Genomic DNA, 72,089 nt, shown 5'->3' on the forward strand with positions numbered 1-72,089 from the left:
ATCTGTGGTAATCTATGAACTTTACTTCTCACCGGCAATCCAGTTGTAGTAATTGAATGCCTCACATCATGTTTTGTTGTAAGTGGATTGATTGTTTCTCGTAGTATTTTCGGTGTAGAGCTGCGTATGAAACCCATCGGACATATATTTGGCCAAACATGAACATTGACATTAGGAAAATGTGCCGAGCGTGTATTCCATGCCAATCATGTAAAATTCAAAGGCACACGATCTCACCTTTGCAAACTATCATAACTCCAGACGAAAGATTCTACCATATCAACATTGACATTGCTGGACCTTTACCACCATCTAACGGATATAATTATATACTCCTCATTGTGGACAAATTTTCGAGATGGGTGGAAGCTATTCCTATTAAAGACATAACATCTGAAACGGTAGTTAAAACATTTTTTCTGTTCTGGATTTCTAAATATGGCGTACCTGCAATCATCACCAGTGACCGTGGAGGTTGTTTTCAAAGTGTTCTATGGCAAGAAGCAATGCAATTTCTCGGTTCTCAACACATTTCAACTACTAGCTATCACCCAGCCTCAAACGCAGCTGTTGAAAGACAAATACGACAATTAAAAGCATCTCTGATGACTCACTGCCGGAATACTGCAGATTGGTATCAAAACTTGGGTTTAGTTCTACTTGGCATGCGAACTGCCATTAAACAGGACTTAGGATACAGTAGCGCCGAACTACTTTATGGAACACCATTGAAATTGCCTGGAGAATTTTTCTCGACCAACCAACCGGGTATCAACACTAACCCTCAGGCGTTTATGAAACGCTTGAGCAATTTCATCAATAAGTTGAAACCAATCCAACCGAGAACACCTCTAAATAGAAAGACATTCTTATCACCAGAATTGAATACTTGCAGTCACATCTTTCTACGTGTTGACGCAGTTAGAAGACCACTGGTACCACCTTATCAAGGACCTTTTCGTGTTATACAAAAATACGACAAGTTTTTTAAGATTGATTTTAAAGGCAAACCTACCACTGTTTCTATTGATAGAGTTAAGCCGGCTCATGAAGAAATTTTCACTCCCGATACTCAGGACATTTCTAATTCAAATACCCCAACTACTGAATCTGACGTACTAATACACAGATATAACGTACCAATATCAACCGATATTGACGACTCTTTACTTATTACGCAGAACGAGGAAACTAATAGCAATCAACAAGGTTCAGGATCAATACAATCAAGGACTCGACACGGAAGGACAACTAGACCGCCACAGAGAGACGATTATGTTTACTATTAAGTACCTCGCAATCTGTATGTATCTTTTTGTTTATTCGTCTAGTCTGCCATTTAAATCTGCTTTACCAACTCCAACAGTTACAGTGAACCTATGCCACCCCAATAGACCCAAAGCTGAATACTTTATTCAGAAGCCCAATAATTGTACTAAGGAGACACCCCAAACCATTAAGCAATGCTCTGTTACGGTACATGAATTATCTTCTAGCTATACAAATATTACTTTATATGTATGTCAGAAATCTGCTACTAAATGGTCTAGTCATTATTTTTTCTTTGGTGCACATTCGAGTAAACTGACTTCTACCATGATAGAACCACCCACCCCTTTATATTGTGAAGATTGGGTACACACGTTAAAAGCTGATAATATTGGAGATTTAGAACCCACTTCCCCAGATACTTGGTCCACTCAAAACAAGGCAAAAGTTACTTATAGTTGGCCATCCTCTAGACACGGACAAGTGATCAATGCTCATTTGTCTCGTATTCAAATTTCGTATGATCCTTTTCATGGGGTAATGTTAGGTGCTTTCCCTTCAATTTCCACCTGCAACATATTAACTGGGTCATGCACGTTAGGAAGTCAAACTTTAATTTGGAAACACCACCCTTTAATTGATTGCCCTCAATACCAAACAACTGTTACTGAACTTATTTTACATTATAATTCTTCTAATCAGATTTACCGCTTAGATTTTCCAAAACTTGGGCAATCAATCCATAACTGGGGTTCATGTGGCAAGTCAGTTAAAAGATGTTTTAAGTCTGATACTTTTTGTACCAATAATGGTTTGTTATTCGAAACGCAACAATGCATTGCACTTGATGGTTCATCCCTTTTTACTCTTAAATATCCCGCCTTTAATTACGATTATACTGTAAAGAATTTTTCAGAATCTTCTCCTCTAATTGGGTTTATTCAAGAAAGCACTGATAGGGTTTCCGAGGTAATAAACAAATTGACAGCAGATATTAATTATTTGGAATGCCAAATTGAAAGCATTCTAACCACTAATATTAAACTCCTGTCTAAACAATACCCCGGTAAGATCCTAAGTCAGTTACTAGGTGGGAACAGAGCAGCTATCACCGTGGGTGATATATTGACCGAAATTGAATGCCAACGTATTAAGGTTACCGTTCTTAGGAACCTCTTTTTACAGGGTAAATATGCTACCCGACCTTTAGTGCACTTTATTAATAATAGCAATGAAACGATCATTGCACAAATATTCCCTGATTCTAACGCTTATGTGGGTATTCATTTTTTTGAAAATTATACGCCTGGTCGTATATTTACGTTTCAAATTGACGGTCGGTTCTATAACTACGTCAATTATACTTTAAATCATGCGGATATGCATGTAAAATTTCTGAGACCCACATTCAAGCCTTTTGTCGACAATTTTAATCCTATCGATTACAATGAAGCATATAACGAATTACCAAGGGGACACCAGGGTTATGATGATATTAATAATATGTTATTATCAATCAGCCACATTAACCTTATTCGAGAACGAATATTAAGTGAGCAAACCCTAACTAATGCAGATAGCACATCAGACACTGATACTGATGCTATCTCACATGAAGTGCAAGACACTTTTGTTCATGCCCTCTCCTTCATTAAGACGTCAATTTTATCAGGTATTTATATGCTCTTATTCCATTTATCTCTCATTTGGGCCACTATTTGGACCGTTTGTTTTATCAAGAAACTTTGCCCAAAACTGAGAGATGAAGGACTTCCTAGAATACAACGGCTTCGGCAATACTTGGCTGCTCGCAGGGAACAAGTGAACCCTGTTGAACCACCTCAACCTCTTGTGCAAAACAATAGACAAGATCAGGGGGGTCAAATCTATCAATCCAGACCAAATCCCAATAATAGATTAAATTCGAACTTATACCCTAGTCTGGCAGACTAGTCGAATAGCAATGCTCATATTGTACATATATATTATACTTTAACATGATTTCTTTCTAACATGTGTTTTACGAAGAATTAAATACTTCGTGCATTTACATCAATACCTATAACAATAATATACCTCATGTATAACTATCTCAGGAATAACTATATTTATTCTATCTTTATACAGCTTAAAATTTATTTTTTATTTTTAGTTGAATTTCATGAAAACAGCACGTCATTTCCGCCTTCTCAGCCCAAATTGCATCCTTAGAATTCTCCGAACTCCTGCGGGGGAGTTATGTAGCCAATTAGTTGTTATGTAACTACAAAACTACACCAAATTGGCCCAATTCGTGAGAAACTCATGAAAACCAAAATTAATTATTCCCGTTATAGCAATTATCAATTTCTCAAAATCCAATTTCAAGATTTAATAGCCTTTCGGTGCCATCCCATGTAAAAATAAAATTTATTTCCAGTAATATTCCAATAACGTAAATTCGAAATATCTTGTTAAAACCAAATTATCCACTTGAGAACAACTTTTTACATCTCATAATTGGAGTAAGTACGTGACCAGGAACGCGGTGACTTGGCAATAACAAGTTAATTGCTAGTAATGAACTTCAAGAAAACACTTTTAATAATGTTTGATTATAGTGAACCGAAAGCTAACCAGAAACCGGAATGACGCGTGATTCTTTAATCGTTAATGTAAAAATCTGTTTCTTTATTCTATTTTAATTGCTTGGTAGAAAGCTATATATTCAGCAACGTGTTTTGTTTTAATCAGACTAGATTTGATCAAATTGTGTGTACATTGTATTTCTGTATATATTGTCGGAATTGCAATAAACTCATAAGGTGTTTTCAAACGTCTCCTTACTACAGCCGAAGGCTATCGACAGATAGACAGTTCGAGTTAACGAACGCAAGACAAAACTATTGTCAGTCAATGCTGGGGTTATAACACATAAACCAGACCAATCTACAAACAATCTATGTGTAGTGATAACTAATCACTATAGACCTACCGACGCACATAAAAGTTTATATCAAGAAACATAGTAAAACACTAATACGCTTTAATATTGCGATAATTATACTTGTTTCTTGATATTGAAGAAAAATGTTCGACTCTTATTTCATTGCAAATTTTGTTTGTTTCACAAGGTTTTCTACTCCTTCCACCCTTTGAGTAGGTGTTTGACATTTCCACCCTAACAACCCCACCCACATCGGTAGGAAGGTCAACCTTCTTGCAAGCCTGGAAACGTACTATAACCACCCAAAGGAAGCATGAAACCACGACAGGTTTTCAAGATTTAAACAAATTTATTAAAACAGTAAATATTTGGCGAAATTGACTACTAAAGGTCGCAGATAAATACAGTCGTAATGAGAAAGTCAAGTTACGCCTTTTTTGTTTTTTGAATGGGAATTCTTCATTTGGCAGGAGCAGTAGGCATGCTGTGATGAATGTCAAGCTTTTCTGCTACCTGGTATTTGTAGATTGAAAATCCTGTAACAAAGAGTCCATCACTGGCCACTGCCATTGCTTTTGTGTAATTAAAGCTTCCATTCGAACTGTGATCTAGTGATGATCCAGAGTTCATCATTGGAATGGACTTACAATCTAAAAATACAAAAAAAGAGATTAGATGAGTATGTCTTTCGCAGTAGAAAAACGGTCGCATGTTAACTTCGAACATATTCAATACAAATGTTTCCAACTGAATTGGAGTCCTTGTGCTGGACAAGTAATTTATGATAGTAATTTATAAAAGTGCTGAACAACACAGACTAGCTATTTTTCCAGTTTGTCTACTTACCAAGGTCATATTGAAATAGACGAATTTCACTAAACTAGGTTATATCCCAATCCACTAGGGCTAGACATAAGTAATAAGTATTGATTCCAACTCATGATTCATGATTTTAAAGCATAGAGTGATATCATCATACATCTACATATAGGCTATATAGAGTCAAAAATTTATCGAAATATAGAAAGTTATTTTCAACAATATATTTGTAATGGTGACATTATTTTATTCATTTTCGCACTGTATTTTACACCCAAATACAGCGCACTAATTTTAAAAACATGTACCAACCTATCAGTTGTTCACTGCTCATCTGCTATATTTCTCCCATTTAGTTTCTCTGCTATTAGCTACTTGTGAGTTCCAATACTGTGATCATCTTCATTTTCAAGAAAATCAACATCCTGAATAGAAAGTTATTTTCAACAATATATTTGTAATGGTGACATTATTTTACTGTATTTTACACCCAAATACAACGCACTAGATTTAAAAACATATACCATTATTAGACTTGCATATCGCCGGATGAGAACAGAAGGGGCCTAAGTCACATTTTTGGAAAATTCATCTTTTTTCAATATTTTGGGGTTTTGAGCCATGCTCTACACAGTGGATGATGGTCTCGAAATCCTGAATTTCTGAATAATAAAAATTTCAGCTGGACCTAGGACTATAATATTTTGTAGAAGTTAAGAACAGAATGGGCCGAAGTCCAGCTTAAATTTTTATTATTGAAAAATTCAGGATTTCAAGACCACCACCTTGTAGAATGTAGAGCATGGCTCAAAACCCCAATGCTCAGAACCCCAAAATATTGGGAAAAAAAAGAGTCCTAAGTTCCAGTATGATGAGCATGAACATCAGAAATGAAATGTCCGAAACTTACATCCCTCAAAAATTATTCAGTGCAATTTAGGCCTAAGTCACCTTGTTTTACTTTGCATCCCATACAAAAAATTCAGAAGTTATTGAGAACAGAATGGGCCAAAAATCCTTTATGGGGGTAAAAAAGCTGGAAGGAATTGAAGCTGAAGTGCCAAAAAATATCGATTACAAAGATATTCTCATCCACACTAAAATAACCAGAGCTCAGGTATTTATAAGTGTGAATATTTAGGAATTCGAAAATAAAAAAATTACAAACTGTTTTTTTGCATTTTACTCAAAACTCGAAATTGTGACTTAGGCCTGTTCTGTTCTCATCCGGCGATATTCTTATTGCATAAAATAACAAGACTAAATTATGAGTTGTTCACTGCAGCACTGCTCACCTGCTATATTTCTCTCATTTAGTTCCTCTGCTATTATCTACTTGCAGACTTGTAAGTCCCAATACTGTGATCATCTTCATTTTCAAGAAAATCAACATCCTGAATAGAAAGTTATGTGCTTAGTAGGCTACTAACAAAATGTATGATAGCTGTTAAAATTGTGTAATTCCAAGTAAAGCACGAAAGAAAAATAAATTGTTCCCGCTCGACTCACCAAACAGATAAACGAGAATATCGGTTGGAAACCGAAGACTTATCGATCGATAGTTAGGGGATCCCCCAAAACAGAAACTGCAGTTTCGATTCATCCGCTCTTGTAACTTGCGCACTGCGCATCGCACACACACACACTCGGCGGGTTTCAAAATTCTCTCGCTTTACAAAAATCTAGATCACTATATCAATAATTGATTGATAACTCGCTAATTATACGACATAATTCGCCCAAAATCAATAGGCTACTGGTCCGAGATAAGATGAATGCACATGCAAAATCTGGAGCAGATTCAATCTCGCTTTCGTGAGATATCGCGTGCATCTAACAGACACACACACAGACAGACATACAGACAAATACCTATTAATATACTTACCGATCTTAAGATCGATAAGTAATAAGCCCAATACAGCAATAGCCTGTACAGAATCTTTTTGGCAAGTTTGGCAAATCAAGATTAGTTGAGATAGCTCCCGTTACTGGTACGAAGTTCAGAAGTTAGACTCGCAATATAAGTTACTGATAACGTTATATTTCTGTATTTATATGGTCTTATCGGGTCTCCTGAAGTATGCGTCGCAAGTACTTCTAGTTGGCCTGACTCAACAATATTTACATATGTAATTTCTAACCCCCACATGCAGACATGACTACGTCATCCAAAAATCACATCACTGCGAAGTCGCAATGACGTAATTCGGCCCTCAAAAGTATACGAATGGTTGCACAGACAATCATCCGAAATTGAGCAAGCTAGCCTATTTCTTGTCGTCGAAACGATACCGTATCCTGGTATCGATACAGCGATAAAAAAGAGATCGCTGCACAGATGCCATTTCGGACGATCGTAACTATACTTTAGAAAGCTCTATGACGCGATGGTGATGCAGTGATGTAATTTCCGGATGACGTAGTCATGTGGGGGTTAGAAATTAGATATTTCCAAAATTGTCGAGACAGGCCAACTATAAGTAGGTACCTGCGGCGCGTACTTCAGGACACCCATCTTATCTAGGCCTAGTACTGGTCACTTAACGTTAGCGAACAAAGCTTGACAAGATCAAGTCAAGTCACCGCGCATAATAATATTCGAAACGATTTCAGCCAATAGCGTTCAGCCTTCTCAAATCGTCACAGTCACCTCGATATCACGTATGACGCGTTCATGCATTTCCACCAAGTTTAGTGGAGAAAATGTTTGGTAACACACACTCTGAATGCATTAGCACGGTGTATATAAAATTATGCAACGAAATAAGATGGAAAATTCATCACTACACCCCAATGGAGGGGGTGGAAATGGCAAATATCCTTTTTTTCTGTTAAGAGTGGCGGTACATATTCTCATTGGTAGAGAAAAAATAAGTTAAAATAAAAAAAAAGTTATCCTCGATAGTCATTTAGTATTTTCGCTGCATTTTTTTCATACAATATTTCTAATGTTTCGACCTGCTTGCCAGCCATATTTCGATATTATCGTATATACGGCATACGCCTCAACTCTAAAGTGCTTTGATATATTTTCCTATCAACTCTTGTCATAAATCGATCTACCTGAAAACCTATTCCATTTATCCCTTTAATATTCTTGATGGTGACAATAAGTAAAATGAAATTAGTGGTCGTCGTTAGCTTAACTTAGAGATAGATCATCTTTTGAGTAAGTTCTCGTGAGTTTGCTTTGAGCAAATTTACAATGAAAACGTGTCAGTGTTGTTGTCGTGTTATATTGCCAGCATTAGTTATAGGCTATCACTTACTAAATCGTGATTGCTGTTCGTCTATCTACGTTTGCTGAAGTATAGAATGTAGAATTGTGTTGAGGTGTTTAAATGCAGTTGAAACTCTTTCCGTGTAGTGAGCTTAAGTCTGTGGTAGTCGAAACTGCGCGAGGTAGAATTTCTCTAATATTACAATCATTTTTGAAAGATCTGTATAATAGGATTCCTACATAAATTGTTTAACATCGAAAAAGTTTCAGTCAAGATATTTATTTTAATTAATTATTATGAGGTATTCGGTCTTGTTGCAGGTATTTATCGTGCGTGAGAATCTTTAATCTTACATACATTCAGGAAACACGAGTGCGCTTTAGCTTAAAAGCCTTTTATATTTTCTTTGTCCACATTGAAATGTTAGAAATAGGTTCCTCATGACGCAGTAATTAGTTAAAACAATGCAGTAAATGCTTTATTTTTATTCCAGGGAGTCAGCGATACGCGCAAAAGACAGACTTTTATCAAGCTGAGAAGCATTTGAAAAATAAACACAAATTCTTTTAGAAAAGAATTTAGAAAAAAATCTTATTAATTAGTCCCAGGATCAGGGATGGCCAATACCGAATAGTTCACTATTTCGAATACATTCGAAATTATTTTTTTCGAATATGAAATTTCGAATACTTCGAAAATAAAATCCACAAATTGAAGCTTATCTAAATGTATGTAGGAATTTCCATATAATAAGCAATGGAATAACTGCTATCTACAAGTTACAACCTAGCTATATTACCAGGCATTTCATATTTGCAGATTATTGCAGTATATATTTTATATACCACGAGTCATGTTAACAGAATTAAATTAATACGGCAATAGTGGTATCGATGATGGATTTGAATATTTGCGTAACACAAAATCATCCTAGTAAAACGCTCATACTTTTAAATACCAACCATCATCCAAATTATTTGAGTTATTTTTCCGACTTGTGACAACTTTTTCGTGAGTACAAAAATGCGAATCAAAAATTAATTATATTCGGGAACTTTACCACACATTATAAGTCAGCAGATCGCCGTTGTATGTTTGAGTAATAATACGTTAATTTAATTCTATTATCATAACTGAAATGTTTTGTAAATCGGGCAGTTTACCACACATTTTAAGGCCACAGATCGGCGTTGCATTTTAGAATTGTGATAGTTTTATTATTTTGTAAATGCGAATCCGAAATTAATTACAATTGGGCAGTTTACCACGTATTTCATGTCCACAAATACCCGTGGTATTTGGTATTAATACTTCCATTATTTTATCAATATAAAAATGGGAATCAATATTTAATAATATCGGTCAGTTTACCACACATTTTATGTCCACAGATTGTCGATACAACCATGAGTTACATTGAACAGAATTTAATTAATACGGCATGACATTTTAAATGCTGGTACCAGTCATTGATTGGATTATTTATTGCAAAAAATCATCCTGGTAAAGGATCGATACTTTTAACTATCGTTATCAGAATTATTTGCCAGAAATTATTTTCTAATAAATCGACTTGTTTTTCCAACTTGTGACAATTTATTGGATATCGTAACAATGACGGCTATAAATACCGTATTTCCCGGCTAATAAGTCCACATGGCAAATAGGACGATGTCTATTTTTAGCACCCAAAAAGGGGTTTTTCCATACAGGCCCCCAATAAGACGGGTAGAAAAATTGTGTCCCTGTTGTTCAGTTATGCTGATATGCGCTAATGATTTTATATGTTTAGAACCAGATCATGTTAGTTTGGTAGAATCATATTACCAAATTAACTACCGGTATTTTTAACAATTGAGTGGTAAATTTAAGTTGTAAAACGGCAATCATTTTGGACAACCTATTAACCCGAATGTTGGAATAATTTTGGAATGTGATAAGTAATACACTGTACGTCCACGGGTTATTTCACAGCTGTGTTTTCCTGTCCCTGTCGTGTTCTGCTGAATAGGCAAAACGAAAAGGGTCACAAATCACTTTATCTCGGTGGCCGTGTTTCTCTTTATTAAAGTAACGATAACCGGTCTGCGATTAAATATCATGATTGGCAGACCCTAAGACCCAAATATAAGGTTACACAAATCATGCTTGAGAAGACTCATGCGAATAAAAACAGGCCGCATAGAACTACATACTTTCTCAATTAGACGCCCCCCTAGAAAAGCGACTTATTGCCCGGAAATACGGTAATTGTCAATTTTTTGACGTAATGGAAATGAATTTGTAAATTAAAAGCCTCGTAGACGAATGTCGGCAATGTCCACCCACGCAAACGTGCAAATGTGTCGCAACACTATGCGACGTACGGTCGCACAGAATATAAACAATCAAAGTGCCGATTCTATTTCATCGTCATTACAATACGTGAGACAGCGTAAAAAGTCGTTTGAAGATTCCCATAAAACAAAACACCACGTTTACGGCAAAAAGTGGCTACTATTCGGAATTATTCGAAAAAGAGCAGAAAAGTTATTCGAATACATTCGAATATTCGATTCGTTTTGGACAATCCTGCCCAGGATAAATGAAAAAAATAAAATTCGGCTTCAAATTAATATTGACAAGGTTCCACTTGAAAATGTCAACTCATACAAATACCTAGGTATCCACATTGATGACCAATTGAAATGGACATCACACATTAATTACATTGCTGGAAAGTTGTCAAGTGCAACAGGTTTATTATTTAAACTAAGAAAATTCCTCACCATGCCAGCTCTCCGATTGGTTTATTTTTCTCTTTTCCAGTCGTATCTGCAGTATGGCATTATAACTTGGGGTAGTGCGTCATCGACTCTACTCCACAGATTAGAAGTTTTGCAAAACAAAGCAATTAGAGCCATATGTAGTGCACCTTTCCGATCTAGACTAGATCCTTTGTACCACAGGTGTCGAATTATTAAGCTTGGTCATATCCATGAATTTGAGATACTGAAACTCATGCACCAGTACTTCGATAACAAGCTTCCCATGGCATTCGCGGGAATTTTCAGAATGCAGAGTAATATCCATTCATACTCTACTAGATCAGCTTCGTCAAGTTCATATTACCGGTATGTCCCAAGATATTCATCAAGCAGGACACAGAAATCCATAAAATACACGGGTGTGAAACTGTGGAATGCCTTACCAAGTGCCATTAAATCTTTAGGCTATTACGGTTTCAAATTATATCTAAAAAGTAAATATATTAGTTATTATCTCTCTTCCATCAGCCATTGATTGGAGTATTCAGTATGATTCGCCATCTTCTGTCCATAGCCCAGTAGTCGCGTTTGTAGACTGTCGCCATGGCTGCCCAAAAAGCCGGAGGAACTATAGGTGTAAGGAGTCTATTTCTAAAGTACCCGGTACTTTAACTTTACCAACCTTGGTGCAACTTCAAAACTAAAATGCCAAAATTCGTTATATTTTAATTTATTGAGCAAGCATATGCCTACCATTCTTTTGTAAATTTTATGCCCACTTACTGTGGAGCATATTGTATATAAACATATCAACGTTTTATGATTTATTAGAGCTTACCAACTTCTATTCAATTAGTCACTTACAATTTTGTCTTTGGTCTAACCATTTTCCCCTCGCTTGTCGTTTGTCTTTTATGTAACTTATATACATTTATTCAAATATGCCTTTTTTATAAATTTATAGTTGAGTTTTTTTTTTTTTTTTTCTCTATTATATGATTTTAGTAACGTTGCGTTTGCTGCGAATTTTTTCAATGATTCAAAATATGTTCATCATAACGACTATTGCATCGTCAATCTTTGTAGCAAATGTAGTTATTTTTTTACACTGAACCAGTAACAGCGCTTTAGGTGTCGCTGCTTGAAGACCTAATAGGATCCCTCGCGACTCCTGTCGCACAAATATCATTATTATTATATTTATTTATTGTACCAATTTTTTGTGCATTTGATGTTTTTGTGACGACGAATAAATGATTGATTGATTGAAAGGAGGAGAAGTCAAACCAGTTTCAGAGAAGAGAAAAAGATAACAAGAATATTTCAGTGAATTGTGAGTTTGCTGTTGTATTTAGGCTATTTTGTAACTATTGAAACGCTAATGAAGTAAACAAAATTGAGAATAAAGATCTTTTGAGTAATTTCGCGTGACTTTGCTTTGAGCAAATTTTCCTACAAAATCGAGTCAGTTGTATGGTTGTGTTATATTGTTAGAATCAGTTATATCACTTGCTGAATCGCATTTGCTGTCATTGACATTCCAAAGGTCCTAAACGTCTGTACTTTTTTGATATTCAAACTTTTGTAATCATTTTATCCTTCTTTGTTCACCAGGTTGGCCATCGGTTCAGTATGACGTCAATATGAATGGAGTAATAATTTGAATGTTGAAAGAAACCGATACAGACGAATACTTGCCGTTTGTTGACCAAAGTGAGTGTAAAATTGTATAAAGGGGTTTTAATTTATTGATAGAAGAGGAGATTCTGACTACAAAGATTTAAAAGAAGTTTTAAGTTCTTGAGGTGTAATATTTTTTTCGGATATAACGCTGTTGAGAAACCTTCTGATTCACATATCAACGTAATTTTTTGCTCAAAATCAAATTATTGAATAAAATCACTTTATAACTTGTAGATTCTGATATTTTTCAAAATGCTGTATTTCGCAAGTTTGAAGTGGTCCCGAAATCTCGTCACAACACGAGAAATTGATTCAATTTTAATTTTCGTATATTCGGAAATATTATCGTCATTTAATAAAATGATTTCACCCCAACTTGAGCTGACTCACTTATTTATCCACTCTGGATTACCTGCGGAGGCACCCAAAGTATAATATACTATGAACTATAGTCAATAGGATAATTTCGGTAAAATGTGAGTTTGGTATTTATTTCAGGCGGGTTTGTAACTATTGAAACGCTAATGAAGTAAACTTTTAATTCGTTCATGATATTGATAAACTTTTTTCCGTTGATAGTGTATCTCATCATATCTGAAGTTATGAAGGGGTCTAACTAAACTATTGCAAACATAAAATACTATTCGGGTCGTTAATGCTTCCAAACTCAATAATATTGTATAGTAGTATCAACTCTAACACGCTACTGTACAAAAAGCAATTATGTCGCAATCAAAAAAATAGGCTTGTTTGATTTATAGTTCATTGCAATTTTTGGTTTTCCGTCGACAAGGACAAGTTTTAGTAATATTAATATTAATTGAATTTGTAAATTGTTAAAAAAATCACTTTTAGCTTTCAGTACTTTTAGCTGTTCAGTTGCACTTCCGACGCATATAAAAGCTTATATTCAGAAATAAAGTTAAAGACGTATATGCTTTAATTTTGCTCGTTCCCTAATATCTTGGAAAATATAGTCCATTGCAAATTTTATTTCCAATAAATATTTAACTGATCATATCTGGGATTTTAAGTTGGTCGTGAATTGTTCCCTAATGTGCAATGTTATATGGAAGTACCTCGAACACGAACACGGTTCTGTAAAGAAACAACCAAGTCTCCTAGCTAGACTATTCAAAAGGGAATGTTTGCTTCTAGTTTATTGCGACTTTATATGTTATACTACAAAGATTTTGTATATTTATATATATTTAACAAATGCCAAATTATCTTAAGTATTGAAAAAAAAATGAATCATCTCAAATGCAAGGAGGTTAGATTCGGTCTGTTTCTGTCAATGACCTAACGGTAACTTAATGAATACTGGCTATGTGATTTTCAGATTTTTTCAGTATTTGTTGGCGCGTTGGTCCGTTCTTCAGTTACTCAGTAAATGTTTAGTAACATCTCAGATATAATTCAGTAAATGAAAGGACGGTACATAATCTCATTGGGGACAAATAGGTTGAAATGAAAAAGTTATCCACGATAGTCATTTGGCATTTTCCTGTATTTTATTCATACGGTATTTCCAATGTTTCAACCTGCTTGCCAGAAATTTTTAGATATTATCGCATATACGACATACACCTTTACTCTAAACTAAAGTTTTTTTTTTATTTTCCTACAACTCTTGTCTCAAGTCGACTTACCTGAAAGCTTATTCTTCTTAACTTCAGTGTTAATTCTGGATGGTGACAATAAGTAAATAGAAATGGTCACAACCATAGATTCGCGTTATGCATTGGGAAGTCTAATAATTTTAATCGTCAAGTTCGGTTTACTGTGAATTCTCACCCGTTTACAGTCAGTGAAATACCAGACAAAATATTCTATGCTTCGAGATTTTCTTCCACGAGATTCAGCTATTTGGAATTCAATACCTCATAGTTATTTCTCAATCAAATCAACAGGAACTGCGTCAGTTGATATTTACTAATGCGCAATATTATTTTTCCCTATATATACATAGTGTCAGTATCTATTGGTATTTTAGTAGTCGTCGGTAGCTTTGAGTTTTCGTGACTTTGAGCAAATTTCCAATTGAAACGTCTCAGTGTTATGGTAGTTTTATATTATCAGCATTAATTATATATAAGCTATCACTTACTAAATCGCGATTGCTGTTATTGACATTCTTTGTGCCAATTTCCTTTCAATCCAATGGTTCAGTGACTGAATTTATTTACGCATGTCTCAAGTCATCCTCAGCTGTGAAAAATGTCAAAAGCGTATACGCGTATACGTTGGTACTTTTTTGGTAACTAAATTTTCATCATTACTGTACCATTCCATGTTTACCAATCCGGTCCAATATGACGCCATAATGAGCATAAACATTGTTTTAGAGACTTATAATTTGATTGCAGATAAAAAAACGATACAGGCGATTCCCTGCTCGTTTATCTATGTATGCTGACCAACGTAGAATGTAGATTTGTATAACGGTGTTTCAATTCATTGACGGAAGAGGAGATTCTGACTACAAAGATTTGGAAAAGAATAATGACATACGTAAGTTTTTGAGACGTACGATATTTTCGACAATATTCCTGTTTAAAGAATTTTCTTATTCACTTTGAAAAGCAATCATATATGAACGTTATGTTTTGTTCAAAATCAAATTATTGACTAAAAAAACTCATGTCTGTCTGTCAAGCTTTCAGATACTGGTATTTTTCCAAATGCATTACTCTCCAATTTGAAGTAGTCCCGAAATCTAGTCACAACATTGGAATTATTTTTGATTTTATTTTCCGTATAGTCAGTAATCTTCTGGTCATTTTATGAAATTATATTATAATCCGAAATGAGCTTACTCATTCTTTCATCCACGCTTGATTACATCGCGAGCGAACACGGTTCTTCTTGTTTTGATAACATTTAAGAATGAGTTAACCTTCTACTTTCCTGGCTTACGTGAATGGAGACCATTGTCAACGTGCCCCATGCCCTGTCCCAGTCAAATCGATTTATTGTCAACTATATTCAGTTTTCATGCAACTCGACTCAAAGCGATAAAGTGCCCATCTCGCTTTCTGTGCCTCAAAGTTTTGCCGCAATTGAATCCAATTTGAAATCGGTTTAATTCTTTCATAACAATTAATACGATGGTACTTGAAACAAAATCAGGAACATCGACATCTCGAACGTAACCTACAGAAAACAATGAACAAACTGATTATAACATGCGGATATTCAAACAAATCTTACAGTAGTGTACAGTGGCAATTAAAATTTACAAATATCAGCACATAACTAAATGCATAAAATTATATATACTTTACTTCTTTTGAGACTGATTAGATACATACCACATGTTTTATATCCCCAGGTGACACTATCCAATAAAGTTTAATCCAAAGTGAACTCAATGTAACTTGCATGTCTAAAATATAAAAGCAGCTGTTATTTACTAGGTATAACTATAATACAGCCCTAACCTGCAGTCAAAAATTATATTTTAATTACAATCGGGCATCTCGCATTCAACCCCGATTCTAACTTCAATCCAAATTGGTATTTTTAACTGCAAAATTGAGAATACTAACAACCAATACTGAACATCAGAAACGTCTCGGAAGACTCTAACTAACAATGAACATTAAGCTAGACACTGACAATGCACCCGAGCTGCTTGCTATCAATTTGCTAATTACAGTGATTAATCGAAACACTGTCGAAATACTGCTATGGGACACTGCGTCAGATGATTTTCGTCGACTGCGTAACGTCATCAGATTCAGAACTGAACTGAGAGGGGAGCTCTCGTTCAACATAGCTGTGTCTAAATAACATGTTCAAACTATTACACTTAACGAACTAGTGTAATGAAAGACGTCAGTTAGCACAAAATTATTTGAATCTTTTATACCGAGACCCTGAAACTAATGGGAAAATGTGAGATTTGAGACAAACACCACGCCAAGTTTTAAAATAACAAATTAGCAATCATTCATCAAGTTAGGGTTATAGATGATTTAGAAATTTTAATTTCCGGAGTAATCAGCATTCATAACCCCAAGCCAAACCTTAACTGAATAAATACTTTCTTTAAGTTAGAGCGGTGGCGGGGTTGTTTTTTGGCGCAGGATTTGAAAAAAAAAATCCAAACGTTTCACATAAAAGTTACTCAATGTTGGGTTTCTTTATTTTTGAATGAGGGACTAAGTTTGTTCTCAGTAATACTTTGCTCTGTGGAGGTTAATTAAAAACCAGACACACTTTACTAGAGACTCCGAGAACATTTGGAACAATCTTTTGTGGAGTACGATTTTAAACTCTGCTCTTATTGCGTGTCACCTGCTATTTCTCATTTGCATGTCCGGGTTCGGAGAAATATTTTACGACAGGCGCATCTATGACTAAACAAGATCGCAACCGACGACTGTGAGCAGCAATGAGGCAATTCCTGAACCTGCAAAACGCGGTTGAAACTCGTTCCAATTGCGGCAAAAAATCACTTTCAGCTTTTAGTACTTTTTCTGTTCAGTTGACCTACCGACGCACATAAAAGTTTATATCAAGAAACATAGTAAAACAATAATACGCTTTAATAATACGATACCTATACTCGTTTCTTGATATTGAAGAAAAATGTTCGATTCCTCTTACATTGCAAACTCTGTTTCATCAAATTTTTAATAATTCTGGATGGTGACGATAAATAAAATAAAATTAGTGGTCGTCGTTATCCTAACTTTGAGATCATCTTTTGAGTAAGTTCTCGTGACTTTGCTTTGAGCAAATTTACAATGAAAACGTGTCAGTGTTATGGACGTGTTATATTGCCAGCATTAGTTGTAGGATAGGCTATCACTTACTAAATCGCGATTGCTCTCATTAACATTGTTTGTGCCAAGTTCTTTTTACCCAACGATTCAGTGACTAAATTTATTTACGCATGTTGTAAGTTATCCTAAGCTGTGAAAAATGCCAATAGCGTGGGTCCTAAACGTTGGTACCTTTTGGTATTTAATCTTGCATCATTATTTCATCCGTCTTTGTTTCTCAGGCCGGTTTGCGATTTAGTATGACGTCATAATGAATCTAATTTGGCTGTTTGTCTATCTACGTTTGCTGACAAGTATAGAATGTAGAATTGTATAAAGGTGTTTAAATGCAGTTGAAACTCTTGCCGTGTAGTGGGCTTAAGTCTGTGGTAGTCGAAACTGCGCGAGGTAGAATTTCTCTAATATTACAAATTACATACTTTTTTGAAAGATCTTTATAATAGAATTCCTACATAAATTGTTAAACATACTTAAATTTTTGTAAAAATTCTTTTCAACACGTCAAAAAAGTTTTAGTCAAGATATTTATTTTAATTTAATATTATGAGTTGTTCGGTCTTGTTGCAGGTGTTTCTCGAGCGTGAGAATCTTTAATCTTACATACATTTAGAAAACGCGAGTGCGCTTTACAAAATCGAGTCAGTTGTATGGTCGTGTTATATTGTTAGAATCAGTTATATCACTTACTAAATCGTGTTTGCTGTCATTGACATTCCAAAGGTCCTAAACGCCTGTACTTTTTTAATCTCAAAACATTTGTAATCATTTTATTCTTTTATATTCACTAGGCTGGCCATCGGTTCAGTATGACGTCAAAATTAATAGAAACATTATTTATGGAGTTATAATTTGATTGTTGATAAGAACCGATACAGACGAATACTTGCCGTTCGCTGACCAATGTGGTGTGTAGAGTCGTATAAAGGTGTTTCAATTCATTGATAGAAGAGGAGATTCTGACTACAAAGATTTAGAGAAGATTAATGAGAGGCGTGAACTTTTGGGGTGTAATATTTTTTTGGGATATAACGCTGTTGAGGAACCTTCTGATTTACATATCAACGTAATGTTTTGCTCAAAATCAAATTATTGAATAAACTCACTCTATAGCTTGTAGATTCTGATATTTTTCAAAATGCTATGGTCCCGAAATCTCGTCACAAAACGGAAATTGATTTGATTTTAATTTTCGTATAATCGGTAATCTTACCGCCATTTAATAAAATTATTTCACTCCAACTTGAGCTCATGCACTCATTCATCCACTCTGAATTGCCTGCGGAGAAACCCAATATATAATATACTATGGACTATGGTCAATAGGATAATTCCGGTGAAATGTGAGTTTGCTATTTATTTCAGGCCGGTTTGTAACTATTGAAACGCTAATGAAGTAAACTTTTAATTCGTTCCTGATATTAATAAACTTTCTTTCGTTGATATAGTATCTCATCATATCTGAAGTTATGAAGCGGTCTAACTAAACTATTGAAACATAAAATTACCAAATTATCTTAAGTATTGAAAAAAAAAAATGAATCATCTCAAATGCAAGGAAGTTAGATTCGGTCTGTTCCTGTCAATGACCTAACGGTAACTTAATGAATACTGGCTATGTGATTATCAGATTTTTTCAGTATTTGTTGGCGCGTTGGTCCGTTCTTCAGTTACTTAGTAAATGTTTAGTAATATCTCAGATATAATTTAGTAAATGAAAGTATGGTACATAATCTCATTGGTCACAAATAGGCTGAAATGAAAAAGTTATCCACGATAGTCATTAGCATTTTCACTGTATTTTCTTCATACGGTATTTTTAATGTTTCAACCTGCTTGCCAGAAATTTTTAGATATTATCGCATATACGACATACACCTTTACTATAAATTAAAGTTTTTTTTTTTTAATTTTCCTACAACTCTTGTCTCAAGTCGACTCACCTGAAAGCTTATTCTTCTTATCTTCAGTGTTGATTCTGGATGGTGACAATAAGTAAACAGAACCATAGATTCGCGTTATGCATTGGGATGTCTAACAATTTTTATCGTCAAGTTCGGTTTACTGTGAATTCTCACCCGTTTACAGTCAGTGAAATACCAGACAAAATATTCTATGCTTCGAGATTTTCTTCCACGAGATTCAGCTATTTGGAATTCAATACCTCATAGTTATTTCTCAATCAAATCAACAGGAACTGCGTCAGTTGATATTTACTAACGCGCAATATTATTTTTCCCTATATATACATAGTGTCAGTATCTATTGGTATATTAGTAGTCGTCGGTAGCTTCACTTTGAGTTTTCGTGACTTTGAGCAAATTTCCAATTGAAACGTCTCAGTGTTGTGGTCGTTTTATATTATCAGCATTAATTATAGGCTATCACTTACTAAATCGCGATTGCTGTTATTGACATTCCTTGTGCCAATTTCCTTTCAACCCAATGGTTCAGCGACTTAGTTTATGTACGCATGTCTCGGGTCACCCTCAGGTATGAAAAATGTCAAAAGCGTATACGTGCTATACGTTGGTACTTTTTTGGTATTCAAATTTTCATCATTACTGTACCATTCCTTGTTTACCAAGCCGATCCAATATGAGGTCATAATGAACATAAACATTGTTTTAAAGACTTATAATTTGATTGCAGATAAAAACTGATACAGGCGATTTCTCGCTCGTCTAATATGTATGCTGACCAACGTAGAACGTAGATTTGTAAAACGGTGTTTCAATTCATTGATGGAAGAGGAGATTCTGACTACAAAGATTTGGAGAAGAATAATGACATACGTAAGTTTTTGAGACGTACGATATTTTCGACAATAACCCTGTTTAAAGAATCTTCTTATTCACATTAAAAAGCAATCATATATGAACGTTATGTTTTGTTCAAAATCAAATTATTGACTAAAAAAAATCATGTCTGTATCTTTCAGATATTGGTATTTTTCCAAATGTATTACTTTCCAATTTGAAGTAGTCCCGAAATCTAGTCACAATATAAGAATTATTTTTGATTTTATTTTCGGTATAGTCAGTAATCTTAACGTCATTTTATGAAATTATATTATACTCCGAGTTGAGCTCATTCACTCCTTCATCCACACTTGATTACCTCGCGAGCGAACACGGTTCTTCTTGTTTTGACAACATTTAAGAATGAGTTAATCTTCTACTTTCCTGGCTTACGTGAATGGAGACCATTGTCAACGTGCCCCATGCCTTGTCTCAGCCAAATCGATTTATTTTCAACCATACTCAGTTTTCAAGCAACTCGACTCACAGCGATAAAGTGCCAATCTGGCTTTCTGTGCCTCAAAAATTTGCCGCAATTGGATTCAACTTTAAATCTGTTTTTAGTTCTTTCATACCAATTAATACGATGGTACTTGAAACAAAATCAGGAACATCGACATCTCCAACGTAACCTACAGAAAACAATGAACAAACTGAATATAACATGCGGATATGTAAACAAATCTTACAGTAGTGTACAGTGGCAATTAAAATTTACAAATATCAACAGATAACTAAATGCATAAAATTATTTATAGATTTCTTTATTTGAGACTGATTAGATACTTATCCCATGTTTAGATCCACAGGTGACACTATTCAATAAAGTTTAATCCAATGTGAACTCAATGTATCTTGCATGACTAAAATATAAAAGCAGCTGTTATTTATCTTGTATAACTATAATACAGCCCTAACCTGCAGTCGAAAATTATATTTTAATTACAATCGGGCACCTTCTAACTTCAATCCAAATTGGTATTTCTAACTGCAAAATGAAGAATACTAAAACCAATACTAAACATCAGAAACGTTTCCGAAGACACTAAATGCATCCGAGCTGATTGCTATCAATTTGCTAATTACAGTGATTAATCGAAACACTGTCGAAATACTGTTATGGGACACTGCGTCAGACGATTTTCGTCCACTGCGTAACGCAGTGTTTCCCAACCCGAGTCCGCGGTCTCAATTGAGTCCGCGGAGCGTTTGAATGAGTCCGCAACGAGCCAGAAATTCATGCGAGCCGCAAACGATTTTGCGGAACTTAACTATCAGCCAATTTACGATTTACGTTGGAATTTACATAAAACATAAAAAGCAAGTTTATTCACATAACATTAATCGAGTCAATAATTACTCGTTACTGAGTAGGGCTTGGCATATATTCGAATATTCAACTATTAGAATAGCAATTTAATATTCGAAAATTTGGTATCAGGTTACGCGACAGGTCACTTGCACTTGTGCGCGTCCCCTAATCAAACGATTGGATTTCACAACTCACTCACGAATTTTTGACGAAAACACACAAGTCGGCACACGCGTCGATAGATGATGGCAAACCGAATTTTCCAAATTGAAAAGCGGCAATACAAAACGGACAACACCATAAGTTTCGTTTTATGATGGTCCGCGACCGATTAAAAACGCTTTTTTAGACATTGCAAAACGCAAAATTTCGGGTGTTACCGTAGTATACGTATACCAGGGAATCTTCCCTTAGAATTGTTTGTTTTACTACCTCAACATTGACACGCCGTACAGTACTAGTAAGTGTTGTGCGAACAGCTCAGATTTGTTAAATTCACAATAATAGGAATCAAAATAAAATATAATCCGGCCCTTTACCACGCATTTTTGTGTCCACGGATTGTCATGATATTTTCTGAGTAGTATTGCTTTTATTTCGCCAACACAATCACAGATTAAAATGATCACAATTAAATTAATAATAAAGCAAGGCGATGAATATTCATTTTTCATTTACTAATATATTTTAAATATATTTTTCTTAGGTACTGAATCAAGTTCTACTTTCTGGAAATTTATAACAGATAGTGAGATTTTTCTAACAACGATAACAAATTTGCAAGATCGCAAAAATATGTAACAAAACTAAATATAATCGGGCAATATAGTCTCACATTATTATGTTCACAGATTGCCGATTGGCATTTTAAAGAAGAAATGCTTTCACCTTGTCGTAAGTCGACGCAACCGCGAGTTACCATGAACACAATTAAATTAATATAGAAAGACATTGGATTGAATATTGTGCGACAGAAAGCCAATTATACACTAAAAATGTCGGCTCTTTTTACCGAACGCGTAATTGCGGCGAATTTTCGATTTTGAAATTCGTTACAATTATGTTGTATTTGATTTTATTGCTTCTTCGCACAGGTTGCAATAAATGCACATTGGGTCCGCAAAGGTTTTCGCGGGTGAGAAAATAGTCCGCGACCAAAAAAGGTTGGGAAACGCTGGCGAAACGTCATGCGTCATTATGTCCAGAACTGAACTGAGTCCTTATAGGAGAGCTCTCGTTCAACATAACTGTGTCTAAATAACAAGTTCAAACTATTACACATAACGAACTAGTGCAATGAAAGTCATTGGTTAGCACATAATTATTCGAATCTTATATACCGAGACCCTGACAATAATGGTAAAATGCGAGATTTGAGACAAACACCCCGCCAAGTTTTAACATAACAAATTAGCAAATCATTCGTAAAGTTAGGGTTATCAAAGATTTAAATATTTTAATTTCCGGAGTAATCAGCATTCCTAACCCCAAGCCAAACCCTAACTGGATAATTACTTTTTTCAGTCAGAGCGGTGGCGGGTTTGTTTTTTGACGCAGGATTTGTAAAAAAGATCTAAACGTTTCACATAAAAGGTACTCCACGTTGGGTTTCTTTGTTTTTGAATCAGGGACTAAGTTTGCCCTGAGTAATACTTTGCTCTGTGGAGGTTAAATAAAAACCAGACAGACTTTACTAGAGACTTCGAGAACATTTGGAACAATCTCTTGTGGAGTACGATTTTGAACTCTGCTCATATTGCGTGTCATCTGCTATGTCTCATATGCATGTCCGGGTTCGGAGAAATGTTTTATGACAAGCGCATCTGCGACTAAACGTGACCGAAACCGACGACTGTGAGCAGCAATGAGGCAATTCCTAAACCTGCAAAAAGCAGCTGAAACTCGTGTCGTGCGGTGTGCTCAAGTCTTCATTCAGCGATTGCAAAAATTCACTTTCAGCTTTCATTACTTTTATCTGTTCAGTTGACCTACCGACGCACATAAAAGTTTATATCAAGAAACATAATAAAACACTAATACGCTTTACTAATACTATATTTATACTCGTTTCTTGATATTGAAAAAAAAATGTTCGATTCTTATTCCATTGCAAATTTTGTTTCATCTAATTTTTAACACGATCGGGGTGCTGCGAACGCGATTTTGTACATTTATATATTTTTAATAAATGCCAAATGATCTCATGTATTAAAAAAATGAATCATTTCAAATGCAAAGAATTTATAAAAGGTCTATTTCTGCAATAACCTAACAGTAACTTATCAAATACTGGCTATGTGATTTTCAGATATATTTCAGCGTTGGCCCGTTTTCAGCTATTAATTTGAAGTCATATCTCCGACAAAGTTTAGTAAATGAAAAGTCGGTACATATTCTCATTGGTAAAAATAGGTTAAAATATAAAAAAAATTATCCACGATAGTCATTTAGCATTTTCGCTGTATTTTCTTCATATATATGTTATTTCTAATGCTTCAACCTGCTTTCCAAAAATTTTTAGATATTATCGGATATACGACATACACCTTAACTCTAAAGTGCCTTTTTTTTCTCCTACAACTCTTGTCTCAATTCGATCTACCTGAAAACTTATTCTTCTAATCTTCAGTGTGAATTCTGGATGGTGACAATAGGTAAACAGAAATGGTCACAACCATAGATTCACGTTATGCATTGGGAAGTCTAACAATTTTAGCCGTCAAGTTCGGCTTACTGTGAATTCTCACCCGTTTACAGTCAGTGAAATACCAGACAAAATATTTTTTGCTCCGAGATTTTCTTCTAGAACATTCAGCTATTTGGAATTTAAAATCTCATAGTTATTACTTTTCGATTTTAATCGGTAAGTATGTTGATAGGTATTTGTCTGTCTGTATGTTTGTCTGTTAGATGTACGCGATATCTCACGACAACAAAATTGAATTTGCTCCAGATTTTGCATGTGCATTCATCTTATCTCGGACCAGAAGCCTATCGACTTTGGGCAAATTTTGTCGTATAAATAGCGAGGTGTAAATTAATTAGTGATGGGACACAAAGTGTCACTATGGAGTAAGAGCGCTGTTTTGGGGGATCCCCTTACTTTCGATCGTTAAGTCATCGGTCTCTGACCGATATTCTCGTTTATTTCTTAATCAAATTAACACGAACTTCTTCAAGCCTCGCGTCAGTTGATATTTATTAACTCGCATTACCATTATTCTCTATACGTACTGTCAGAATTTTTTGGTATATTAGTAGTCGTCGGTAGCTTCACTTTGAGTTTTCGTGACTTTGAGCAAATTTCCAATAGAAACGTCTCAGTGTTATGTTCGTTTTATATTATCAGCATTAATTATAGGCTATCACTTACTAAATCGCGATTGCTGTTACTGACATTCATTGTGACAACCCAATGGTTCAGGGACTGAATTCATTTACGCATGTTTCAAGTCATCCTCAGCTGTGAAAAATGTCAAAGCGTAGGTGCTATACGTTGGTACTTTTTTGGTATGTAAAATTTCATCATTATTGTATTCTTCCTTGTTTGCCAGACCGGCCCAATATGAAGTCATAATGAATATAAACACTGTTTTAATGAATTATAATTTAATTGCAGATAAATACCGATACAGGCGATTCCCTGCTCGTCTATCTATGTATGCTAACCAACGTAGAATGTAGATATGTATGATGAAGTTTCAATTCACTGATGGAAGAGGAGATTCTGACTACAAAGATTCGAAGAAGAATAATGACATACGTAAGTTTTTGAAACTTACGATATTTTCGACAATAACCCTGTTTAAAGAATCTTCTTATTCACATTGAAAAGCAGTCATATATTAACGTTATGTTTTGTTCGAAATCAAAATTATTGACTAAAAATACTCATGTCTGTAGCTTTCAGATACTGGTATTTTTTCAAAAGGCATTACTTTACAAATTGAAGTAGTCCCGAAATCTAGTCACAAACTAAGAAATATTTTTGATTTTATTATCTGGATATAGTAAGTAATCTTCTCGTCATTTTATGAAATTATATTATACTCCGAGTTTGATCTCACTCACTCATTCATCCACACTTGATTATCTCGCGAGCGAACACGGTTCTTCTTGTTTTGATAACATTTAAGAATGAGTTAACCTTTTGCTTTCCTGGCTTACGTGAATGGAGACCATTGTCAACGTGCCCCATGCCCTGTCCCAGCCAAATCGATTTATTGTCAACTAAATTGAGTTTTCAAGCAACTCGACTCAAAGCGATAAAGTGCCCATCTCGCTTTCTGTGCCTCAAAGTTTTGCCGCAATTGAATCCAATTTGAAATCGGTTTAATTCTTTCATAACAATTATTACGATGGTACTTGAAACAAAATCAGCAACATCGACATTTCGAATGAAATCTACAGAAAACAATGAACAAACCGACTATAATATGCGGATATCTAAACAAATCTTACAGTAGTGCACAGTGGCAACTAAAATTTACAAATATCAGCAGATAACTAAATGCATAAAATTATATATAGATTACTTTATTTGAGACTGATTAGATACATACCCCATGTTTTAGATCCCTAGGTTACACTATCCAATAAAGTTTAATCAAAAGTGAACTCAATGTAACTTGCATGGCTAAAAATAAAAGCAGCTGTTATTTACTTAGTATAACTATAATACAGCCCTAACCTGCAGTCAAAAAATTATATTTTATCTACAATCGCATTCAACCCCGATTCTAACTTCAATCCAAACTGGTATTTCTGACTGCAAAATTAAGAATACTAAAACCAATACTAAACATCAGAAACGTCTCCGAAGACAGTAACTAACAATGAACATTAAGCTAGACAGACAGACAGTCCCAATGCATCCGAGCTGGTTGCTATCAATTTGCTAATTACAGTGATTAATCGAAACACTGTCGAAAAACTGTTATTGGACACTGCGTCAGATGATATTCGTCGACTGCGTAACGTCATGAGTCATCATATTCGGAACTGAACAGAGTCCTTATAGGAGAGCTGTCGTTCAACATAACTGTGTCTAAATAACGAGTTCAAACAACTGCACTTAACGAACTAGTGCAATGAAAGTCATCAGTTAGCACAGAATTATTTGAATCTTCTATACCGTGACCCTGACAATAATGGGAAAATGCGACATTTGAGGCAAACACCCCGATTCGGAGAAATATTTAATACAGGTGCATCTACGACTAAACAAGATCGCAACCGACGACTGTGAGCAATTCCTGAACCTGCAAAACGCAGTTGAAAATCGTGTCGTGCGGTGTGCTCAAGTCTTCAGCGATTGCAAAAAATCACTTTCAGCTTTCAGCACTTTATCTGTTCAGTTGACCTACCGACGCACATAAAAGTTTATATCAAGAAACATATTGAAACACTTATACGCTTTAATAATACTATAAATATACTCGTTTCTTGATATATATTGAAGAAAATGTTCGATTCCTATATATTCTATTGCAAATTTTGTTTCATCAATTTTTTAACACGAACGTGGTGCTTTGAACGCGATTTTATACATTTATATGTTTTCAAAAAACGCCAAATGATCTCAAGTATTGAAAAAATGAATCATTTCAAATGCAAGGAGTTTAGAAACGGTCTTATTCTGTCAATAACCTAACAGTAACTTAACCAATACTGGCTATGTGATTTTCAGATTTTTTTCAGTATTTGTTGGCGCGTTGGCCCGTTTTTCAGCTACTAATTTGAAATCATATCTCAGATAAAGTTTAGTAAATGAAAGGTCGGTACATATTCTCATTGGTAAAAAATAAGTTAAAATAAAAAAAAGTTATCCGCGATAGTCCTTTAGCATTTTCGATGCATTTTCTTCATACCGTGTTTCTAATGTTTCGACCTGCTTGCCAGTAATTTTTCGATATTATCGCATATACGGTAGAGATGTACCGATACCACTTTTGTCGCCGATACCGATACCGATCCGATACCAGCTAAAAAAGCCGATACCGATACCGATACGCCGATACTACAAAAAGGCCGATATTACCGATATTCCGATACCGATACTATGTAAATATTACTTAATTAGGTGTGCTGTGTAGGGCAGACGGGTTAAAACAATGGTCTTTGAGCGTTGTTCATAGTACACATTATTTCAGATCGAAAAATGATATATCACATAATATGAAATTAATGTTTGGTGTTTGCTTCAACTGATTAAGATACACTGTACAGTAACGCTAGTAATCTCGGTGTTCAATTAGAAAACTCATAAGCCGGGATGTCCAATTTGAATTTAATGTTAATATCGCGACCTTCGAATATCGTTATTCGTGTTTAAGAGAATATCGAATATCACCCACACATTCTAGAGCCGCCGTCCTACGTTCAAATTAAAAGCATTTTTCAAATATTTTATTTCGTGGCTAATCGTAATCGTCGACGCAATAAGGAAAAGCCAGCATGAAAGAATATCATTCAGCACCGACCAAAAGAAGGCCTACCTATAACCGTCGAGGATGTTTTTTTACTTTACTATTTTATATTATTATACAATTGCTATCATATATTTTGAGACAGTCTAGGACTCTAGGCGCTCTAGGGCTAGGCGGTCATGTCAATATATCTATAAAGAAATTGTGTTGTTAAACAAAATTAATATCTGCGTAGAGGGATAATTGTGTCGGAATTTAGTGTATGGCTCATAGCTCACGATCTCTCCAGACAAAAAATAAAATAAAAAGTAGTATTCCAACTTATCTTTTAAAACATTCTGGACCATATCAAAAAGGTAAATATATCGGAAATATCGGCCTTAATCTACCGATACCGATACATGGCCGATACCGAAAAAATGGCCGATATTGCCGATACCGATACCCGATACCGATACATCGGTACATCTCTAATATACGGCATACGCCTCAACTCTAAAGTGCTTTGATATATTTTCCTATCAACTTTTGTCTCAAGTCGATCTACCTGAAAACTTATTCCCTTCATCCCTTTATAATTCAGGATGGTGACAATAAGTAAAATGAAATTAGTGGTCGTCGTTAGCTTACTTTGAGATCATCTTTTGAGTAAGTTCTCGTGACTTTGCCTCAAGCAAATTTACAATGAAAACGTGTCAGTGTTATGGTCGTGTTATATTGCCAGCATTATTTATAGGCTATCACTTACTAAATCGCGATTGCTGGATTTGCTGCCATTAACATTGCTTGCGCCAATTTCTTTTCAACCCAATGTTTCAGTGAATAAATATATTTATGCATGTTGTAAGTTATCCACAGCTGTGAAAAATGCCAATAGCGTGAGTCCTAAACGTTGGTACCTTTTGGTATTTAATCTTGCATCATTATTTCATCCATCTTGGTTTCCCATGCCGGTTTACGATTTAGTATGACGTCATAATGTATATAAACACTATTTTAATGAATCTAATTTGACTGTTCGTCTATCTACATTTGCTGACAAGTGTAGAATGTAGAATTGTATAATGTGTTGCAGTTGCAGTTGAAACTCTTGCCGTGCAGTGGGCTTAAGTCTGTGGTGGTCTAAACTGCGCGAGATAGAATTTCTCTAATATTACAAATTACATACTATTTTAAAAGATCTGTATAATAGAATTCCTACATAAATTGTTTTACATACGTAAATTTCTGTATAAATTCTTTTCAACATGTCGAGGAAGTTTCAGTCAAGATATTTAATTTAATTAAATATTATGAGTTGTTCGGTCTTGTTGCAGGTATTTCTCGAGCGTGAGAATCTTTAATCTCACATACATTCAGAAAACACGAGTGCGCTTAAGCTTAAGCCTTTTATGTTTCATTTGTCCACATTGAAATATTAGAAATAGGTTCTTAATGAATAATAATTAGTTAAAACAATGCAGTACATGCTTTATTTTTATTCCAGAGAGTCAGCGATACTAGCAAAAGACCGACTTTCATTAAAGTGTGAAGCATTAGAGAAATATACATAAATTCTTTTAGAAAATTGGAGAAGACAAACCAGATTTAGAGAAGAGAAAAAGATAATAAGACTATTTCAATAAAATGTGAGTTTGCTGTTGTATTTAGGCTATTTTGTAACTATTGAAACGCTAATGAAGTAAACAAGATTTAGATCAAAGATCTTTTGAGGAAGTTCGCGGGACTTTGCTTTGAGCAAATTTACAATGAAAACGTGTCTGTGTTATGGTCGGGTTATATTGCCAGCATTAGTTGTAGGATAGGCTATCACTTACTAAATCGCGATTGCTCTCATTAACATTGTTTGTGCCAAATTCTTTTAACCCAACGTTTCAGTGACTAAATTTATTTACGCATGTTGTAAGTTATCCTCAGCTGTTAAAAATGCCAATAGCGTGGGTCCTAAACGTTGGTAACTTTTGGTATTTAATCTTGCATCATTATTTCATGCCTCTTTGTTTTCCAGGCCGGTTTACGAATTAGTATGACGTCATAATGAATATAAACAATATTTTAATGAATCTAATTTGGCTGTTTGTCTATCTACGTTTGCTGACAAGTGTAGAATGTAGAATTGTATAAAGGTGTTTAAATGCAGTTGAAACTCTTGCCGTGTAGTGGGCTTAAGTCTGTGGTAGTCGAAACAACGCGAGGTAGAGTTTCTCCAATATTACAATCTTTTTTAAAAGATCTGTATAATAGAATTCTTACATAAATTGTTTTACATACGTAAATTTCTGTATAAATACTTTACAACACGTCGAGAAAGTTTCAGTCAAGATATTTATTTTAAATGTCTGTACTTTTTTGATATTTAAACTTTTATAATCATTTTATCCTTCTTTATTCACCAGCAGACTGGCCATCGGTTCAGAATGACGTCAAAATGAATAGAAACATTATTTATGGATTTATAATGTGATTGTTGATAAAAACCGATACAGACAAATACTTGCCGTTTGCTGACCAATGTGGAGTGTAGAATTGTAAAAAGGTGTTTCATCAATTCATTGATAGAAGAGGAGATTCTGAATACAAAGATTCAGAGAAGCTTTATGAGAGGCGTAAGATTTTGAGATGTAATTTATTTTTTTTTGGATATAACGCTTTTGAGGAACCTTCTGATTCACATATCAACGTAATGTTTTGCTAAACCCAAATTATTGAATTAATAAAATCACTCATATTTTTCAAAATGCTGTATTTTACAAGTTTGAAGTGCTCCCGAAATCTCGTCACAACACGAGAAATTGATTTGATTTTAATTTTCGTATAGTCGGTAACCTTATCGTCATTTAATAAAATTATTTCACCCCAACTTGAGCTCACGCACTCATTTATCCACTCTGGACTACCTGCGGAGGAACCCAAAGTATAATATACTATGGACTATGGTCAATAGGATAATTCCGGTGAAATGTGAGTTTGGTATTTATTTCAGGCGGATTTGTAACTATTGAAACGCTAATGAAGTAAACTTTTAATTCGTTCTTAGCAACAACAGAAATATTTAATTTTTAGAATCACGGAATACATGCCCATGACTGGCATGGCTTGCATGTATGCATATCAAATGCCATTATTAGGTATATATGTTTATTTTAGACGTATAGAAATTGATAAACGTTTGATTCGAAGTTCATTTATAAACTTTCCTCCGTTGATAGTGTATCTCATTATACCTGAAGTTATGAAGCGGTCTAAACCAGGGGTGTGCAAACTGCGGCCCGCGGAGGAGTGCCAATTTTGAAAGATGTGCCCGCGAAACGAGCTTTTATTTTAATCAATCAGGAACGTGCGAGCAATCAATCTCCTTGCGTCGCGAAGCCTATACCAGAACCCCAGTGTCACTGTCATATCAGTAAAACAAGTTAGCAAGATCATGTTGCAAAATACACAATGTTATAAAAGCGTGTTTCTTTCTTACTGAATTCGTTAAAAGTCGGTGTGGCAATAAACTTGAATAGCAGTCTTCTTTAAAAATTTTTGCGTTTCAACTCAACATTTCTGTCAGGACCACGAACAATGCCGTAAGATCAATAAAAAAAAAAAATTGTGCTTGCAACTACACTAGAAACTCTACCTACGAAAGGCTCTAGATACGAAAAATCCAACTTACAAAAATTCTTTTTGTAAAAATTTTGCTTAAGCTAACAAGATTTTCAACATGCGAAAGGCCGAAAACAAAAAAACACGTGTAGTGACATTTGTTAATTTTAGGTTGATTTAATGCAGTGCTAGACGCACGGATGTCCAATTTGAATTTATTATTCGAATATCGCGAACTTCCAATATCGTTTTTCGTGTTAGTGAGAATACCGAATATGGCGCACATATCACAGCGCCGCCGTCAACGTTTCGATTTGAAACATTATTTACAATTATTTCATTTTTTATCGTAATCGAAGGCGGTCGTGTATGCGGCACTGCAAAATAAAAAGAGTAAATTCTAATTTTGAATTCCATGTGCGTGTGCTCATTTTCGTACATTACGTTCAACCTATAACGCCTCCTCGGACCGCCGTCCTTCCACTCTTCATGGCCTTCCCTTAGCCTATAGTAAAATACTATGCTCGAGTTTTGTGGGGGCTTGGAACGGATTAATATATTTTCAGGTAAAGAGCGTCCGTACTTACGGAATTTTCTACTTACGAAGGGACTTGGAACTAATTAATTTTGTTTCAATAACAGGAACCCCCTCGCAAGTAGAAAATACACAGGGTAAGAAGAAAGAACAGAGAAATACCGAATAAAACTACATTTTTTTTTTGTATTCAGAGACTTTCATTGGTAGAGTTTCTAAGGCCCGCCTGTAAATAAAAGTTGCACACCCCAGATTTAGAATATATAGGTGTTTCAAAATCTTTCTTCTAGAATAGTTAAAAGCTTGTGTTTTCGTCTTGGTACAGTTAAAGGTTCGGGAAGCATTTAATCATCATTATATAGATTCGCATATATCATTCAGTGATTTCTGCAGGAGTATGCAATGAAGGAAGGCCATTGTATTGCTAACCTCACTGGCGTGTATTAATCTTATCCTCTATGATTAGAACGTTATTTTTCAGTCATCAAAGTTGAAGCATTAGAATTGTTTTTGTGCACTGGACACGAACTGCATCTCTAATTTTGCTAATGCTAAATGGTAGCTGTTGTTTTTGTTGGGGTCGTTGTCGGAACAATTGCTTTTCCGGCAACCAATGAACCAATAAATTTCCAGTAATGGAAGATGAAAAAAATCGCTACACTGTAAACTGAAAATGAGGATTTTTCACCTTTCATTTTCACCTCATCCATTGAGGTGGAGTGATAATTTTTCCACCTTATTTCGTTGTTATATTTTATATACACCCTGTTTCGTTAACCACCCAAAGGTGGAAATAAGGTTAATCATATACATATTATCATCTCCAAGTTACACACGTTAAGCTATTGGAGTCCATGTCTCACCAGTTATCCAGACGGATTTTGGCCAAAGATGATATTCTGGAACTGCTGGTCAAGCTGGCCCAACTTGTCTTATCGTGCTCAGCAAATGTTGCAAGTTGTGGAAGCACGTGGTCAGCAGCAGCTGCCATTGTAACAAAAAAACGATATTGATCGAGAAAAGATTGTAATGTTAATTGTCAAACATCACAGCCAGTTGAAATCTGAGTTATTTTACGTTTGTGAAATGCGTTTCAGGAAATCGATATTACGGAAATTTAAAGCTGCGAATTAACACGAAGAAGTTTATAGTCCGGAAGATAAGGGGACCTTTTTGGCCCAAGTTTGATTTCAGACATAAAGTTTTTTTTATTTGTGATTATTCATCCTGGGGTCATTGCCCATCATTTCTACATGGGTGTGGAGTTTGCAGCCTTGAGCAATTTATTTTACGGCTCGATATTTGCATTAGTGTTTTTCGTCAAACCTGTGCATCATAATGACGCACAACCTGAACCATAACCCCGTTACAATAATATGTTCAGGTTGTGCGCAATCTTGGTGCACAAACTACGCAAGCACCAAATTTACTAGGAAATAAAATCAATAACTTTTAGGTATTTATTGAGATATTTGTTTTAGTGTTTTCGTCAAACATGTGCATCATAATGACGCACAACCTGAACCATAACCTGTTACAATACTATGTTCAGGTTGTGCGCAATCTTGGTGCACAAACTACGCAAGCACCAAATTTACTAGGAAATAAAATCAATAACTTTTAGTTATTTGTTGAGTCCAGCTTAGGGTCGCGACCCATATGCAGTATATGAAAATACTGTCGAAACATACGCGTAAAATAAAGAGTACTATTTCAAAATACCCGTTTTTGTTGCAATTAACAAACAAGCCGGCTAATGCAGTCGCCAGTGGTTCAAGTGGATATACGCCCGGTGAAGAACAGTCAATTATTTGTTAGAGAGAATTAGTTATGCAGCGGGATGATCACGACTACGCAGTGAAAGATAATGATATCCCGAGAACAAGAATGAGAAAATTGCTACATTTTATAGTATATCCCTGAGAAAGAATGTAGTTCATTCTTATGTTCCATGTCAATGCTTTTCAAACTACCAAAGACTCTCAACACTTTTGCTTCTTCTCTTCTATAAAAATACATTGTTATTATATATTCGCATTTCCATCTGTTTGTTCGTGCTCCCAGATAACCGATCGGCGGCCTCCAAGGATGACGCGGTCCCCCTTTAAGAAACCCTGTCATAAACTAAAAGAAGCAACCGTGCTTCTCTTGCCTGTTGTCATGCTGTCCCTGGAATTCAGCTACAACAAAAATTTCACGAAAACGGATTTTATGATTTTAATAATATTCTCAACAATGAATGATTTACGGGTGGTAAAATGCCAAGTTATTCCAACAACATGATCATGTTTTGCAATATACAACCAATATTTTGTATGTACCTTTGTTTGACAGAGCCCCAAGAGCTCTAACTACAAATATCAAAAATGTGAGGCCAAAATAGTCACACTACAGCATTGTCAAATGTGCTGTATTTACGATAGATAACAGGTTTTCCAAAAAGAATTACATGAAAAATGGTAAAATAAATATCAATTCAGCAATATCTACTTGGTGATATGCATCTGTTGATGATTTTATGTGTTTGTTTCGGAAGTTTAATAACAAAATTAATTGTGGTTGTTGGGGATGTTTTAAAAAAGGTTGCATGGAAAAAAGTTTTCACAAAATGTTTGATGGTAGTAGAGAAGTAGAAAAAATACTTCCATGTTTTTTTTCATTCGATAACCACGCCACAGAACTTCCCCGATAAGTATACGCTGCAGTTGCGAGAGGCAGAAATGCCAGGATGGGATTTCATCGCATTGCAAACCAATATTAGCAATTCTTATATATATTCGCGCATTTCCATCTGAACAGCGTGGAAAAGATTATACCCATCTACACACTTTAAGAACTATGTCAGATGAGCGTCATATTATCGAATATCAGTAAAGGAATAGTGCAACGGGAAAAGACATATAAGGCGGAACTTTCAGTAGTATGCAATCAAATAATCTTATTGTTGAATAAATATTTAAAAACATTTCGTCACGCCAACTGCAGTCCGAAACTCATTGTCTCTGGCTGAGCTTAGATACCGATTGACACGCATGTAAACTGGTAAGACTGTAAGAGGCACGCGATGGAGCAGATACTAAGAGTATCCATCCCTCAGCTGTCATTTGAGTGGGTACTGCTGTTTTTATTGCAGATGTTACTGATCTTTTTGTATTAAAGTTTTACTGGCATCACCGATTTAAGGATGTTGGAAGACAACACGCAATATTACAAAACTCACTTTCAACACGCGGTTTAAGAGAATGAAAAAGCTGAAACTAGTATTCTTTAGAACAGCATACAAATTCTATGGAATAAAATCATATAATTATATTATATATGTGTATACACAAAAGCTCGTCAAAAACCTATAGCTCAATAATCAAGTGGAATTTGATTCATGGGCGCAAAAATGTGCGCGTTACTACGTACAACCGAAGCACGCAGGAAAATGTGTGTGATGTATTGGTATTCAAAACGTTTGACTCAACTATGTTGGCATAACAGGTGCACATCTCGGTTTCGCATACGCATATCTTCTATCTCCACAAGGATACTGTATATTAATTTTGCCAAAGTCAATGCCGCACTGAAAGGTTGCGGTTCTTCCAAAAAAAAAAACACGTAACACATCTTTAGATACCAGTGGGCTGTTTTACATGGCCTTGTTCGGAGTGAAAGACGAGGTCAAATATTCCAATCCAATTCAACTAATAAAATATTTCCCAAGTCTCTAAGCTTAAACTAGGAAAACGAAATGCGCGCGACAACGCAAATGTAGTTTGAAGAGCGCAATAGAAAGTGGCTAGATGCTGTCGATGGATCTTGGCTTGTATTAGTGAAACAAACTACCATTCATTGTACTAAAATTGAATTTCTGACGTTGTAAGGAGATTCAATGTTACTATGTATACAAAACTAAACCATGTAGTTATGAAATATTTGTTTTTAACAAAAAGGCGCTCCTGAAGTATTCGTACCAAGATGGCGCACAACCTGAACATTGTATGTTTACCAGGTTGGGGTTCAGGATGTGCGTCATCTTGGACCGAATACTCTAGATCCACTTAAAAAAATTACTCAACATTATATACTCCACACCCACCTGGGTATCATTATATATGTCATATACATTATATCTAAACAATAAAAAAAAACTTTATGTCCCAAAACAATGTTAAGGCCCGATTCTGTCGGACTATTACGAGGATCGTGTCATTGCCAGAATTGTAGTGGTGGCAAGTTAGGAGGATGATCACAATAAGTATATAGCGGATGCGGGTTTCACTTTTCTGGGGGTTACGTGGAAAGCTTCATTGAGTCAAATATCATAATTAGGGATGGGAATATCAGTGAAAACATTTTAACCGTTAACCGGGTAAAATTAACCGGTTAACCGCAGCGTGACGTTTCACATAATAATCCATAATTTTAGCTTGTTACGTCACAACGGTTACAAAGCAATTTCACGTGACCTTATCCCGGTATCGCTCAAAATTATTCACGAATCGAGATAGTTTCATGATCGCTCTGCTGCAAGAGATATGCAGCGTGGGTAGGACATATAGAATATTTTAGTAAAACCCGATTCCGGTATTTAATGTCATTTACGTGTCAAATTTTCAGTGTTCGATGTGCAAATCCTACTTTGAGATATATAAAGAAAAACAGCATCAACTACTTACTACGCACTTGTTGGTTGACATTGAATATACGATTTGGAATAAAATCGTGAACAGTATATTTTGACCGAAAAACTGATTCATAATTAATTATTGTCAAGTTTCATAATCAGCGATCTTGGTACTTCAATTATTTTTCACATTTATTGGGTTCTTATTTCTTACCAATACAGTTAGCGATATTCTCTCGAATTAAACGCCACAGGAGATAAATTTGCAATGACGTAATCATTTTTGAAAGAATTGTGCATTATAAAGATGATTTGTACCCGAGATGTCAGTTAACGGTTAAAATAACTCGTAACCGTTAACCATCTAAAATCAGTTAGCCGGTTAACCATTCCCAGCCCTAAATTCATAATGCATGATGGCTTATACCGGGGCTATTATCTTCACCAAAGATCAGTTTACAAAACTTCAAAATCATTAAGTCATGTACTTTCTCACAAATTTTAAATATCAAATTCGTAATGAATTACAAATCAAATACAAGAGGGAAATTCACAAATAAATGTACACGAACCTCGATCATCGGTACTGGTATGGCTAGGCCTACGTTAAACAACTGAGAGCTATGCACATAGACGAACAATCGTTACAAATACAGTCAGGCAAGCGTGACAGAATAAAGTGTGTCCATATTTCAAATAGTGTTTCATATATTAAAATAAGTTATAAAAGTTTACCACGATTTATCCGACTTCACAGGACTTTGTATTTTGAAAATATCAAAAGCTTTCTTGGGATTTCAATCATCTTCCAGTAATGAAAATTCCAAATCTAACGTTTCATTGATTGTTGAAAAAAGCGTTCTGATTCGTGAATAAATATTCAAAACTTAAGAAAATTACAAAAATACCGCTGGACAGGCTGATATTTGATATACCGTGTCTGAAAATCTGACTACATAAAGGGCTGAACGGCCGCTGAAATTTTAATCCCAATGCCACTCTTGACGTTACGCTGATAAGCCAATATCACGGAAGTAAACAAGTAAGTCGATACTTGGATACACATTCATTGCTCGTCTGCGGTTCAGTGGAAATTTTGAATATGTCTGATTAAATTGTCTTTGATTGAAAAAGGATACTATACTGCTTCTAAAATAAAGAAGCACATGCGGTCCGAATACTCGAAATATTTGACTTCGAAACGCGATCCGACAGATGAGTAGCCGTACCTTATACCGCTGATAGTTACGCCAGCAAATAGAACGCGGGCTCCTGTAATGATGCCTGAGTTTGGACCACCCTGTTCTGCACAACGCTTACAACTTATCGAAACAAATAAATGACGTATGAAGAAGACACTCAACGATTTGGATGCGCTTAAAAAATGAATAAAAATTTCTTGCAAGGATTTTGCAATCAGTCAAGTTCAAAATCGAGTTCAAGTATACGTGGTCTTCTTGACTTATGTATAGATATTTTCTAGCTTAGTAACAAAATGTGATGTATCTCTGGTCAAGAGAAGGATACGTGGGAACAAAGCCATTTTGCATGAAAATATTGACAGGCTTCAACTGTAACAATCGATTTTAGTCATTTTCGGATAAAATACTGCAGACAATCACAGTAAACTTCACATTTCGATTTAAAATCATAAAAGTATGCATAAAAAATATGTCAGCTGTTGAATCGTTAGGGAAATAATAGGCATTTTTAGAGTAATCAAAACTAACTAACTTTGCATTTCGATAACTCATTTATGTATCTATTACACGTTAGAAGTTCGTTCGATTTTAGTCTAAGAATTTAATTTAAATCGAAGATAATTCCTAAAGCAATCCCGATGATATGATATGCAGGTCTTTCCACAAGATCAATGTTTTTTTTTTATTTATCCAGGATTTTTTTAAATTATTGTTTACGGAACTGTAGCCATATGTTATTAAACAAATATTAAAAGTAAATGATATTTTGAGTATATACTTCGATATCATAATATACTTATATTTGTCACTTCATACTTAAATAATATATGAAGCCATATTTTTAAAATATATATACTTCTGACATAGGTTTGTTTTTCCTAGTGCGTCAATCATGAAACATGTTTCTTCTCACGTGTGAACTCTCGGTTAGCTGTACGAGAGGAACAATAACAATGAATAGTTACCGCTGCATAACTTTCAAGTATTCTAGATTTGATTCGAAAAAATATTCGATTCAGGAATCATCAGGTATTCGAAAATGCTGCCGTGCCCTATAGTCACAATATCAAAGTCACCGTTTTTTTCATGCTGATTATCAAGAATGAAACATTATAAAGCTGAACTAAAGTGATCTGCAATTGGTCAATGGAAAAATATGAGTCACATCGACACTAAGAGTTCCATCTATAACGTTATTTTAAAAATCGAATTAGACGGTTATCGTGTATTGACAACATTCACAAACCAGTGTAGCTAATAACTCATGTAATCGTCTAACTAGGAATATGGAGTGATATTGTGCGATGTGCAAGCCTAATATATAAGTACGTACATTAGCAAATGATCAGTGACAAATGAAGAATTCGGCGATTAAATTAGTAGGCGACAAAGGCTTGCACGTAATTTACGGAATTACGGAATTATTTCGAATTACGCAAGCGAAGTCACGAATTACGTAAAGTCGTAATTATTGGTCGAGCGCTTTCGCGATTGAAACGAGCTCTCTTCAGAGCAGTCAATTCCGTCGATTGTAAAAAATTAAAGTTTAAGTAAAAGAAGTTAGAGTTCCGGTATTCGCAGCCGTTTTTCTCTCTCTTGTTAGGCAGATGGGGAGGGCATAACTCGTCATTTACTAACCTATTATCAACTTATCTAAGATGGCCAATGTACATATTAACCGTAGATAATGAATAGAATTGTGTCGAGACCGATGGACGCCAACACACCTGGTTTCAACTTCTTCGGGTGAAATGAGTGAAGAATGTAAGAGATCAACTTATAAAACATGGTCTATTTGTAAATGTCGTGATAATTAATGTCGCGCTTATCAAACAGCAAGAGACGGAAGAGAAATTGCGTAATGAACCAACGCAACTTAGTCCTTTCGGCATCGGTAAAGCGATTGAGACGGCAGAGAAACAACATTACGACGGGATTTCCCGTGTTTATTCTGCGCGAAATCCATTTTCTATTACAAAATCTTGATGTTCTGTTACCGGTTTTATCGTTATATATCTGTCCGGACTTGGCATTGCTCAATATGTTTTTCACAATGCCTCGCAAATCGCAATATGTCGGCCAAATATGATTACCTGTCTTTACCAAATGCGGCAACTTATTTTGATTTATCGTCGACCTGAATACCACCGGCACTCGACCAAACTTGTGTCAATCTTGGCAAATAGGATTGTCGACTTGAGTTAGAAAAATAAATTAATATTTTCATGAGTGCAAAATAAATGTCACAAAATGCATTGTTTTGCGATATAACTTTGTATTTTCGGAGAAGGCATGTCATATAAGTACGGTATTTTAAATAATGCGCAAATAATTAATATTTGATCTAAATTTATCGTAAATAATGTTATAACATTTAGGCCGCGAAATGATTTAATGTAAAATGAAGCATGGAATTCGGAATATCGTCAATAAGTCGGCATCAATAATTATTATAAAATGCTAACTAAGTAGTAAAGTCGGATATTGTAAAAAACGGTGAAATAACAAGTCTTCGTCGCGAGGCAAGCGAAAGTATAATCAAACGAGAGAATACGCTTGTAGTTGATTAATAAATTAGCAACCCGGAATTTTTATTCAATACGAAAGTCGTATTAATACGTCAATACGATTTTAAAAAAGTGAACTATCGTTTCTTAAATATATTACCAGTGTTGGTAATGATAAAATTGATCGCATAAAATTTGGTGATAAAGTTGATAAAGGAAAATCAAAGCTAATACAAAAGATAAAAATCAGAATAATATTATTTTGAATTCACTCCTTGATATTTGTCTTTAACATCTGTCTCCGGCGTGTGGTACTGCCGGGAATATGAAAACCAAACTTCGATGTCCCATTCGGAATAGAAGTGGATTAAATTGGTTGGTATGCTAGGTTTAAATGTGTGAAAAAAATATCGCAATTACGGGGTCATTACGTAATCGATTTGGCCGTAATTACGGAATTGATTTTTGTCAATTACGTGCAAGCCTACCGACAACATATAATCTAATGATATATACTCAACAATCGCTACACCTGTTGCACATTAACAACATCGTCTGTAACAGAAATATTAAACCCAGTTTACGTACAAATTTTGCGAATATAAATGTGGTCATCATAATGTATATTTAATTTCGTTTGACTAACTTGAGTTTGGTTCGAATACACCTATACTTTAACTATAATTTAAAATATAAATTACTGACTAATTGGATAAAGTTCATTTAAAGTCAATGTCTAGTAGCGTGAGGAACTAACGAAGAACGCACTTCATTTTTACGTCACGGATTGCGAAACTGATTCGAGTTCAGAAGGGGAAATGCATTCATTCAACCTCTTATTTCTACATGTAAGTTAACTTTTGACTCTTTATAAGAAGTCAAATTTAAAAATAGGAGAGCAAAACTTGAAAACAACCTAAAAAAATAATTTTCAATGCAGCAGTTGGAATTCATTTCCGATATTAAAAAGTCTCACATCTTTTTGGCCAACGAACTTCAACTTGATAGTAGGCATAGCTCCGCATAATGAAAGGCAATTTATTGTAGGGAATTCAGATTGTGTTCTGATTAAATATAGCTAACTTTGTTCTCGCGAACTTGGTGGCTTGCTATTCGATTTTTCAAGCGAGCGCATATATATAACTTCAGCCACTTTAAACACCACAAAGTCAATATATGGCTGCACATTTGCACGATCGTACGCAAAGAAACCACATTTATCCTTGGCGTTAGTCAGTACGAAGTGAAGTCCCATGAAGATAAAATCGATAAAGAATGTACCGGTATCTATTACATGAACAAACCCAGAAAAAAGTCAAGTGAGTATTTGATAATATTTTGTTATATCTTACAAATATTTAAGAGTTTTAACGCCATTTATATTGGCATAATGAAAAAAAGTTATTAACTCTGAACAGGCTCGCGTTTTTATACAGTTTTACAGAAAAAAATTATACTTGTTTTTATACGGAACATGTCGATTTCAGAAGTTAGTTAGCCATTATTCTTATTTTATTATATATATATATATATATATCTGTGGTTCTAAGTAAGTGTGAGTGAATTAATATTATATGTCTAGGTGAGTGAACACATATCAATTTAATTTCTGTAAGTTTGAAACGTTATTCAAGGTTTTGTTTGCTCTTCTTATTTTGTAATTCCATTGTTGACTTATGATGGTCAAAACTATGATGAATTTGAAAGCGATCTCGGTTAGTTTGTTTGGGTGAAGAATTGATAGTGAAACAAAAAAACGTCGGCTATCCGAATCGCTCATAAATGGAGCGAAATAGTTTTGGAAAAAAACGTACAAGTTTGAGTTTCGAAATATGTATTGGTGATAAAAATTTATTACGATTATATAATACAAATTAGAAAAAAATGATTGAGTTGTTGCTGCTATTATATTCAAACTTTCAACTTTTTCTTTATTCTGCTTGTAAATTCAGAATAATTTCAAGTGTTATCACTAATCAGTTTTTATGGTGTTTATTTTTCACAAAGAACTCCATGCCTCGTATAACTTTTAGGCCAGTTGTGCATTCCTTGTGAAGCCCCTGGATTGCGGTCAGTGTGAATAGCAAGTACAGTCCAGTCGGCATTGCCTGACGGGTGACTGGGGTACCACTTCATATCTGCAACAGTCCAACTTGCTTTAATTCCGTTATTCATCGTGATGATTTTGTTCTAAAAAAAATGGCAATTCCATATGAAGCCAGGGAACGTTTTAAGCTGATAGTCATAGCAAAGTAAGTTTTATTTGCCCGTGGTTCTGTTTTCTTTGTGTTGAAAATGAAGAAATAAAGTTTCAATATCCATTGCATAATTTTTGGATATATAGGTAAATTACAAAGTAGATTCCGGTAATAAATGTTTACTGTCTTTTCTGTAGACTTGGGTTATTAAAAAACAAATATTGGATTTTCTAACAAAAACCCAATCAAAATTTTATTTGAGTCAAGTGGCGCCAGCGTTTGTCGGTTCGACTATGTATCGAATCAGAGTAGGCGACTCACTTCATGTCTGTTTTAAAAATTTTATTGGAGTCGAATCAACGAGTAAATACCTCATAATAATATAATCAAATGATTACTAAACTCAATTCTACCCTATAAATCCAAAATTATGTTAAAACACGGCATTTGATCAAAGACCATTACTATTTTGACGACAATCTAGTCAACGTGAAAGTAAATTAAAGATAGAACCAACATATTACCGAGTTATTAATGGTCATTCCAGTGAAAAACGTTTTATGCTGGGCGATCGAATCCACATATGCATTTAACTCTTCAAAATGATTTCTTCCGTAGATGTTTGCCGGCGTTCCACCTTCTTGAGCACAAAGTTCGTTAATTTGAGAATATGTTACATCTTGGGTATTATGAAGAACGAACCAGAAACATTTGTCAGCGTAGAGCACCTTGCACAAATCTATGAATTAAAAAATTTCAGTTGATGTGATCGTATATAGATTGTGATTGTACTTTTAAAAGCATTATCGAAATCCTGGTGAAATACACTTCATTTCACTTTTTAATTTAAATACCCATTTCTAAACTCAAGCTACAACTATCCTGCCCGGACTGTTTCATTTTATCTCTTTGAATTTGTTGGAAAGATTTGGCGATGCATCCCTACCTTGTCGTTGTTTTAACTTTCTAACTTCTTCTTGTAATTCTGCAACTGTTGATCCATATTCTCTCATTGATTCTTGCATTTCTGTAAAAATAGATAACATCTTACAAATGGAAAACAATTGCGCATAAAACAATATAATATTCCTCTATGTCAAGTTTTTTGGTGAAAGCTGGTGATTTGTATTAGCAGTTTAGCAGCATTTCATGTCGGCTCTTTTATTTGAAATACGAACGTGGCATAAGAAGATATAAATTTAAAAAAATACTAACTTTGATCAATCTCGCTTTCCAATTTCAAATCGATAGCTTCATAATTCACATTTCCCGGTGGTCCTATCTCTCCTTTCATTCCTTGTATTCCTCTCTTTCCTGGGCTCCCTTGAATGTGCTGTATTGTAGAGTGACTTGAAGCATCGCCACTGTCAATTTGACTTTCTGATTTGAACGCCTCCTCAATTGTTTTGCAAATAAAATGATTTGTTCCATCGATTCCGAACGACTTGGTCAGGATCATCAACGAGAGAAAGGTAAATGTAATAGAAAACTCCATATTTGGTTTTGTTTATATATATCTAAGAAAGTATCATGTGGATATGGAATATCTGAATTATATTATTTCCTTGCTCAAAACAGAAATTATTTACCGTGATTTGTTTACGCTATTTAGTCATTGAATTTACAAATGTGTAAGGACAACGCTGTAATATTTTGCGAATAATGACATTCCGACAGTAGTTTTTTTTCTCAATGTTGCTGTACTAAAATCAGATTATCTTTTACGGCATACTTGATTATGAAAATTGGTCTCAATAAAAATAACCAACTCATATTAAATGATGCTTTTACTGATCATATCTCTTATATACATAATACATAAAATTTAATATTACTTCGAGCAAAATTGAAAAAGAAAATGCCTACGCGACTGTTGGCAAGACTGTGGGACTCCTAATAACTGAACAGGTAACAAAACAAATTTTATTCATCACAAGCAAAGTATCATCAACTTCAAGATTCCCTGCAACATTTTCTACTTGAAGATTTCTTAATTCTCACTCATTTTCTACGTCGTTACAAGTTTTGAACGCAGTATATTATACCAAACTCTGGATTAATTCATGTCTGTACTTAAACTATCCTAAATCACATTTAAGTTATAACGAGTAAAGTACTAATCGCTAAATAAAGAAATATGTTTCAACTGAAGAAATATTTACTAGACTAATTCCAGAAAAAACTTTTCAAAAATAACTCATGAGCAAAGAACAAAGCATTATGATGTTTTGGGTTGAAATTGCCTAAGAAAATTATGAGTTTCTGTTCATTGTAAAATTATGATAAAACGGCTTATCTTCGAAGCAAAATACTTTTTGTCTGTTGACGCTGTAAATATTTAATGATGGAGTTGAAATACTCGGTCTTCATTCATCTGCCAATAAATCTCGATTTGTTATGATTTATTTAGATAGATATGTAACAGTAAAATTTTCAACGTCAAGAACCTTTCACTTGAGCTAATAATAAGCATTTTTGGGATAACTAAAACTAACTAACTTTGCATATCGATAACACACTTATGTATCTATTACACGTTACAAGTTTGATCTTAGTCTAAGAATTTACTTTTCATTGAAGATAATTTATAAGCAATACCGTTGATATTTAATCTGAAAATAGGATTATGGACTAAATGTCTGTGTATTCAAATAATTAGTTTATGTATAAGAATTGTTGTACACAAATGCATTTCTAAGTCTCAATTTTGGAGATGAAGCGATCTGGAAATGGGCCCTTCCACAAGATCAATGTTTTTTTTATTTAATCAGGATTTTTTAAAATAATTGTTTATAAAAGTGTAGTCATATGTTATTCATCAAATATTAAATGTAAAGGATATTTCAAGTATATACCTTGATATCATAATATTCTTATTTTTGTCACTTCATACTCTAATGATTCCTTAATTTTACATGAAGCCATATTTTCAAAATGTACTTCTGACGTATGTTTTTTTTCTTCCTGGTGCGTTATTCATAAAACACGTTTTTTTTCATGTATGAACACTCGGCTAACTGTACGCGAAGTGGAATCGATGTTTTCTTTAATTTGTGTGTCTGAGGAACCCATAACAATGAAAAGTTACATACAATTGCATATCTGACCAGTATTCTAGATTTGATTCAAAAAATATTCGGTTCGATTCTGAAATCTAGTCGCAATATCCCAGTCACCGTTTGTTTATACTAAAGATCAATAATGAAACATAATAAAGCTGAACTACAGTGATCTGCATTGGGAAATGGAAAATATGAGTCAAATCGACACTAAGAATTCCATCTCTAACGTTACTGTATTTTAAAAATCGAATTTGATTGTTATCGTGTATTGACAACATTTACAAACTACATATAAGTAATAACTGGTTATGGCTATCACCTAACTGAGAATATGGAATGATATTGTGTGATTCAATCTGCGGTAACACCAGAAATAATTTAAAAGCCCGATCCCAAATAATAGACCATCCAACATTTATTGCAGTAATCAACATCAGTGGGTCAGTTTATTCAGACAGTTACACACAGTTCAATCTATTTATATGACCATCACTCCAAATATTAGCTAAATATATCAAACAAATATATATGAAAAATAGAACTTACAAGTAACAAATTCCCCGAGGTTAATGGCAGAGTTGCGCTCACTGAAAACAAATAAGGAAAAGAGCGATGCCACTCACAGATGCCAGATTATTGCCGAGTTGGCTCAATTAAATATATTTGGGAATAGTGCGTTATAAAGCATGGCGATAATACGTGCAATTTTCGTTTTATTAGGTATATATCATAAGCACTTCGCAATTAATTTCGTGCAAAGCAAATAATATTTACAATTAATACAAATATAAGTTGGCACAACATTTATCATCCAGTATATAATGATTGCAAATATTGATTGCAAAATTATGAACCGCACCAGGGTTACTCTTGTAATGTTACAAGTGGTTGCATGAATTTATTTCATGCATTCAATTATTGTTATCATATTTTGAATGGGAAATCATTTGACCAGTTCATTTGACCGTATATGAATGAATCTATTGCGGAAGACTTTTCAAAAACACAACCTGGTTGGTTTATTCGGGCAGTCACTCACAATTAATTATATGAACATCACTCCAAATACCAGCTAAATAAAGCAAACGAACTAGAAAAATAGAAATAGATAGCAATTAAATAACAAAATTACAGAGCTCGATGGCAGAGGTGCGCGTGCAGAGGTGCAAACCAATGATAAGAGAGCGACCTGCGAGACAACTCACGCATGCCAGATTATTGGCCGGAGTAGACAGCCAAGTTGGCTAAATTAAATATATGTGAGACTCGTGTGTCATAAAGCATGGGGATATTACATACAATTAAGTATTGGGACTATTGGTATCAAATTTCGAATAAGAAATTAGTTTATTCGACCGAATATGAATTTACTGCGTAAGACTTTCAAAAACACAACCATGTGTCCATAATTAAAATGACGGAATATTTCCTACACCACATGGTGAATGAAAGGTTACAATCTTGATTTGACGATTTTAATTTGTTATATAGAAATTATAACATAAGTCTAATCAAGTTAAGAACACCTGGCTTAACTAATTACTGGGAAGGGAATTCTTGAATCTATTTTCCGTTTTTAATATCATCTGTACCGCTTCGTAAATTATCTTCAACTCAAAACAAATTCTTAAAATTCGAAGAACCGGATTTCATTTTTTGATCCTAATACACGTAAAATACGACAAATATTTATATCATCAACATGCACGTGCTTCAGTTACCCTTAAGATACTAATTACCTACTTAGGTATAAAGTTAATACCATTTGTGAGGGAGGCTAGGAAAGAGAGAAATACAAGGAAGGAAAGGAGAGATGGTACCCCCGGGAAATGTGAATTATGAAGCTATCGATTTGAAATTGGAAAACAAAGTTAATCAAAGTCAGTTTTTCGTAATGTCTAAATTTTCTCAAGTCACATTAATATTTTCAAAAAGCCGACAGCATGAAATGCTGCTATACTGACAATACGAATAGAGCGTTCTCGTCTATAAGATTCCATTATGTTATATTATCTTTCTTTACAGAAGTGCAAGAATCAATAGCAGTATATGGATCAACAGTTACGGAATTACAAGAAGAAGTGAAAGAAAATCTGAAACATTGTAAGACATTGTAACAAGGTAAGAATGCATCACCGAAATGTTCTTAGTAACAAACAAAAATAGAAACATTCCATACGGCAAGGGTGTAACTCTGCAGTGGGAAAAAGAACACTAGCTATACAAAAATATTATAATATATCTATGAACCTTTCTAGTCTTTTTATGACATTTCCCCAGGACTAAGATTTGGAATGGGGCTGGAATAATCTGTATTTTCCGCCGTGATGTACAAAACAAAAAATTATGCCTTCATCGACATGTTTCTTTCAAAGCTCTAAATTCACAATTAATATTCGATGGAATATTCGATATATATTTCCGTTTTGTTGTTCAATACAAAACTTATGGCTTCATCTATCTGTTTTGTCGAGACTCTCAATTCACAATTACATGGACTGGAATGAGCATTAATCCGGTAATATGTTAATTAATAAATACGGTCTTACGCGTTTGTATAGTTCATGATGTCTCCGTATATATATATGTTATATTAATATGAAATTATGAAACAAATGCAATCCTCCTTCAACTTTAGTTTAGACTTTCTCCAGAATGGAATCGCTGTAACAATATAAGCAACGAGAAACGAACTGATGAATTGTAGCCATGAACGTTGTAAAAGAATATAGCTGCATAGATAGTGGATATTTTGCTGGGCTTCATCGAAAGCCCACCTTATTATCACAATCATGACGGCGACATGGAAAGCAGGTATATTGTATAAAGCTGGTCGGTTGAAAAACTCAAGCAAAAATGGAATGGTGATAAAATTCCTCATATACGTTGGTAGTTCAAGTCATTCGTTTCTCAAACTTCAACCTGCATTCAAGTGCAGAAAAATCGTTAGCCCATTGTTTTATAGAAAGAGGGATACAATATGGCTGAGCGTTGTATTGAGGTAATTGAGATCGTTTTGGGCAAAGCTCTGCAATGAAATATTCTTTGCCGAAAATCTAACATTCATTGAAATTCTAATACGTCTTAATTTCACGTTCATTTATGTCAGTTGTTCTCATAGCTTTTATGATTGCGTCGTACTGATAAAAATAATTTTAACAAATTTATTATGTAAATGATATTGCGATGAGTGTGCCTGTTTTGGGGAACAAATAAAATTGAAACGAGGTTTCGTCGTTTTTGCTCACTTTTTGGATTTTAGTTTCAGTAAGAGCAGAAAATCCGTATCCACAGAACCACGAAAACGCAAATGACAAAATTATTATTACTTGTTTTCATATTTACCCAACTAAGCGCATGAGTCAGCATGGTGGGCGTCTTGTTTACAAACACATTATAACATAACAATCCAATACTATTATCATTTGACAATCACCTTTAATGCAAATGCAATAATGTTATTATTTATTTTATTGACTGTAAACTTACGGTATCTGTGACTCATATACCATCTCCAAGTTACCCAAGTTAAGCTATTTGTAAGTTGTTTGAATGTATGTTGTACTTACTTTTTTCCGTCCGCAACAAATTATTCAAATAAATGAAACAAAAAGAGGATAGTTGAATATTAGACGAATATTCACACTTGATCTTGTGATACGTCCCATAAAGTATTACCTTCAAGTAAAATTGACACTGAGCACATGTTTTGTTTTAATGAGCATGAATATTTTAAAGCTGGGATTGCAGAGTCCCCAATATTTGTTAGTATAGGAGGGAGATATAGAAGGCAGTTAATGAAGTTATGCCAGTACGCTTCTGAATGCTGTTTTTCAACGAAACAAGGGCGACCGTCTCATTAAAAACTACGTCGTATATTTTTGTTTCTTTCTATGTTTTACAGTATACGGCTCATTGATTTTTCGTTGTGTTGTTTTAATGTATTGTTTTAGTGCCCAAGGTCGCAATATGGCTGAACGCTATATTGAGGTAATGGATATAGTTTTAAGCAAAGCCCTGTAATGAAATATTCTTTGCCGAAAATCTAACACTTAGTGAAATTCTAATACGCCTTGATATCACGTTCATTTCAGTGGTTCTCAAACTTTTTATGCTTGCGGCGCACTGATAAAAAATAAAGTTAGCATTGAACAAATTTATTACAAAATGATAATGCCATGAGTTTGCCTGTTTTGAGGAGCAAATTAAATTGAACCGAGGTTCCGTCGTTGCCAAGCACACCCGCATTTCGTCGTCGATTCCAAGAGTTCGCCCCCTTTTTTATTTGAATTTCAGTCGGAGCAGAAAATCCGTGTTCACGAAACCCTGAAAATTCAAATGACAAAATTACTAAAATGGTTTTTACACCGATGATTGAAATAGGATTTGTAAGCAGATAGCCAAAACTAGTCAAAAATTGTTTTTATGTTTGCCTAACTCAGCGCACAAGTCAGCATGATGAAAGGTATTTACAAACATATTACAATATAACAACCTAGCATATTTCGTGCACACAAGCAGAAAGCTTCTAAAATCGCTATCATAGTGAAGTACAAGAAAACTTACGATATCTGTGACTTATATATTATCATTTACGAGTTACACAAGTTAAGCTATTTGTAAGTTTTTTGAAGGTATGTTGTACTTCCTATGTGCCATCTGCAACAAATTATTCAAGTAATTGAAACAAATAATATACCTCGTGTTTGAATAATACTTCAATGGTTTGGCACAAATCATATATAACTAAAATTCCCAAAACATGTTTCACGAGATTGCGTTTAATATTTCCACTTTTCAATCTAGAAAATTTGGGTGCGGAAACACTGCTTTATTCATATTTAGCTTCTCGTTACCGATTATGTAGCATTTTCTTTTTACTCACTGGAAGGTTCCGTATCAGAACAAAAATATTATTCTCGTCGGCCATGTTGCACAAGATATGTTGAAACAAAATTGCGTTGTAGGAGAAAAATAGTAAGGTAAAGTAAAGGTCACGTCACGCTCACGAAAACAACTCGCAATTTGAACGAAATGCAATACACTATTCCAAAAGCTGCAGTCATATTTGGACCATTATCTGATATTATGCAAACATCTAGCCAGTCTGTTATGTTTTCTCTAGTTTGATCGTCATCAAGCAGCTTTGTTTAAAGTACGAATTAATTAGTGCAAAAACCTAGAAAAAATGTTCACGGTTACATGTAAATACGACCACATTAGGACCACATATGGACTTACGCTAGATTAGCAGATTGCTGATGTCTAATCATGTAAAATATTCTATTCATAGAACGTCGCGAAAATGTCTAATAATCGTAATATCCAATGTATTAATAAATACGAAGACACAAAATTTTGAATTATAAAAGTAAACAATAACGATAACAAAATTAAATTTATGATACATTTTAACAATGACAAAATCGTACAGATATATGAAATGATATTGAAATATTATTTAGGATTAGAACATACACAGGGGGGCGATGAATAACAAAGACAACCAGGACGCAATTAGATATGAGAAGCCTCGTGCTGATCCAGAGATTTTATTGAATACCGTCAATTTCGATGAAACATTTCACGCGTGTTATGTTGAATATGAATCTAAATAATTTATTATTTTTTATTATATATTGTCGTGATTTTTCATGTTACCAACCGTAGAGCCAGAGTGCAAGCCAAGTCATCAGCAGCGGATAAACTATATACCTTTGCAAAACTTGGATTTGCTAGAAGTCAATCAAGTCCGATTTCAATTCACATTGCATTTTTCACCTCCATTTCAAGCTGTACAATTGTACTGTATACTTATCCACGTATTGGTATTCGAATAACAATGCCTTCCGTATCGTTTCCATATTTTGTGATAGTATGGACTTCCAATACTGACATAAAATATAGCTACATGAAAGTCAAAAAACAAAAGTATAAGCAAAATTTCAATTTATTGAACGATCTCTACTTGACGTTTACTGTTTTTAAAGTATTGCGAAAAATATTACTTTATTTACATGTAAGATCTTGGTCACAAGCTTGTGATGAATACATAAATAAACGCCAGTGTCCGCGGAGGGTCCCACACTGAAAGTCCAACCATTGTCGAATATACATTTCTTCGGGTACCTATGCAGTCTTTTTCTTGATGGTTTTTGACGGCACGTTTGCAAGTTTTAGCAAGGTTACCAGCCCAATACATGCGTATACTAAATGAAATTCAACTGTTTGTGTGAGTTACCAAAATGAACAATTATGTCATCATATGCGTCGGAAAAACTGTGAATAGTTTAAAGATTTAACGAAGCAGTTGGTAGCTTGGAAAGCGTTAATACTTGAAATCAAGAATTACAACAAGTCGTCGTTTTAATCGGCGAATAGTATGCTACTGCTTATCAAAAAATTCAAATAATTTCGAATAAGAATTTGCATATTACAACATGTTATTCAAGTAATCGACTCTTTAATGATTTTTCAGAACGAAAGAATACGTCACAGAAATGGAAAAAGGTTCTTGTGGGTTTTGAAATTCGAGGATTTGTATATGCATAAGATTTTAGATGACGTAATCAGTATTTAGTAAGTCGGGGTAGTGGGCATGACCTGTTGTATAGTTCCCCGTGTTGGTCATTCTACACAGGACACATTGACACACTGAAAATGATCTGCGGAAATCCGGCAGTGTTTACAACTGCCCGACTTTTACGCTCGATAACTCGTGTCTGGTTTGTACTCAGATTTTCAGTCTTGTTTCGTTGAAAAAGTTCTAGCATGTTTGAATGAAAAAAATTTGTATTTATAAAAGGTATCAAAACCTTCAGAGGACCATCCGCTGACAAAATTATGCAATTCTAAATAACAATGGGACGTCTTTTTGGGCGAATATTATGCAACTGATTTTTGAAAAAATATTACAACAGAATGTTATTTAGATACAGTTTGTAATGAGCTGTGTCGCATAGATCGCACTCGGCAGCTCCAATAAGTAAAAACGAAATTGAATAAGGAGTCGGTGAAACACGTCATGGAATCCATATTGAAAGCGATTCTAGACAATCCGTGGATTCGACTCAAATTCGTTTCACTAAGTCTAGTAATAACGTCTGCACGGTACACGATAGACGGCATCTGTAATTCTGTTAGTTTTCCATAAAATATAAACATTTTATAAGCTCTGTCGTTTTTATGTAGCAAATTAGACTTAGATTTATTTTATGTAAACTCCCTTATTGTACGCAAACGCATAGTTTCTGAAAACAATTTCATGTTTGTAAATTAACATGAGTTACTGGGTCTTGCAGCAAATTTTTCTGAAGTGTTGGTATATTGCAGATTAATATTCGACAAACATCATGTATTACTAGGCCAAATTATATTTCAGGTAGTGTGAGGGACACATTTATTCTCGCTGATAAATAATCACATCATTAAACCACGAATGATGGCGTTCTCGAGAAAGATTTGGCTGATCAAACGAACAGTTGTGTGTAATCCGGAACAGAGTAGTAATTCTCTGTCCAACCACTAAGAAATGTTTGAACGTCTTTGCCACTTTTCTATGTTTCCTAGACATTTTATTACCAAATGTTTAGGAAACCTAACTATTTATTTCAACCGACGACATAGGAACATTTGGCGGTACTCCCGTAATATGTGTACCAGGGTAGGGTTAGGTCATAATTTTATTCCGATTTTGCTTATTTTAGTTCTACTACGAGTTCGCGGACTGTCTGTGTTAGCCAAGGTTTCCGTCCCTTTATACAACTTTATGCGAAGTACGCGAGCAACATTAGTTACCTACATATTGGTACACAGACTTCTGAAGTGCCCCTGTTTGTAAAGTGAACGAACAACTGGTATTTGCTTTCGCAAAATGCTATAACCCTGACACGTCGTACGATAGTCATTGTTACGAAATAAATCCGTACGCATATTATAATAATTTATTCGGCAATTTTTGTTTCATACCAAAGTTTTCCGACCGGAGACGAATTCCTCCCCAGAGAAAATTGTCGTTTCTGGCGAGGAATGTTGCTTTTTACTTTCTATGTAGTATACGTAATATTTTTAAGTTTTTATTATTGTTAGGATACTTATTTATGCACAAGATATCAGCTAATTAAACTGTGCAAACGCAAGAGCTAAAGATGAACTAATCAATGAATAAATAAAGTACAATTTATGCATAGTGAGGGAGGAATAAAAAGTTGTAAAATAGGTGAAGGGGACATTTACTAAAAAATGTTGGGACTACTATTTTAAGCATCAAAATTGAGATCGGTTGAGACTCGAGAACCACAAAATCTTTTATCGTGGCGCAGTTAGCCGATCACTGTTCTAGTTAAACCGACATTCACTCAACGCCAGTTTACTGTTTTTCTCTCTTGTTATTTAGAATTTTATTTTTGTGTTTATCCAGTTTCTTTAACGCTAATAAATGGAGCCGTTATTATGCTAAACTGAATAAAAAAAAGCATCTAAAATTTGTTCATCGTGCTCTATCTTGCACTCAGGTATTGTAGACACATTATTCCCCCTTTTTCTTTTGGTTGTAGCCTTAGTAATTTTATCTGTTTTCTGGTGTGGCCTTTTCTTTGTTGTCATTTTCGCATTACGTATTCGGCGCGTGAGAGCCGCAGATATTTGTAAGTATTGTAGACTGTCCACTAATCTGTTATATATATTCTAATCGTATCGGATAGGAAAACGTTTGGTAGGAATTCAGGCCTTCGTTGTTTATATATGTATTCGTGACCTAAGATAATCATTTGTATTTTATTCATTAAGTCGAAATTGCTGTTCGTTGCTAACTGTACAAGATTTCTAAGAAGATGTTTTAGCATGACTCGCGTTTTACATAATTACGTCTGAAGCGAAACACATTGAATTACGTATAGACCAAAATGAACAAAGACAATTTCAACTTTGATAAAGAAATTTATTTGTATTTATATAATTTTGTTGTTATATATATTGGATATTTCCAGGGGGTGGCTGAAATTTGCATCCATCAGTTTCCTTCATTTGAAATTTTGTGAATTTTCAAATTATTTACTTAAAGATTCTGTTTTTCCTAGATATTTCAGTCAATCTAAATAACTCCTGCGAAATACGTTGTATTACGAGTTCGGAGCGTGTATGTCAGCTAAGTGAATATACTTCCTGGCTCCTGCCCATAGTCTTCCGTCCCTTTACACAACTTAATGTAAAGTAGGCGAACAAAATTAGTCACCTCCGTATTGGTACACATACTTCTGGAGCGCCCGTTTGGTAAGTGAACGAACAACTGGTATTTGCTTTCGCAAAATTCTACAAACCTAACACGTCGTACGATAGTCATTGTTACGAAATAAATCCGTACGCATAAAATAGTAATTTCATCAGCAATTTTTGTTTCATGCCAACGTTTTCCGAACGGATACGAATTACTCTCCCCAGAGAAAATTGTCGTTTTTGGCGAGGAATTTTGCTTTTTACTTTCTATGTAGTATAATTAATATTTTAAAGTTTTTATTATCATTAGGATACTTATTTATGCACAAGATATTAGCTAATTAAACTGTGCAAAAGCGAGAACTAAAGATGAACTAATCATTGAATAAATAAAGTACTTTTATGCATAGTGAGGGAGGAATAAAAAGTTTCAAAATAAGCGAAGAAGACATTTACCAGAAAGTGTTTGGACTACTATTTTAAGCATTAAAAGTGAGGTCGGTCGAGACTCGAGAATCACAAAATCTTTAATCGTGGCCGCAGTTTTCCGATCACTGTTTTAGTTAAACAGACATTCAGTGAACGCCGGTTCACGGATTTTCTCTCTTGTTATTTAGAATTATATTTTTATGTTTTTCCAGCTCCATTACCGCTAATAAACCGTTCGGTCATTATGTTGAACTGAATAAAACAAGGCATATCAGTTTTGTTATTTTCATTCTAGATAACAAGAAATACAATCGAAAAACCTCTCATTTCGCTACATTCTTGAAACGTATGGAGTTTACGGAATATAGTAAAATTTTGTTAAAGAAAAGGAGGAGACCAGCAAGTTATACAAAGAGCAAAAAAAAAAAGAAAATCTTTAAGTTCAAGTTTTTTTTTCTCTTGTCAATTTATTATAAGTGTTGTGATGCATAGTTACTTTCTATCGGTAGTCACAGAATAGATTCCGTGGCATATGATGAAATAACTGGTAATATGTTGCCTTTTATCAGGCGATCGACTAAAATCCTCAAGATAGCTTGCGATCGAATGATCGTCAGTAGTTATACACAAAAACGAGTGAGTTGTGAATATACAGACGAGAATATCGGTCAGAGACCGAAGACTTATCGATCGAAAGTTAGGGGATCTCTCAAAACAGAAACTGCGGTTTCGATTCGAAAAATTCTGCAAACCCGAACTGGATTGTTTTGATTAGTTTTCAGCCAATATTGATAAAAAGTAGGAAACAATAGCCAACTCCCCACATTGTCGTCGAAATACTACTCGAGGAAATACTTTTATGAAGAATTCTGCAAATCCGAACTGAATTGTTTCGATTAGTTTCCAGCGAATAGCCTATTTACCAATCCTATATTCTGTGTCAAATAGAACGGCGCTAACCCGGGTTGCGACGGCTATCCAAACACTGCCTAGCGATATTTTGGTGAGGAATTCTGCAACTCCGAACCTGATGGACAATATAGGGTTATGGACATTGCTTAAAGCAGGGGTGGGCAACCCCTGGCACGCGTGCCAAAATTGGCACGCGAGCCCATTTATTCGGCACGCGAGCGAGGCCTCAGAAACGAGATCATTCTCTTTCAGATGAAAAGTTTCGAGGCTCTGATTTATCTGATGAAGCTCGGTGTTTGTTTATTCATTATCGTTTGGTAACAATCTGTTTTTCATTTAAAATTTTAAACTCTTTTTGTTATTTAATGACCTATGGCTACAAAGAAATATATTATGATGTAACAACTGAGTTAGCTCTTTATGAATTGTGACGAGACACAGCATTCATTGGGGGTTCATTGTTACGTAATATATAGTCTGTGCCACCATTTTTCTTCATTTCTGATTGATTTGTGAAGTTGTACAGCTCATGTTGGTTTGAGTTACTTGCTAACTTACTGGAATTAATTGATTTCGAAAGAAATATAAGCAATTACAGAAGGGAATACAAGAGAGAAGTGCAGAAAACGAACTATCGCGTGATTGGGAAGCCATTCCCGAGAATTTTTCGTATCTCAAAAACTTTGCAACTGCATGTTTTTATCTACATATGCTTGTGACTTTCTGTTCTCAGTTATAAACTTTAGGAAGTCTCATAACAGGAGTAGCCTGAAATATGAAACCAGTAGTTCGTAACTTTTTTTCAATGTAAATCTCTATCAACGGCAATGCAGTAGCAGAAGTCTCTATTATATAGAAAAAGAAAAGTAATCAAATCTATTTGTCGGACTGATATTTTCTCGAATAGTGAATCTGTCTGTAGCTTACATGTTTAGAAGGTTTATTATTGTGTATTTTTGCTTTAAAAGTAACAAAGCATTGTTTTTAATTTTGGTCGGCACGCGGAAGAATTTTGTCGTTAAATTTAGCCGATTTGGGCACGCGAGCCGGAAAAGGTTGCCCACCCCTGGCTTCAAGAGTAATTATAACGAGATACGATCTCGCGGCGTGTATCCTTCGCTCTGACTCACTAGCGTGAAATCTTGCGCATCGCACAAACACACATTCAGCGCGTCTCAACAATCTCCCGCTTTGTAAAAATCGTTCTATCGATTTGCAAAAATCCAGATCTCTTCATCACTAATCAGTAAATAACTCGCTAATTATACGACATAATTTATCAATAGGCTTTTGGTACGAGCTATGGTGAATGCACATGCAAAATTTGGGGCAGATGGAACCTCGCTTTCGTGATATATCGCGTGCATCTAACAGACAGACAAACACACAAATACCTATCAACATACTTACCGATCTTAAGATCGATAAGTAACAAACAAATACCTATCAACATACTTACCGATCTTAAGATCGATAAGTAATAACTGCACACACGCATACAAAAACTCTGTCGGCGCATTCGTAATGAAATCGTCCCCAAAATATCTAATTTTTATGTTCCATTTAATTGTTTTCGGAGTAAATGTTTCGTCGTCTATGTAATATTTATTCAAATGATAAGCTTCAGATCTAGGGCATACCTAATTTTAAGCAGAAATTGTTAAACATCCTCAAACTCTTCCTAAGTATCCATGTATTACCTGTTCTAAACAGCGAAAATAATATTCTCAAATCAAAGATGTTACGTTTCATGACTGCTCAAAGCTTCGGAATCTAATTTACGATTTCCTCCAAGTCCGATTCTTCGCTCGAATGGAATAAATCGACAATTCCGATGCCACTGTTACCCTTGCAAATCAAATTTATCGTAGGCCTACTACTCTTGGAGTGAGACAATAACTTTCGCATACTGCAGAAGTTATTTTAGGATCGTTTGTCAGTCTTGTCAGAAACTCTGCATGTGTATATTGTATTTTGAGCATTTACAGCACTGTATTATTCCTGGTTTAAAACATGTAACCGAAGCTGCATGAAAACTGGTTTGAAGCAATTTTTTGGGATATTTGATTAAATCATTCAACATCAGACCTGATTGACTACTCGAGACGCGGCGATCGACGTGTTTGCCAGCCCTTTCGTATATGGTGGTCAGTTGTATGGGCTTGCTGATGTACTGTCGAACTCCAAGAAGCAGCTTATCTAGGCGTTCCCCTTTAGAGGTCTTCTAAATTGCTGCGTTCAAAATACTTTGGTAGTACAAATTTCCCCCCTCAAGGCCATACGCAATTGGCTAACCCAAACTTGGCTATCGAAATGTTAGTCACCCTTAGTCTATTGCCAACCGTGCGTGTCTTCTGTGACACTGATTGTGTATTTCATATTGTATTATTTAGACAATATTGCCAAGGTTCAATGTTTGGTATATCATTCATAAAAGAAGATAGAGGGAAAAATGAGGAGAGTGAGCTTGTATGAGTGTTACTCGTTGTTTCACTATTTATAATAGAGCTCGAGGGTCCTAATATAGATGGCTAAAATGGCGAGTTGCAATGGTAAAATGATCACGTGCTTCATCACAAAGTACAGCAAACACTTAATACCACTAAAATTTCATACAATTCTAATATACCTGCCTCAAGTCAGTGGTACTTTCATTTCAACATTTTTTCAATCATATACTAATATTCTAATTTACTCTTATACGAGTTCAATTATGATAGGGTTCCTAGAACTCAACTAAAAGTAGATATAGTGGGAATAGGAGAATTGAAATCCGGTGCTGATAAGCTACGAAATAAATTTTCACTGCTGCAGAGATGTAAACATGTACACTTGTTGTGTTGTTTACCTATAATATCTCCCAATCTAAGACACGATCTCGGTAGCAGCTAATTAACAGAGCGTTAATTGCAATTAGTAATTCGTTTGTTTATACTTCTCTTTAACCTGCAATAGTGAGTTTGTCTCCAGAGCAAAACTATTGATGAACTATATCACAGCGTAGAGAGTAATATAAATATTCATACAGTGATTGTAAAGGCATAATAAATAAGAGTAATATTGTTTTTTATTGACAGTTAGTCCGTGTGTCCTTCTTCAGTAACATTAAACGTGCTTTAGCGGAATAAACCCCAACTGAACATATGTCAAATAAGCACGCAATAGATTGTAATTCAAAATGTTGGTATAATATACAGTTGCACGATTTAATTGAATAGTTTCATATAACAAAATACACCTAAATCCCTAATAAAGGTATATGTGATGAAACCGGATTACTAACTAACCAATAGCGATAAAACAAAGGCAGCAACACTTGAGCGAGGGTGGGAAAAACGCCATCCACTGTTCACACATACATAATGCACACTTAGTTTATGTACTGGCAAACACCAACTAGCAGCTGATATTGGCGTTTCTATTGGGAAGTCTTCTAAATTTTGGCGGTCAAAATTCTTTCCGTAGTACAAAATTTCTCCCCCTCAAGATCGTATCCAATTGACTGCACCAGACTTGCAAACGGTAAACTTTGAGCAAGACATGCTATATTTGCGGCAAAAAAGAATCTGACTATGATGTTTGAAAGAAGATGAAGAGAACAAAAAATATGTGAGTTGTGCGGATTACCTGAGTTCCCTGCTTGCAGATATTTTGCCGTTGTGGGCTGCATTATTAACGTTTAATGTTTGGTATCCGTTTCTTGGGCTATCCAGAAGTATGTGTACCAATATGGCGGTTACTAAATTTGTTCGCCTACTTTACATCACATTGTGTAAAGGGACGGAAGCTTATGGGTAGAGGGTATATTCGCTTGGCTAACACAAACAGTCCTCGAACTCCTAAAAACTAAAATAAGAAAAATCGGAATAAAATTATGGCCTAGCCCCAACCTGGTACATATCTACGTATAGGGATCGTTTCTTGTTCATTGTGGAATAACTTTGTTTCGTTAAAAGCAATGAAAAGATTGCTTCATTCCATAACCTAAAACGGTATAAGTGATCTAACTCTGGCCTTTGGCACGGGAGCATTTCATAATATGAGATATGGCGTCAGTTGAGGTAATTTATCAATTAAAGTTTTTGTGTTGTTCGCATAAGTATTCTACATTCACTGCGTGTAAGAAGGTTCAATGATATGCAACATACTATTGAAATGAAAAGGAGCGAGCATATGCACGTTGTAGCATTTTACACGAAACCCCAACTTTTGAAAACTGCCTGTGCTGAAATTGTTCTTTTCTTAGCTTACAAAACCTAAAACGATTGTTTAATTACCACATTGTAATCGAATCAAATTATAAAATTGCTGAACGATGCGAGGGCACTACGTTTTCGTTTACCATCTGAAACATATTGTCTATCATTTGTACTTTTTCACAAAGACCACAAAACAAAATGTTCAAGACTTATTTGCAAATAGTTTCTCGGAACCGCCACGATTATTGTGAGGCAACCTTTGATATCAATGTATGTGTGATATGATATGTTGGCGGAAAGATTCTTTTAATTATTTAATATACCTTGGTCATTTAAAACCCATCCTACGCGCAAAAATAAAAGTTATTTAAAAAAAAATTAACATTAGCTCTTACAGGAAATGTGATCACCAGAGCAGAAATTTGCACTTTTTGGTATTTTCTAGCAATATTCTACTATGGACGTGTGCATTTTTGAAGATAGGATATTTTTTAAATAATTTTCGGTGTTTTTATCACAATAAACACGGTCAAGATTTTCGATAATCGTTTTTTATCGTTGATGTTCCCGTGTCATTTCTATTTAACCACATTCCCGTTTTGTACTGGAATAACCTTACTTCGTAAGTAAGGCAATGATTTGCATAAAATTTATGAGTTTAGTGAGATCGAAGTGGCTGAAATGTCTTTAATATTCATTTTCATCACAAATTTTTATGATTCGGTATCTCATCTGTTTAAAATGTCGAATGAGCCTTTTGAAATATATAAATTTCATATTTGTTGATCAATGTATTAAAACGCCATGTAGTATGCTATACTACTAGTAGTACATATAACTACCCTCATATCAACAGTTTTGTAAATGAAAATCGAGCTTTCGACCAATAATATTGATGACAATTTTTGCCAAGAAAGAATATATATTACCGAGACAAATAAAAAGCCCTCATCCATTACAGTAAAGTTTCTTAGTCCTGTTCATGAACGTTTTTTTTCAGGATGCACTTGTTTTTGTATATAGAAGATGTTATCTGATCCATCGTTCTTACATTCGCATAAACAGACATATTTTAAACATATGTAGGCAGTGGTGGAATTCAGCCGGTTCGCACCGGTTCTTTAGAACCGTCCCACGGAATTTTATGAGATCAGCGAACCGGTTAGCATTACTGGTTACATTGACTATTGACTATTACTTGTTACATTACAATGACTTTTTGTAACAGAACCGGCTGAAAAATATGACTTTTGTGCTGGAACCGGCTGAGAAAAAATTTGAATTCCATCACTGGTTACAACATAAAAACAAGTTTAACATTTTCACCATAAGAAAGCCGAGAAATTATTTATGCCTAGCCATTTATTTATTTGATAGTTGTCACCGGATTATAAATCTCACCATCGGAGTATCAAATATTTTACCAATTTCCATTCATTTTTACTCATACATACCGATTTACAGAGCTGTTAGTAGATATATATCTCTCCGATTTATTTTGAAGGTGTATTTTGATGCAAAAAATAAGACACTTTTAATAACAATTGTCTGCAGATTTGCAATTATAGTTGTACTGTCGGGTTCTATTGCAACCGTGCTATGCTAAAAATGATGAATTATCGGTGGAGGTAACTTGTCCTGAACGAGACATAAATATCAAATGCATTGGTTAAGGGTAAAAATACTCATTGGTATGAGAAATAATAACAATTCAATTTTATCTGACTAACCAGTGGCGTCAACAAGCATTCCATCAACATCACACAGTGGTCTATAAACAAAACCTTCCCGTGGCTACCTCAGAGGAGTGGCATTTGCCTGGAGAAATATTACAAACTAAAGATTAAATTAATCAAAAGGAGACAATTAAAGTTGGCAAAAAAGTTTGAACGATTTGAAATTAATGCAATTGATATTTATGTCTCGTTCAGGACAAGTTACTATGTAGATCGGTACGTATGAGTAATAATGACTGGGAATTGGTCAAATTGTCCAATTCGCAGGTGACGAGATTCATAATCCGGGAACTATCCGAGATCTGGGAAAAATCATCAAATAAATAAATGTCTTGGCCCAAATCATTATTAGATCTTCTTATGCTGATAATGGAGCTGGTTTTTATGTTGTAAAGAGTTACATAATGCTTGCCAAAGTGTTTATAGCATGATACTACTATGTCGAAAGGAACCTTTTGAAATAAATAATTTTCATATTTGTGATCAATGTAATAAAATTGCCGTCTAGTATGTTATACCACTAGTAGTACATATACCTACATCTATGTCAACAGTTTTGTAAATGAAAATCGCGCTTTCTACAAATAATTTTAATGATAATTTTAATTACATTTAACAAAAATTATGTAGGTAAAAAGTTTTGCATTTTACAAAATACTCCGAGGGATACTTAATGCTTAATTATTAGGGATTTCATAAGTTACTTTTAAATTAAATACCGAGATAAATAAATGGCTCTTGTTAATTGTGGTAACGTTTTTTAGTCCTGTTTATAAAAATGTGTTCAGGATATACAGGTTTTCGTGTATTGAAGACGTTAAACTGATCGCATAAACCCACAATCGTATAAACAGATTCTTAATTAACTTACAAGTCACCGAACTTTAATTATACCGCATATGACCATTAACTGACTTGACAGCAACACAGTTCTCATTAACACTGACAATAAGGTAATCTGCAAGATTTCCAAATACCGGAGAAAAAGAGCTTGTGATATGAATAATTTAGTCCTGTTTATGTTTTTGGGTATTGAAAAGTTAAACTGATTCACCAATCCCACAATGACATAAACAGATCTTTAAAATGAATAATAAAAAACGCCACCGATGCAACACAACAGTGGGACAATAATTGATGAAATCTACATCTCTATTTACCATGACTACTCTATCACGGAGTTAAAGAAAAGACTCAATTCGTCAAAGTTTTTTTCCTTAAAAACCTAACTAGATTATATGTCGATATGTGAAACTAATTTTAGTCGCCATGGGTATTTTCCCGTCTGATTTTCCAACACATCACCAGCCTCCATCGACTGAGGTCATATTGTTATAAAAATAACTTGAACCAGTTTTCCAATTTTTGTAGTTAAAAATTTGATTTCAGGGGAATATTTTCAAGTTCATCATGAAATATACATTACATATAAATTTTGCATGATGAGTCTTAAAATGAATACAAAGGGATATTAGGCGTTGTGCAACTTTGTCTTCAAAACAACAAACACCAAACTATCTTTTGTTTAATTTTGGCATTAAATTTTTAATACCATTTTTCAGGCCAATCGCTCTAACTATTAGAATTGGGTCTCCCAAACTTGGCCCCTTGGAGCCACGTCACGGTTTTCTGGGGCAAACTGTACTACCTCACATTTTATCTAGTGGCGACGACTTGCTACAATATTTGAAATGAATCGCATGTAAATTTGCCGCAAATATTAATTTTATGTTGTTCTCGAGCCACATTAGTCCCAAAACATTTGAATATTATTTATCACTAACCAATGTTTTTATCTCAATAACTATGTCGGTCGTTAAAAGTCTCTAACTGTCATCCAATGTTTCGTCTCCCAACCTGTTCCTTGCATTACATTTCAGATTCTTTACAACGAAGGTGCTTTCATAAATGAAACGCTCCCGAACACCGATAACATGCCGTTTATGTTATATTCATATAGCACTGACACAACTTACGGACAGATCAAGCATTTAGGCTTTGTTTTCATCAATCAAGTAGTTTTTCTCCCATACCGAGTTAAAATTTTGTTTGGATTGGTCGGATTTCCTTTCGAACTTACAAATTTGGGCAATTGTGAAGTAGACTACAGAAGGGTAATATCGCGACATTAATTGATATTTACTAAATTTTCTGACATATCGGCATCAATTTCAACGTTACTGTACACGCTGATTACAAAAAGACAATGCCGTAGGGAGTATTATGCTAGGCTAATATTTAGTTCATGCTATTGATATATTGTTAACGAGTATTCCCGAAGGAAGAGAGCAATTTATGAAAATTTCAAGTCATTCAAGGGTGCCGAAATCGAATAACTGACGTTTAAACCATTCTAGGCTGGCAAGGCACACTTTTCAATTGCCCTACCAAAATCACTTTTGTCCACAGACTGTCTCATATAGCCGTGTCGCAAGTAAATTCAACGATGTTGGTGATGTGACTATGTAACAGAAGGTTTTTCCGGGTATTTTTATAACAATACCAAAATGCTATGTTTTGATTATCACAAATTGTTACCTATATCAGTAAATGTGACGCGGGCCACATGTGGCCCGCGGGCCTAGGTTTGGACCACCCTGTACCACACCATTAGCTAAATTCGTGGACTCATCAATTTAACATCTGCATAATTCAGGTAAGCACAAATCACAACTGTACTTGTGTGACTGGTAACGGTCATTGTTGAACCATTAATCAGATTACCCATTTTCTTATGAAAGATGCAATTACAAAATAAAAACACATTTAATCTTTGCTAACTTTTTTATTAACCAAAATAATAGATGCTTTAAATTCCAGAGCCAAATTTTTACTAAACTTGCAGAAATAGTTATGATGAATTTTATTGTTCAATATGTAGTTTACACAAACTTTCATTAATAATTTTACTGAGAGAAAACGGTGATAAATTTCTTTATTTATTTCGTGCTTATTTCTTTCCAATCCACCCTTCAAACTTCTTCCGACAATCACATTTACACGGAGTCTATGAATAAAACATAGAAATATAAATTCGATGATTGTCATCAAGACATTGGGTTCAATGGATTTTCGCTTTATCAATGTAAGATATTATCAACGATGTCTTCTCATTTATTTTTAGGAACAAGTTTATTTCATTTATTATTATAATGCTCGTTATAAATATCCTCTGATAAAAAATAACCATTTATTTTCTATTCACAACATAATGTCGAAATGTTTTTGTCCTCACAAACTATACCAATCTAGATGGATTTGTTTGTATCCTACTAGATTTTAATATTTTATATCACTCAGCTTTATATCAGAGATACGAACCTTTACTGTAACATTTCCTTTGTACAGTTTCCCATTTTTTTCATAAATTGTGAATATGTCATGTATGCACCAAACTGTCTGGCATTCACAGTTGATCATAACATCTGAGTACATTTTCATTTCATCTGATCGATGAAATGAAGAATGCCACCATTCCATAGCCTGCATTGCGGGGCAACTCTGCTTCGATAGCCTTCAAAGAAATTTTTTGATTCATCTAAGAAACGCAGCATATTTATTAGATTAATTAATTATATTTTCATAATAGGGCTATATAATTGTTGTTACTCCAAGCATGAAAAAAACCTTGGACTAATATCATAAGCCGATCACACCAAAAGGTTTTATTACTATTCTTATGGTCGCATTGACTTCAGAACTCTACTCCTGTTTGGAGAGATATTCGCTGGGAAACCCTCTTCCGCGTGTCTAGTACTTGCTTTATGTTCGATATAAGTGGTTGGTGTTTTGCTTTGCAAACCGCATTACCCTTTGAGAGCACACAGTCAAATTTGATGTTCTAGTAACAGATCAAATTACAAAATTCGACAGTCGGAGTGGCTCGAATATTTCTCATTGAGGTTACTTCCGCTCACACCACACAAGTCCTTTGGCCCAGAGAAATAACTTAAAAAAAGAATTGATTACAGAATGCAAGCTATGACTGGGTTATCAGTCAACGCCTTTTTACAGCATAAATTATGGTAGTATGCAAAATTTTTACCATACTTTTTTAGCTTTGTATTCAGTAACTATAGGTGCAATACGCCTGCGAATAACAACAAATGCAATATTTCAACAAACATTTTAGCAAAGTTAATACTTCCAACTACCTGAATCGATCACACGTCGGATAGATGCCGAGAGCAAAATTTTTCTTATTCGAGAAATCGAACTTTCTTGCCTCTTGCAATGTCACCTGTTATAATATAGTACAATACACAAAAATTTTGAATCCAATATTGTTTTATATATTTATGCTACAAACTTCAGTATCAAATTTTGCAAAGAAATCCTCCACATTGAGTTCAGTGTGCTTAGGTGTGCCCAGTACTCCAACAAAAAGAAAGAAACAAAGTATGAACTTCATACTTTTTTCAGTGATAGTTAAAGCTGCATAAAAGATATTTATTTGTGTTCACCACTATTTTTTCATTAGTTCCTGATTGGCCTTGGACTACTAAGTAATAATGGTGCTCCCGAAGTATGCGAACCAAGATGGCGGACATCGGAACGTAACAGGTTAGGGTTAGGCGATAATTTTTTTCCAATTTTCCTTATTTTAGTCCTATTATCAGTTCGAAGACTAGTCAAGAGCCTCCCGTAGTATTTATACCTAAAATTATGGCCTAACACTAACCTAGTACACATATTACATTCCGATGTCCGCCATCTTGGTTCGCATACTTCGGGAGCCCCGTAATAATATTTACATAATAAGGTGATTTTAACATCTTTGTACTAGAACAGTGTTTCCCAACCCGAGTCCTCGGTCTCAAAAGAGTCCGCGGAGCGTTGGAATGAGTCCGCAACGAGCCAGAAATCCACTGCTGGCCGCAAACGTTTTTGCCAAACTTGACCATTAGCAAAGTTACGATTTAGGTTACAATTTACATAAAATATAAAAAGCAAAATTTATTCATATACCATTAATCGAGTCAATAATTACTGGGTACTGAGTAGGGCTGGGCATATATTCGAATATTCAACTATTAGAATAGCAATTTACTATTCGAAAATTTGGTAACAGGTGACACGACAGGCCACTTGCGCGTCGCTTAATCAAACGATTGGAGTTCACAACTCACTTGCGGATTTCCGACGAAAAGACGGGTCGGCAAACGCGTGGATAAATATCTAAGTGGCGTTTCTCGCGAGCTCGAACAACGAGGAATAATTTTCTTTTATGATAGGTGTCAATGGTGGCAACCTAAATTTTCTAAATTAAAAAGCGGCAATACAAAATACTAAAAATAAAACGGAAAACACCATAAGATAAGTTCTATGATGGTCCTCGACCGATTAAAAAAGCTCATTTAGACATTGCAAATCGCAAAATTTCGGGTGCTACTGTAGTATCCGTATCAGAGCATTTTCCCTTAGGATTCTTTGCTTTACTGCCTCCACATTGGTACGCACAGTACTGGAGCGCCGCAAGTGGTATACAAACAGCTCAGATTTGTCGAATTCACAGAAATACGAATCAAAGCAACATAAAATCGGGCACTTCACCACGCATTTTCGTGTCCACGGATTGTCATGATATTTTCTGAGTAGTATTGCTTCTATTTCGTCAACACAACCGCAGATTAAAATGATCACAATTAAAAATTAATATTAAAGAAAGGCGATTTTTTATTTACTAATATACTTAAATTATATTTTTAATAAATACTAAATCAAGTTGTACTTTCTGGAAATTTATAGCAGATAGTAGGATTTTTATAACAGCGATAACAAATTTGCAAGATCGCAAATATTATGTATCAAAACTAAATATAATCGGGCAATATATTCTCACATTATTATGTTCGCAGATTGCCGTGGCATTAGAGAAGTAGTGCTTTCATCTTGTCATAAGTCGACGCAACCGCGAGTGACCATGAACAAAACTAAATTAAAATAGGAACCTTTTAAACCTATATTCTCGTCGTTGTCATGGATTGAATATTACGCGACAGAAAAGGCCATTCATACACTAAAAAAGTTGGCTCTATCAACAAACGCGCAATTGCGGCGAATTTCCGATTTTGAAATTCGTTAAAATTTTGTTCTGTTTGGTTTTATTACTCCTTCACGCAGAGTGCATTTGCAATAAACGCACGTTGAGTCCGCAAAGGCTTTCGCCGGTGAGAAAATAGTCCGCGACCAAAAAATGTTGGGAAACGCTGTACTAGAAGCTCACCGTTCAAAATATCTGAATTTCTGAATAAAATACTTAAACCTGTTTGATATTGTACTACAATGCAAGAAGGACTTTTCAATGTATTGAATATATTGCTACTATATTCATTTTTATAGCTTTATCTTTATTTATTAGCTTTTCTCGTTTTTTCCAAACTATAAATTTTGACATCTGCGAGTTTTCACAAAACTTTACCACTCACAAAAGATGACTTAAGTGACTAATTTTTCAAAATGTTGGTGCTAAATATATACATCTTAAAAACTTGACGCTCTTCGTGAAATTTTTTTTTTCTCCTCCTTACGCTGTTCTGATTCTACGGCTTCGAGCTATTCTATAAATGATATACGTGTACGTCGATGCGCAAAGAAATCGTGATTGAAATTTTGTATATTGGGCCTGTCAGCGATTACTAGCATAATTCGTTTTTCATCGAGAAAATCGTGCAATGTGCGACAAACATATAGTTCAATTTTATATCAGCAATAAACTATGAAGAGGTAACTATGATAACTATGAATTTTCGTGAAAGATATGTAAAGGGCGAATGCATTGATTTCATATTCTTCAAACTTTTATAGCTAATTGAAATCTCAGATATTACATCTATAGTTTCAACATTTTTTTTATCAATACAAATCATATTGCCAAAATTAAATTCACAGAGAAAGCATAAATTTTTTGAATAAAAAAATCGTTCGCATGTAATAAAACAACAATGTATACAATAGAAGACTTCATTTATGAGACCACTGGATAATGAATGATAGTTGATTACCAGGGGAAAAGTATTGTTATTAGGAACAATTCATTCCTTGTTCATTTCCTAATGCTGATCATGTTGGAAATGTCAAACTTGTTTTTGTGTAATAATGTGTCTTGAAATGTATATTTATAGTTGGTAATCATTTTGGTAATCATACAACACCATATCAGTGCAATAAATAAATATTCCTCATACCTTCAATACACGCGAGGTCACATTTAGCTGTATGAAAGCGAACTGTGTGGTTACAGAATTTTAATGTAGGCAAACATATTATTTCGTGCCAATAGCGCACAGTATTATCTGAGTTGCAGGTTTGGCGTAATATATTTGAATGGCAGTTTTCACCCTGTATTTTTTTTTCGAAAATCAATCGACCCCATCCCGTTTCATGTATTGTAAAAAACCGTAAAATACTCAACAGGCTTGAATAAAAGACCTCATCATACATTCGATAGGAAAATGATATTTTCTCATGTATCTGATATTATCTCAAAAAAAAACGAAGATATAACACAAAATCCGAATGCAGAGTTTGCGGTAATCGAAAAACAATTGAGTTTAATTATAGTTCTGGACTGACGTATGTAATCTTACGATATATATCTTATTTTAGTCCTATAACATCTCTGCGGGCGTGACATCATACGGAACAAACAGTATCGAAGTAAAACACTTGCTATACACGCTATATTAAATAATATTTCACGCGTTTTCAGTATTTATTTGCTATGCTAATATTAAAACGTACTGATAGGGGTGAGATATGTTCAAACTTCCATTGTTATATTCTATGAATGTTTGAAATGTATTGCTTACTGCAACGGGTATCTGCAAAAATACCGGCGAAAGAAAATACAGATCAAAATTATCGGAGTTTTTCAACCTTCTTACTGTGCAAATAACACAGATATATCGTAATAATTTTTCCAAGTGTTGAAAAGCAGTGATCAGTATTATTATACAAAGTTGTGTATTTTCTACGAAATTCAAAAAGATACCAGATGTTACAGAATTTTATTTCTCACTTGAAAAACCGATGAGCATAAGATTATTTTGATTATTTTGTCAGACGTCAATTCATTGGATTAGTCACCAAACATCATGTCATTGAAATTATGCTGAATTTAAGGTACTCTGGAAGTATGCGCACCAAAATGTTGCACAACCTGAACCCTAAACTGGTTCACAACCTGAGTTCATGTTGTGCGCCATCTTGGTGCGCATACTTCAGGAGGTTCAAAATTAATTTTCAGACAATATTGCAAAATAATAGGTTCATTGATCGCGATGACTCGACATGGGACGTCTTTTTGACACTGGTGTAAACACAATTGCAGAAACATCCTTCAAGCCAAAGCATCATATTGTTGTCTGATTGTGTAGTCTGGCATTTTTAACTTTTTGGATTTCTCAGTTCCCATCCGAGAATGTTTTTACCTGTTATTTATATATTCTTCGATTTTTACGAATTTGAATGTATTTTTTAATCCTGTTTACAAAACGAATGGAAATTGATGGGCTGCTTATTCTAATCTGAATGCTTCAAAATAACCTTGAAAAGTATACAAGGTTTGACCCCGACGCATCTCCACTTCTTGAGTTAAAACTGAATCATCCAAAAGCAGTCAAAATATGAAATGTTAGTACGTGGTGTAGTTTTTGATGTTTTTAGATACAAAATATTTTGCTTGAATTTCCTAGTTCATGAAATTTAAAGAATAAAATAATTATTCAATTTCGGTTTTTTGACCACATACAAAATCCTGACAATTTGTAACGAAACAGGTTAGAAAATTGAATGATTTACAGTTGGGAGGACTGTTTATAAAATTTCAGGTCAAAAAAGTTCAATTTGTAATTAGCTAAATATTTGTGGAGTAAACAAATCCAAAAAAATTCTTTATTGAGATTGAAAGTAAAGTGCGAATAAATTGCCGATGCAAAAATATATTTGTTCGGAAATAAAGAATAAAATTTCTAAACAAAGTTCATCTTCTGTTTTCGTCAGTTGGATTTTATACAGAATGTATCGGTCCGTTACAATTATCAAATCATATAACACCTTGTAGAACACCTTATGCATCTATTTATATGCTGTGATATGATGCTGTGTTGTGTAATGCAGATACGTTTATTACAGATTATGCGAATAAATTTTTTGTTATTACAAAAAATTTTGTTATTATAAAAAATCAGCAACTCAATTTTATCATAAACATTGATTTGAGCAGGGATTTGGATGTATACAAAACATACATTTCTCAATAATCAAATATATATAAATGTTTCATATTCAATGATATATATGAAAAGCACAGTTTTACGGTTATTTTGTAAAATGTAAAGCTTTTTTTGACTAATTCGCAGATTACCTGATTTCCTGTGTTCGTGAGAAATGTGTGCTGTTAAGGTCATATGCGGTATCGTAAAGTTTGGTGTAATGTAAGTTTATTAAAGCTGTGTTTATGCGATTGTAGCAATGGCGGATGAGATTAACGTCTTTAAACACAAAAACAAGTATACCCTAAACCAGGGTTCACCAACCCGTTTCCCGAAGACCACATGAGTCGCCCGCAGGTTTGTTCCGAAATTTGCTTAATAACGGCGCTTATTAGTAAGCTACATTAATTAATTTCTATCCTGCTATTCTTGTATAAATCACACTTATGTAGAAATTGGAAATGGCACTATAATAATTATTGTAACAATCAACCTGATTTGACCTCAGTAATGTGACGGGTCATTTAATAGTCTTCCAATTATGACATCACCTTCCACGAACCCGCGTTTTTTCAAGTGCAGTTTTAGGTATTCTGTGGCGTCTAAAGATGCCGCAAAACCATGGCGGTATCCACTAACCATGGTCCGCTATGGCCAAGCCAAATCCACGGCGACTGAC

The 72,089-nt window shown here is 34.6% G+C and overlaps 2 protein-coding genes and 1 long non-coding RNA gene across 6 annotated transcripts; all 3 read right to left on the reverse strand.

Annotated features, from left to right (window-relative positions):
• Positions 1–4,513: 4,513 nt before the first annotated feature.
• On the reverse strand, positions 4,514–11,471 carry LOC144411877 (uncharacterized). 3 transcript variants are annotated; one of them, XR_013468941.1, is made up of 4 exons: positions 11,007–11,471; positions 6,310–6,408; positions 5,327–5,439; positions 4,514–4,845 (listed from the first exon to the last, which is right to left on the reverse strand). It is a non-coding gene; the product is annotated as an uncharacterized LOC144411877 (long non-coding RNA). The 3 variants fall into 3 exon arrangements; XR_013468943.1 differs by lacking the exon at positions 11,007–11,471 and adding an exon at positions 8,287–8,557; XR_013468942.1 differs by lacking the exons at positions 6,310–6,408; positions 11,007–11,471 and having other exon boundaries at positions 4,515–4,845; positions 5,327–5,672.
• Positions 11,472–42,269: 30,798 nt separating this feature from the next.
• Positions 42,270–44,167, reverse strand: LOC120333656 (uncharacterized). Its single transcript, XM_078109551.1, has 4 exons — positions 43,860–44,167; positions 43,591–43,671; positions 43,169–43,383; positions 42,270–42,636 (listed from the first exon to the last, which is right to left on the reverse strand). The coding sequence occupies exons 1-4, from the start codon at positions 44,137–44,139 to the stop codon at positions 42,439–42,441; spliced, it is 774 nt and encodes a 257-aa protein (XP_077965677.1). The 5' UTR covers positions 44,140–44,167; the 3' UTR covers positions 42,270–42,438.
• A 20,808-nt stretch (positions 44,168–64,975) lies between these two features.
• LOC144432358 (uncharacterized) lies at positions 64,976–67,111 on the reverse strand. Of its 2 annotated transcripts, none has more exons than XM_078120364.1 (4): positions 66,950–67,111; positions 66,350–66,435; positions 65,517–65,709; positions 64,976–65,202 (listed from the first exon to the last, which is right to left on the reverse strand). In XM_078120364.1, exons 1-4 carry the CDS (start codon positions 67,097–67,099, stop codon positions 65,146–65,148), a joined length of 486 nt encoding a protein of 161 aa, XP_077976490.1. In that variant the 5' UTR covers positions 67,100–67,111; the 3' UTR covers positions 64,976–65,145. The 2 variants fall into 2 exon arrangements, with proteins under 2 accessions (XP_077976490.1, XP_077976491.1); XM_078120365.1 differs by lacking the exon at positions 66,950–67,111 and adding an exon at positions 66,505–66,607.
• Positions 67,112–72,089: the final 4,978 nt, after the last annotated feature.

Source organism: Styela clava, chromosome 15, assembly GCF_964204865.1.
Source record: "Styela clava chromosome 15, kaStyClav1.hap1.2, whole genome shotgun sequence".
Taxonomy (NCBI): domain Eukaryota; kingdom Metazoa; phylum Chordata; class Ascidiacea; order Stolidobranchia; family Styelidae; genus Styela; species Styela clava.

Coding starts and splice junctions, on each gene's coding strand:
- LOC144432358 (XM_078120364.1), bottom strand. CDS start 67,099: ATGGTCAAGTTTGGCAAAAACGTTTGCGGCCAGCAGTGGATTTCTGGC. Junction 66,436..66,949: donor TGTTAAAATCACCTTATTAT/GTAAATATTATT, acceptor ATATTATAACAG/GTGACATTGCAAGAGGCAAG. Junction 65,710..66,349: donor CCGACGTGTGATCGATTCAG/GTAGTTGGAAGT, acceptor ATTTCTTTGAAG/GCTATCGAAGCAGAGTTGCC.
- LOC120333656 (XM_078109551.1), bottom strand. CDS start 44,139: ATGGAGTTTTCTATTACATTTACCTTTCTCTCGTTGATGATCCTGACC. Junction 43,672..43,859: donor GGAAAGCGAGATTGATCAAA/GTTAGTATTTTT, acceptor CTATTTTTACAG/AAATGCAAGAATCAATGAGA. Junction 42,637..43,168: donor GAATGACCATTAATAACTCG/GTAATATGTTGG, acceptor CATTTTTTTTAG/AACAAAATCATCACGATGAA.